Consider the following 72,089-nt stretch of genomic DNA (forward strand, 5'->3'; position numbering starts at 1 on the left):
ATAAATAAATAAATCTTAAAAAAAAAAAACTTAAGGTAGAATTCTGGACCACAAACTCTATACCACCTTCTCGCTGGCTATACTGATAATGAAAATTAAATACAAGACATGTATCCCATTTAGATATGTAGACCTATGGTTGGTTTTTTCTTCTACATGCTCCTGCCTCCTCCACCTCTTTCTTTCTAGAACTCCTAGCTAAATGTTCTAGCTCCTGAATTAATAATTTATGTATCTCAACTTGTCACTCATTATTTTTGTCTTATTGATTTACTATGTAAAAGATGTTTTCCAATCTTTTGTCCTCTATTGTATGTAACTAGTTTTATAACTTTAAACAGGTCTTCTGTCTATATTTATAATTTTCACAATTAAAATATGTTGTCCATACTTTTTGTAAATTTGTTAAAATTTGTAAATTTATTTTATTCAGACTTTTCTTTCCTCTGCCACTACAAGTCACTCCCCTTCTCCTTTGTTTTTTGGTGCTTGGTTTTCCGTGTGTGTGTGTGTGTGTGTGTGTGTGTGTGTGTTACATTCTGGGATTGGTTTGTTTGTCCTTGCATCTCATCCATGCAAGAAAAAAGATGTGAAACTTCTATGTATGAGAAAAAGCATAAAAGGAAAGGGTCAAACACCGTGATGACCTCAGCAGGGACAAGAATAGCTTGACTGGGGAGAAGTTGGCAGAGGAGAGAAGGGTGAGGTCAGAAGCTGTGGCAAAGAGAAGGAACAATGATGCCTGTCTGCTCTATGATTTATGATGGTCACGAGCGATCAACCCTTTACTCCTGGCCTTGGGTGACTACATAATTGGGAGAGTTAACTCATTCTCTGTACTTCACTGCTGCTAAGGCTACGTTTCCATGGTTCTGGCCTCATTCACTACTATGTTTGTGGGATGCCCTTGCTTATCACCTTGCCTGGGTATTTGTGGTAATGTTTAGCATCAAAAAGGAGTCTCTTGCAGAGCCATGGGACGAGGGGTTAAGCACAGCACTGTGAAGCTATCTGCAGCCTCTGCAGCACGAGTTCCATCCCCGGCCAGGGAGCTACCCACATGGTGCAGCAGACCTCTCCTGGCTCACCCGCTGCTCCCCTCAGCAGTGTATTTCATCAGTCTGCCTGTTCTGTTCCCCACTCTGTCTCTGGTGAATCCTCTCACCCTCCACACTTCTGGCCTATACCCCAGCTTTTGTTTGCCTAAATAAATAAATCTTAAAAAAATAAACTTAATGATAGTTTCTTGTATTGTGCACAATATTCCAGACCTATATACTACTTTCCGGTGAATTTACCTTTTATTTACATATTTTATTCTTTACCCCTAACACTGAAGTTGATCCAAACCCTCTTAGAAGAAAAATGTTATAAATCACTATGCAAACTTAGTGATTTTTAAAGTGTCATTTGAATTCTTACATAATACTCCAATGATTGATATAAGTAGGATTATTGCTCAGGCATATCAATACTAAGAAAAAATTATTTTGGAGCATTTCTCAACTTGTAAGTTTTGGTCATCATAGATATACTATAAATGGATAATGTGCTGTGACTATAATGGAGTATCTGAATGTTTTTTATATTAAATAGGTGCTCCATGATTAAAGGAACTGATACCCACTGACTACCTTGTGATAGCCAGTCCTACATCAAATGCTCATGATGCGTGCAGAAAATAGAAACCTTGCTGGATATAGCTAAGTCCTCCCTTAAATGTCATCCAAAATCCAGGGATAATTTGCTTTGTTATCAAGAAACAGCATGAGCAAGGGACACAAAATTTAAAGGCACACACTGTATTTCTGCTAAAGCAGGTGTTTTCAACTTTAACATGATTGATGTTTCCACTGAATAATTCTTTGTTGTGGGGTCTCTCCTGAGAATTGTAGGTTTAGCACCATCCCTGGCCCAGCACAACTACCCCCCAGTTGTGACAACCAAAGCGACCTCCTGACATTGCCAAATAGATCCTGAGAGGCAAAACTGCACCCAAGTGAGGATCACTGTGCCAAGCATCTAACTCAGATTTCAATCAACTTCCCTCTTCTTGCGAGCAGATCGCGGACATGAAGAAACTCCAGAAATCCATTTTTCCCATTTTCTCTAGAACCCCAGACTGAACCTGCTTAAAGGAGTTTTCTCCATTCTTCATTCATTTAGACCCAAACTTCTGTGGATCCTCATGGCTCTTCTTAAGAGGCTTCCTGGGGGGGCCTCAGCTACAAGCTTGCCTGGTTCTCGGTGGCCGCGGATGAGAATACAGGTCCCAAAGCCCATACATGGGGCCAGGAACAAGTCTTTATTATGAGGGAGGAGGAGATACACTGGCGGCAGCAGCAGCAGCCACAGCCCAAGAGCAGTAACAGCGGCAGCAACCCCCCAAGCCCCCACTCCAGGCTCTGGCCGCAGCAGCAGTCCCGTGCCCCTTGAGTGGCCAGTGAGTGGCCGTGAGAGGCCCCATGAGGCCCCAGAGGCCCGAGGAGCCCTATTAGCTTTCATGAGTTGTAGACAAAGGCGGCACAGGGCCAAGTTTAGGCCTAGCATACAGAAGTATATTTCAAGTGTGCAAACCACACATCAAGCTTACACTGTTATGTACTGAGCTCTGCGCACACAGACTCATCTCAAGGCTGCATGTTATCAGCTAGGCCATGCGGAAGGTCATGGCAAAAACAGTCTGAGAAACTCTGGGAAAACAAGCCAGCAGGGAGACAGCAAATTGAGTCCTGTTCCCCTGCATGACGCCCTTTAACCCCCTTCCTCCTAGGCTCAGGTGTGCATATTTGCACATGTGCACACACCCATGCTGACTGTGTGTCCACCGTCAGGTACGCGTGCCCTGCACTCACGCGCCCTCTGCGTTAACAAGATCAAGGCCACAGAGGCCAATGGCGTGAAAAGCCTGATCAACTTTCTTTATCCTAAGGCAGCTTTTGGGTGCACGATTTATCCTTCCTGGACACTACTACGCCACTATCTTTTCCTGCCCTGCAGTGTGGAGTCCTGTGGCCGTAACAATCAAACGGCAACTGCTCCTCGTAGATCAGTTGATATTAGAAGTAGGATTAGAGGTTTACCCACCCCCAAACTCATTTTAACTGAGGAAAACATAGGATGAAAGAGTAGTTTAGATAAAAAATGAAGTATGATTGTGATGAAAGGGGCGAAAATGACCATTGACACCAGGAGGTTGTCAAGTCATCCTTGATTTGAGTAGCTCATGCTTTGAAATCAGTTACTGATAATAAAAATTTCCAGTGAGATCAGGAAATGATGAAATCTAAACTTCAGGATCTATCAAAATTAATTTGCAAGAAGTCTCAAGATGCTGGCAGATCTACTAAAATACAGTTCCATGGTTACCGCAATCAGCGTTAGCAAAATAACTGAAAACTCTGGCTTACCTTTGGTTGAGCTTCATCCTCTATGTCCAGAAGGTAGAGCTCTAACGGAAGGAACCAGGCAAGCATGCCAATATATTAGCTACACCTGTGAGGTAAATTCCTACTGAAAACGTAATTTAAGTGGGACAAGCTCACAATGGAGGGCAAGGAAACATAATGAAAGTGATTGTAGAGTGAAAAAATTGAGAGATTTGCAGTGTGTTGAAAGAAACTCCCTGATGAGCCCCTGCTGAAGAATCTATTGAGAATTTTATTATTTTTTAAAGATGTATTTATTTATGCATTTAAGAACTGGGGTATGGGTAAGTGGTACAGGGGGTGAGAGGATTCACCAGAGACAGAGTGGGGAGCAGAACAGGTAGATTGACTGAAAAACACTGCTGAGGGGAGCAGCGGGCAAGACAGGGGGGGTCTGCTGCGCCATGTGGGTCAGCTTCCTGGCCAGGGATTCAACTCATGCCATAGTGGCTGGTGATAGCTTCATAGTGCTGCGATTTAACCCTTTGCACCACCAGGGAGGCCCTATTGAGAATTTTAGATCAAAGAACAAGGTCCCTATCCCCAAACACTGTGGATGGAGAACATTTGCTAGCTCTTGAGGGAATTTGCGCTTACTCTGGATCTCTGAATGGCTGCTACCTTTGCAGGAATGGTTCATAGGAAATCTACTCATTTGCCAACCCATAAGCATCTGTCACAGATACCTACATATATGTGTGAGCTCCTACATCTGAGGTGTCTATCACATACAGTAGTGATTTTATTTATTTTATTTTTTAAAGATTTATTTATTTATTTATTTATTTATGCATAAAAGAACTGGGGTGTAGGCCAGAGGTGCATGGGGTGAGAGGACTCACCAGAGACAGAGTGGGGAGCAGAACAGGTGGATCTACTGAAATACACAGCAGGTGAGACAGAAGAGGTCTTCTATGCCATGTGGGTTAGCTCCCTGGCCAGGGATCAAACTTGTGCTGCAGTGGTGGTGCTAGCTTAATAGTGCTGAGACTTTAACCCCTGCGCCACCAGGGAGGCGCAGTGGTGATTTTAATAAAGACAGAAAGCATGTGCTCCTGTGGCCCTGCAAAGAGAAGACAACTGCACTCACCTCAGTCCTCTCTGGATTCCATGCTGTGAGGCAGCATTCATTCGGCTGTGATGCATCTGCTTACTTTAATGTTATTGCTCTATTATATCCTTTTTCCTAAAAATAACAGATTTGCAAAAATTATTGTGGATTCTTTGAATCTTCTTTATCTGTAGAAAGCTGTCTAAGCCCTGGTAAGGCCAACCCAGTCCTATGTGGAGGGCAGCCCTAAAGCTCCCCGAAGCAAAATGATGGGGAGATGGAAAAAAAAAACAACAAAAATGGCAGTATGAGACCACAGGGGAATACCACACAGATAGAGCATACGCAGAACCCATCACAGAAACATGGAAATCTGTTCACCCTACCGAAACAGAAAGCAAAATTGCCGCGATAAAGAAATTCAAAGAAATGGAAGAAAGTTCAGAAAAATGAATGAATGACTTAGAAATAAAAGCAATGAACAGAAGATTAAAAATGAAGCTCTAAATAAGAAAAATATGGAGATTCAGGATATGAAAAGAGCAATAGAGGGCCTCCCCGGTGGCGCAGCAGTTGAGCGCCACACTGTGAAGCTGTCCACAGCCTCTGCAGTGCTGGTTTGATTTCCCGCCGGCCAGGAGATTCCCACATGGCGCGCAGACCTCTCCTGCCTTGCCTGCTGCTCCCCTCAGCAGTGTCTTCACTCCGTCTGCCTGTTCTGCTCCCCACTCTGGCTCAGGTGAATTCTTTCACCCTCCCACGCTTCTGACTGTACCCCAGTTCTTGTATAAAATAAATAAATCTTAAAAAAAAAAAAGCAATAGAGAAGATGGAAAATTCAAGAAAAAGCTATGAAAGAATAGACCACAGGAAAGAGCAAACTGGTGAACTTGAAGATATGAATGAACAAAGAATCTGAGTCGAAAAGAAGAGAAACGAAATAAAAAAAAATTGAAGATATACTCTGAGAATTCTCCAACTCTGCAAGGAAAGGTGATATAAAAACCATTCAAGCAGTCTCTAAAAAGGCCTCCAAGGGTCTCCCTGGTGGTGCAAGGGGTTAAAGCGTCACACTATGAAGCAATCGGCAGCTACTGCAGCACGAGTTCCATCCCTGGCCACGGAGGCGACCCACATGGTGCAGCAGACCTCTCCTACCTCGCCTGCTGCTCCCCTCAGCAGTGTATTTCAGTTAGTCTGCCTGTTCTGTTCCCCACTCTGTCTCTGGTGGGCAGAAGAACTAAATGGGCAGAAGAACTAAATCGGTACTTCTCCAAAGAAGACATACAAAAAGCCAACAGGCACATGAAAAAAATGTTCATCACTTCTCAAAAGAGACATGCGTATCAAAACCACAATGAGAGACCATCTCACACCTGTGAGCCTGGCCCGTATCAAAAAGACCAGAAGCGATGAAGGCTGGCCAGGATGTGGGGAGAAAGTAGCTCTATTACACCACTGGTGGGAATGTGGACCACACCAGGCCCCGTGAAAAGTTGTGGATGTTTCTCAGAAGATTACAAATAGATCTGCCACGTGGCCCAGCAATTTCACTCCTTATATTCATCAACCTGAAGAATAAAAACACTAAGTTAGAGCAAACTGGTACTCCCGTTGCAGCACTGTTTCCATAGCCTAGAGCATGAAGAGCCTAAATGCCCAAACACAGATGTGGATGGAGATGTGGGGTGTGTGTGTGTGTGTGTGTGTGTGTGTGTGAGTGTGTGTGTGTGTGTGTGTGAAACACTACTCAGCTATCAAAAAAGAAAGGAGCTGGAGCAGATTCTCCTAAGCAAAATTAGTCAGAAGGAGAAAGACAAATGCCAGATGGCGTCACTTATATGTGGACGATGGAAAGACAAAACAAATTGTCAGATAATTCCAAATGGTCAGAAAAATCTACACCTTGAAAGCTGACTGTGGAATGGAGCAGCTGGAGGAGAAGGGGGAGGGAGGAGCAAGAACACAGAAGTGGGGGAGCACAAGGGTCTGTGGTGGTGGATTATGGGTTCTCTGGTGGTGGATGCACCGTGGCAAACACACCCAAAAAGGGGGATCCTGTGCTCCTCTAATATGGACAATGAGGTGAACCAATATTAACTCTATAAAAAATATTTGAAAAAAAAAACCCTCCTGTCTATACTAGAAAATGACCACGGGTTGGGCAACATGTCACCGCTCAGAGCCCCGCAGTCACAAGAAAAATGTCTCTTCCAATTGCAATTATTTTCTTCCCTTCAGCTCATCTTTTCGGTCTCATTGAACCTAATAGTCTCCTCTGGGTTTTAAATAATTGCCTTCAACGAGAAACTTCAACTGCTGCCCTAGAGAGAATGTCATGTACTTCCTAATAAGTTTGCTTTCTCGTTAACGGGAAAGCGCGAGCTGGGGACTCCAGGGCCAGGCCAGACTGAGACTTCAGGGAACACCGGGCAGCAGCCCCGCGGCCCCGGTGCCCGGCCCAGCCCTGGCTGCGGAAGCACAGACTTTCTGATGGGTTCCGTGGTGAATTCCTGTCAGGGACGCGCCTGGGACAGTGATCAGAATGAGCACGGGAGTGAAGAGAAGGTAAGTGACGTGCTCCTGAGAGCCTGACTTCTAAGCACTCTGTCAGTTGTGCGCAACAGGAGCTTCTGCAGGGAAACTGTGCGGTTAGGTGATCAGAAAAATGAGCCTGGACCTGTGTCTTTTCCGGTGCTTCTGATGCGGGAACTCTTCTAATTCCCAGCATTCAGAGATAACAAAGTAAAAGTAAAAGTGAAAGAAGGGAACCAATACACTGAGCGCCAAACTCCTGCGACTGAGTGTCCCTTGGGGGGAGACTTTACCAATGCTGTGTCAACTCAGGATGGGAAAGACAGAAAACTCAGATATTGCTCCTTCCAGAAAAATGAGAAACAGGAAGTCTGATGTTAGTCTGATAGGTTTTCCTTTAAATGTCACCAGTTTCTTTCCCCTTTTCAGCTTCATTATTCTTTCTTGGTCTTGGACTCTTGGGAGCTCTACTGCTCTATGTCCTGCTGAAGTTTCCCTTTCACTATGACAGTTTGACATCCTGCCTGCTTCCCATATGTCTATTTACATCTCTTGCTCAACTTTGGGCAGTTCTCTTTAATTACGTCTGAATAGTTTTTCAGCTTCCTTGTCTCTCCTCCTTCTGGGACTCCTTTGACTTGTACATGATTTCCTCATGGACTCAGTGTTCTCAAAGTGTTTCTTCATTCTTTTTTCTTTGTATCTCTCTTTTCTTCACTTTCTTGGTTCTTTTCATATCTATGTCTTCAGAGTACTGATTCGTTCTTCCAAACCATCTGTTCTATTTTCATGGCTTTTCTGAAATTTGTATCTCCTTTTTTTAAAGATTTATTTATGCATACAAGAGCAGGGGTGTGGGCCAGAGGTGCAGGGGGTGAGAGGACTCAGCAGAGACAGAGTGGGGAGCAGAACAGGCAGACTGACTGGAATACACTGCTGAGGGGAGCAGCGGGCGAGACAGGAGAGGTCTGCTGCGCCATGTGGGTCACCTCCCTGGCTGGGGATCGAACTCGTGCTGCAGAGGCTGCAGATAGCTTCATAGTGCTGCGTCTTAACCCCTTCTATCACCAGAGAGGCCCCTTCTCTATTCATCTTTTAATATCCTGTACCTCCTCTATCCTTTATTTAAAGTTTAAATCCTTTTCTTCTTTTCATTGATTGTTTCTTGTATCAGTCTTTTCTTTTCTGGGTCTTTTCGTTTATTTCTGATTTGGTTCTCTGAGTGTTGTTCAAGTTCTTTGACTCTCTTAAGTATAGTAATTTTGAATCCCTCATCTGACATGGTGGAAAATTCTCCTCTGTCATGGTTGCTGGGTTCTGGGTCTGATTTTCTCTGTGGTGTGTTGTTCCCTGTGGGCTCCTTGGCCATTGTGTTTTCCTTCTTCCCATTGTTTGCTGTTGCTTTGCTCTCCTGCAGCTGGTGTTTTTGTTGTGTACGAATCCTTCTCTCCTGCTGTTCTGGGCATTTACTTGATGTTGGACACAACCATGGGGGTCTTGTGGGATCAGGGGTGTCTCTAGAGCCTCCTCCAAGCCTCCCCCAGGCCTTGCATAATACAAATACCAGATGATTCCACACATATGTGGAATATAAACAAACAAAACTGAGAAACAGACAAAGTGATAGCAAAACAAACCTAAAAATAGCACTGCAAAACTGAGGCTGGTAGAGATGGAATGTGGAGGAAGAGGCCCAGTAGTCTATGGTGGAAGATTGTGGATGTTCAGTGATGAGATGGTATTGTGATGTTCATCTAAAGAGGTGTGACCTGGGGCCTCCCTCGTGGAGCAAGGGTTAAGCATCAGCACCATGGGGCAATCAGCGGCAACTGCAGCACGAGTTCCATCCCCAGCCAGGGAGGTGACCCACATGGCCCAGCAGACCTCTCCTGTCTTGACCATGTTCCCTAAGCAGTGTATTTCAGTCAGTCTGCATGTTCTGCTCCCCACTCTGTCACTGGTGAATCCTCTAACCCCCTCCCTCCGCACCTCTGGCCTGTACCCCAGTTCTTGTATGCACAAATAAATAAACCTTTAAAAAAAGGGGGTGTGACCCTATGCTCCTAAATCAGGCACAGGGTTGTAAACCAATACTACCTCAATAAAAATACATTGTACCAAAAAGATAAAATTCAATTTAAAAAATGACATTAACAGTGAATCAACAAAAAGAAGTAAATGTGTTATTCACATAGCTAAGACATGGGAACAAACTAAATGCTCAATGACAGATGACTGGATACGGGAGTTGTGGTCTATACGCTCAGTAGAGTACTACTCAGCTATCAAAATCTTGCCTTTCATTACAATATGTATAGAACTTGAGGTGATCAGGCTAAGCGAAGTAAGTCAGAAAATAAATGACAGTTATTGGGTTGTTTTATCTCATATGTGGAAAATAAATAACCAAGTCACAATAAAAACAACTCTTAGTCTCTGAAAACTGAGTAGTGACCAGAGGGTTATTACCTCCGTCTTTCTAAGCTCAGCCTATTCTTCAGTAGAGACAAATGGTGGCTACGACATATGACTTCAGTGTACACTCACCCACCCTATTTTCTTTTTTTTTTTTAAGATTTATTTATTTATACAAGAGCTGGGTACAGACCAGAAGCGTGGGAGGGTGAGAGAATTCACCAGAGACAGAGTGGGGAGCAGAACAGGTGGCTGGACTGAAAGCACTGCTGAGGGGAGCAGCGGGGGAGACAGGAGAGGTCTGCCGTGCCATGGGGGTATCTCTCTGGCTGGCTGGGAATCAAACCCACGCTGCAGAGGCTGCGGACAGCTTCACAGTGCTGCGCTCAAGCCGCTGCGCCACCGGGGAGGCCCCTCACCCACTCTATTTTCTTCCTCTCCCTCCAGATAGAAAACTCAATCAGTCACTGAAAATTAAGGCCTTTATTCAGAACAGAGGTGGAATCCATTAAACTGAAATGTCATCAGGGAAACTGAGCAGGAATCTAGTGCACCAGCTGTGTGTCCCCGGAGAACAGTTCTCCAATGTCCAGTGTATCCCACAGGGCCCAGAATGCAGCGATAAATTAATGTCGAGGGGGTAAAAAGAAGCAAACTGAGGTAGCCACAGGGAAGAGGAATTCTAGGAACACGGACAGGGCAGATGGAGCGGGCAGGCACAGAGGGACAGCAGGCGTTACCACTTCTCACAGCGCCACTGTTCCAGCTTCTCAGAGCAGAGCGGTTTATGAGCCAACCTGATAATGGAGAATGAGAGAGAGGAAGATGGTTGATGGGATCTCAGCTCGAACCCTCATCCAGCTTTATCCCCAAGAGGGCAGATGTGGAAAATTGTGGATGAAAATTACAGAAAGACTCTTCCAGAACAGATGACTCAAGACACTGAGCCACCTCATGGGGATGGGTCCATTTTTTACATCCAAGAAAACGGGAGTGCTTGGAGAGATAAGCAACGGCTCCAAGAGCTTGCTTTAGGGTCTGAGACTAAAGAAGAAGAATTAGATGTGAGAGCAGCTGAAGAAAGGCCTGGGTCTCCGCCCTCTATTAGGGAACCATTTATGAGGAAAATTATTAAACATGCATGGAGGGAGGGAAGCTTAAGATCTAGAAAACGGAGTCTGCTCGATCAAGTATGCTGTGGAAACTATTCTAGCTTCCAGAAGATGAGGGGCGGGCAGGGGAGGGGGAGGGTGAGGGTCGAAACTAAAGGGTAAGAAGGAAGGGAAAGGAAAGGTAAAAAATATGTGGGAAATCACCAGTGGTCAATGCCTTCTTTATCAAGGATCTTCCGAGCACACATCATGTCATCCGTGAGGTCATCATCCAGGAACTCTGGCAGGAGGAACAGGAAAAGGGATGAGAAAGCGAAGTATTATCCATAGAGGTAATGGGTTTCTTTCCTGCCTGGGTCTAGAAGGTAGAGTCTTCTCTGCGGGAGACTCACATCGTTGGCCTTCCTCTAGGAGGAAACAGGTACCTCCTCTTAGGTAGGGACTCCTTCATGTCTCTGGGCCATGGTTAGAGGAATATCAATTCATCAACTTATTTACTCTGAAAATGTACCCTGTCAGAGTCCACGACTCCCGGAGAGCTCATATTGTTTCCCTGTGAACTCCAAGGGACTGTAAGGATTTAGTGATCATGAAAAATTCGAATAGTGTCTTACTTCATGCCATCAATTCAACTCCCACAGTGGGTGCGAGGGCTAAGTCAGTCACGTCAGGTATGATTAACAGCAACAAGGAGATGATCCCAGGGGTAGGCTCCAGGGAAATATAGAAACGGGGTCAACAAGGCTACTCACTGTCACAGGACATGTCACAGATGTTCTTTGACTCAAGGTTCTGGTTGTCTTTACACCAAAGCTTGTTACTGATCTGAAAGAGTCCGTACTCTGTACTGCCGTTGTTGCTGACTACAGTTTGTGAGTCACAGCCACTGCTGTGGAATATAATGCAGATCCCTGAGGGGAAGAAAAGAAAGAGGTTTCACGAGATGTTCAGGCTCTCCAGGCAATGCCCCAGTTTGGCAAAGAACAGGGTAGTTTTTTTTAAAAAAAAAAGATTTATTTATTTATGCATGCATGCATGCAAGAGCTGGGGTACAGGCCAGAGGTGAGGGGGGTGAGAGGACTCACCAGAGACAGAGTGAGGAGCAAAAAAGGCGGATCCACTGAAATACCCTGCTGAGGGGAGCAGTGGGAGAGACAGGAGAGGTCTGCCTCACCATGTGGGTAGCTCCCTGGCCGGGGCTGGAACTCAGGCTGCCGTGGTGACAGAGCTGAAACTTAACCCCTAAGCCACCAGGGAGGCCCAGCACAGAGTATCTTGACAGGATACAGTTTCAAAAAGAATCAGAAAGTGGGAGAAAGGACAGAGAGGGAAATAAGTGTAAAAAAAAAAGTAAACATAAGCAGATAATATAAGAGGGTTACTAGATAACTGAGTAGACGTGGGAGAGAACAGGGGAGTCGTGGAGGGTGGAGGAGAGAAGCAAATGACAGGGTGTAACAAGCCCGAGAGAACTCACATTCTGGCAGAGTGACGCCCCTGTAGCCGTCCATCTCCCTCAGCTCCCGGGATAGCTCACATCTCGTAAACTGCTTGGCCTGGGTAGCAGGGAGCAGGATGCCCACCAGGAGCAGAGAGAGGAAGGACATCATTTCGGCTGCCCCCATGGACCTGAATGGGGACACCAGTCAACTCGAGCTCCTTTTATTCACAGAGAAAGCCTCGGGGGCCCTGGCCCCAAGCCCCACTTCCAGGAAGACGAGGAAGAGGAACTGGTCATGCCAACAACAAGACAAGAAGCCTGCCAACCTCCTGCCACAAGTTCACCACACTTTTCCTTCCCCCCCCCCCTCCAGTCTATAACTTATATTGTTCTCTGTTCAGAGAACATTCCAAACCTCATCCTATTTCCCATTGGCTTTGTTTATACCTTCATTTCTGTAGGGTTGTTTCCAGGAAACAGGATGTCCCCAGCCTCTCTCAGAAACAAAGGAGGTCTGGGGGCTGGGGGGGGGCCGGGTGGAATACAAATGAGGCCATCAGAAAACACAGCAAGCATCCATAGCCAACTCCCCTTCCCCTCAGAGATGTAAAATATGGAAAAACCAGCATGTGACACCACATGCCTGGGCTCGGGATGAGAGCTGACACTTGTCCAGTCAACCAAGCCATCAAACAGTGTCCAGGGGGAGATCCTCGATATTGTGCTTCAGGAGCAGTTAGAGTGGCAACGGAGGTTTTGAGAAGCATAACTTGGATCCAGAGACCTGCTCATACAGAAAAATGAAGAACTTGAAAAGTCTGTATGACAGTGTTTGGCTATCACCAGGCTCCCAAGCCTCCAGCCACCACCACCACCGGACAACCGGATCCTCTGTGAAGTAGGCATTAGGGTAACATATAATGGATATATGTTCTACACATGTATAGAAACTTGTGAAGAGCTTCAAAGTTGGCCACAGAAGGTGAAATGGAATGACCCAAGGCAGTAAGAAGATTGGACTTTAAGGACTTAAAGACTGCATTAGGTTTTATCTGGAGCCTATAAGGCAAAGGTTTGGATCTAATGCTTAAGTTCAGCCCTGCTGAGCAAGTAGAATTAAAGATAGCAATTCTGAAAAATTCTACTGGCGTCAAGCTGCATGTCACAGGGCTAATAGCTGATAGTCTCCTTCATACCAGGACTTGCCCCCTATATCCCAGGCTCTAAACCCCCTTTTTTTTAAAAAAAAAAAAAAGATTATTTTATTTATACAAGCACTGGGTACAGTCAGAAGCACAGGAGGGTGAGAGGAGCCAGAGCGGGGAACAGAACAGGCAAACTGACGAAATGCACAGCTGAGGGGAGCAGCAGGCGCAGCAGGAGTGGTCTGCGCGCCATGTGGGACCTTCACCGGAGGCCGGGGATAGAACCGGTGCTGCAGAGGCTGTGGGCAGCTTCACAGCCCAGCGCTCAACCGCTGCTCCACCAGGGGAGGCCCCTAAACCTCTTTTCTTGTATCGCAGTGGGCATATATCCATCCTAACAACTGTTTAAGACTTCCAAACTACGGGTATAACCTGTTGTATGACAACGTCATTAGGGTGAACTCCTCTTGGTTTTACTCTATCTCCCATACACTTGGATGACCAGCATATGCCGTAGTATGAATGAAAGGAGCGTGGAGGATCTAGGTCTGCTGAGATGAGCAGATAGTACTTCAGCAAGGCATCCAGAGACACAGCCAAAGTGCTGCCATTGCATCCTGTCCTCTGGTCCACCTGTGGACATTAGAGGGGTGCTTGAAGGACGGGGATAGGAATTCTATCACGTTAAGCCAGTGTGGCTTGCTATGGCTGTGAGCGAGAGGATGACTTTGAACCACGTGGGAGAGGGACAGATAAGAAAAGTGAGATCTGGGCCTCCCCTGTTGGCACAGCAGTTGAGCGCTGGGTTGCGAAGCTGCCCGCAGCCTCTGCAGCGCCGGTTCATTCCCCGGCTGCCAGAGAGGGTCCCACAAACAAAAAAAAAGAAAAGCGAGGTCCGAGGACTGTATGCCAATAGTGAAGTCTTGTATATACTACTTTCTGCCCTGTGTTGAGTCAGGCACCACCACACTGACAAAGAAATGGGAGTCGTGGAGCAAACTGTTCTGCAGGATGCTCCTAAGAAGGTAGAACCTCGCCTTTTATTGAGGGAGTGATTGTAGAGTCAATTACTCAAGTCAGGACAAAGAGAAGAGTTAGGAAGAAGGGATGTATGTTTAGGTTAACTGCATTTTAGGAGAGAGGAGTCTGCAAACCCAATTCAGATTTACAGCCCAGTTTAATGGCCCAAAGTTTGAAGACCAAAATCAGACTTTCTGGTCTTTGCTTCTGGCAGCCATCTTGTTAACAAGGCATTCCACTGATGTCTCTCTGGACGCAAAGTTACCTATCCGTCCACGGCTCCCCAGGCCTTCCTGGTCATGCCTCATTTACTCATTGTCACAGGAGATTAAGCATCTTGCTCTTGTTTAACTTAAGAGGCATCTTTGCAGGGTCAGTACTTAATTGATTGGGCCTAATGGACTTTGTACTGAAAAGCTGAACTGCATAGCCAAAATGGTGGCTTAAGCAGTTCTTTAATCCTAGCAGACCCACAGCCTGCGCTGCAGACTAAGTGCCTGTGATAGAATGAAATGGTGGGCTGGGACCCAGGGCCCTTGGGTGCGTTCTATGCTTCCAGTCAAGAGTTCTGCCAGCAGCCTGCTTGCCTATAATTCGATTGTGTCTCTGCCCTTTCCTGAAAGAAAAAAAAGCAGTATCTAGGTCTCCAGCATAGCTCAGTGCAGAAGAGAAAATAAATATGCCTCGGGGAAGAGGATGCATGATTTCCTTAGAAATGTTTGCAAACTAGCATATAAGGGCGGGGTGATCTGAAAATGAAGACAGACTTTAATGGGAACAATTACAATTCTTCACAGAAAGATATAGAAAGTAGAAAGTGAGAACAGCTAATGGAAAAGCTCGTGCCCCAAATCTCCTCTCTTCTGCAGGTGGCTGTCCAGGAACACTTTAGCTTTTTGAAGTCTTTTGTGTTTCCATGTGAATTTCAATGTTGTTATTTCTTTAAAGAATGCCGTTGGAATCTTGATAGGAATTACAATGAATCTGCATATTGCTTTGTGTAGGATGGCCATCTTAATATTTGTTCTTCCAACCCATACGCAGAACTATTATTTCCATTTCTTTGTCTTCATTTTTTTTTTAAAGATTTATTTTTATTTATTTATACAAGCACTGGGTACAGTCAGAAGCGCAGGAGGGCGAGAGAATTCACCAGAGCCAGAGCGGGGAGCAGAGCAGGCAGAAGGACCGAAGTACACTGCTGAGGGGAGCAGCGGGCGGCAGGAGAGGTCTGCGCGCCATGTGGGACCCTCGCCAGGGATCAAACCGGTGCTGCAGAGGCTGCGGGCAGCTTTGCAACCCAGCGCTCAACCACTGCACCACCAGGGGAGGCCCCTTCTTCTATTTCTTTTAACAATGTCTTAAAGTTTTCTTTGTATATATTATTCACTTCTTTTGTTAACAAAGATATTTAGATATTCTTTTTGTTGTAATTGTCAATGAGATTATTTTCTGGATTTCTTTCTCTTCAAACTTGTTTGAAATAAGAAAACGACTCATTTTTGCAGAATGATTTTGTACCATGCCACCATACTGCAGTAAGGAAGTTGTATTTTTTCTTTCCCAAATTGGACTCCAGGGCCTCCCCGGTGGCGCAGTGGTTGAGCGCTGGGTTGCGAAGCTGCCCGCAGCCTCTGCAGCGCCGGTTCAATCCCCGGCTGCTCCCCGGCCACCGGAGGAGGGTCCCACATGGCGTGCAGACCACCTGCTGCTCCCCTCAACAGTGTACCTCTAGTGAATTCTCACACCCTCCTGCGCTTCTGACTGTACCCAGTGCTTGTATAAATAAATCAATCTTCAAAAAAAAAATTGGATTCCATTTGTTTCTCTTGCCTGATTTCTCTAGCTAGGACTTCCAATGCTGTGTTGAATAGTAGTGGTGAAAGTGGACATCCTTGTCTTGTACCAGATCTTAGCTTCACTTTCTCTGAGGTTCTTCGTAACAAATCCTGTTTTCCTTGTGTCTCACAGAAGCCAGGAACTTGGAGAGATACTACCCATATGTGCCCTCCTCGATGTTTGCCAGAGCTGGGTTTGCAAACTTGAGTGGTCATAAGAATGCCTGCGGTGCTACAAAATGCAGATTTCCTGATATTCCCTTCCCCATAAAGTACTTAGAGTCCTATTTACATTTTTAAATAAACATTTGGGTAATATGGATCCTAATGATCTCCTTGCTGTCTGTTAAAACAAGAGGTTGTGGGCCTCCCTGGAGGCGCAAGGGGTTAAGACACAACCTATGAAGCTGTGCGCAGCCACTACAGCACGAGTTCAATCCCCAGCCGGGGAGATACCCACATAGCACAGCAGACCTCTCCTGGCTCGCCCACTGCTCCCCTCAGCAGTGTATTTCGGTTGGTCTGCCTGTTCTGCTCCCCACTGTCTCTGGTGAATCCTCTCACCCCCAATACCTCTGGCCTGTACCCCAGTTCTTGTGTGCATAAATGAATCAATCTTTTAAAAAAAACAAGAGGTTGTATAAGCTATCCTTAAGTAGGCATGCTCATACCTACATAAGTAATGTCTGCCTTTGTAGATGAAGTGTAGAATGAACTAGAGCAGGAAGTCAAGCAAGCAGTGGGGACAAGAGCAATAGTGCAAGACCTATTAAAGGTAATCTCAAGAGACGTACTGCAGGGGAAGAGGCAGAAGAGGGATTAGAGGGAGGGAGAAGCACAGAGGACTGAGGTGATGGTGCACAGATGCATTGAAAGAAACTCTATGCATTGAAAGAAACACCTGAGGGGGAGGGAAGCAAATATTGTTTAAAAATGAACAATGATGTAAAAAAATTTAAAAAAAAAAGGTAACCTCAAGAATCCATCTGATGGGCCTTCTGGGTTAGTTTCAACCATTCTCTGAATGTAAACATTTAAACTAAAGGCAAGTTGGTAGTGAACTGTTTCTCAGTCCAGTCCTCATGAGAAGGGAGGGAGTCCTTTTGGCCTCCTTGTCAGACTGCATTATAGTAAGACAACTCCCAGCTTGGGAACCTCAACCCCAACACTTCCAGTTTAACGTTACCATTATATTCATCATCAAAATATCCTGACAACTTACGCTTAACTCTGTGATCCAGCATCAGGCCCAGTATCTCTGAAAGCTTTATATTCTCAGCTCAAGAGAATTTTGACAAAATCAGGTATTAATTGTGACAAAGATCTGGGACTGGGAGAAGGGAGTGCAGAGTGAGGAAAGAAAAGGAATCTAGAACTGATACACTTCAATAATTAAGTCCCACCCCTTTCCATTTAGTTCTTACAGACTTTTATCTCATTCTCCAAACCACAACCATAGTGAAAGTGTATTATTCACTTCCTGGCATTTACTGTCCCTTTTCCATTAGAGACCTGAGGACCCAAAATATACCCGTATATTCTCAAATATGAACAAAACATGCATGCAAGTGATTGTTTTTACATTTTCATAACACTTTATTTAACATTTAATATAAACTGTACCAGTATTTTTATCTTATATAAGATAACTACTACGGAAATATACAGAAGTTAGAAGCAAGCTACATTGTTAAGGAGGGACCAGTTTTTGTGGCTATTTTCTCAGAAAAGTAATAGGTTAGAGTTCATGGAGAGCAGAGGGTTCACATGACCCAACTAGATGAGAGGTAAGGAAAGGCTAAAATGTAGGCTGTTAAAAAGAGATAACTAGACATGGCTCCACCAATATGCCAGAAGTATACGGCTCCAACCCAACCACTTACATAGATTCCTCCCAAGACTCTGGACAGCCCATTACAAAGATATCTCCTCTCAGCACAGTCCCAAACATTCTCTGTCTTCCAGCAGCTCTGACATCACTCTCTCTTGTCCATAATGGGAAGGCACCCACAACATTTCAACATTACAGTCCCTTCCCCCAAATTTGGCTTTATGTGCCTGCAGCACTTAATAACCCAGAAGAGAAAGATAGTCTGGGCTGTTTTTAATGAGCTAGTTAGAAAAACTTCTTTAAAGAATGGAAAATTCAAATCCTCCTTAGTCAGTTGGTTCCCAAAACAAAACTATCAACTGATAGAACTGGGATCTGGCTTCCCATTTGCCACTCCACTTTGAGGCAACAACGCAGATACTTTCTCAGAATTCCGAGATCCCTGTAATCTGCAGACATCTCCAGCCATCTGCACCTGGCCCTGTTAAAAGAAATAGAGGCACTTTGGTTACAAATTTATTCACAGTGGAGAGGGGCACAAATCTGACTTAACAATGCCCATATAAGACAGCAAACAAGACAGCAGAAAAGGAGTAACTAGCCAGCTGCTCTTCTCTATACTTTACTACCTCCACCTCTGTCCCGTAGTCGGAAGTCATCATTTCTCCCAAGGGAAGATTCGTAGGCTGTTTCTTCCACATGAAATAGCCATTCTCTGCTGAGGTTCCAGAACAGCCAACAGATCACAGGAAGAGAGTCCTTTGGGCCTCTGTTTGAAACCAACAGCTATAGTGTAACTGCTGGTCTTCAGTCAGGGCCAATTTCCCAGCTCAGAAAAAAACAGCCAAATCTTCATTACGTTCTCTTGACTCTACTATGGAAACAATTCTCTCCCTCAAATGGAACAATTCAGGGGCCTCTCCGGTAGCGCAGCGGGTTGAACACCGCGCTGGTGAAGCTGTCTGTAGCCTCTGCAGTGCGGGTTCAATTCCTGGCCAGCCAGGGAGAAACCCACATGGCATGGTAAGACCTCTCCTGCCTCGCCCGCTGCCCCCCTCAGCAGTGTCTTCAGTCCATCTGCCTGTTCTGCTCCCTGCTTTGTCTCTGGTGAATTCTCTCATCCTCCTATGCCTCTGACTGTACCCCAGTGCTTGTATAAATAAATCAATCTTTTAAAAAAAAAGGAACAATTTAGAAGTCTGGCAAGATGGTGACACAGAAGACATGGGACTTGCCTAGTCCACATAAGCATAACCAAATTACCACAAAACCAAGACAACAACCCCTGAAAGATAAATGGTTGACTACTGCATGTATCATAAGCAATGGCATGACAGAAAGTGGTAGGAAAAAAATAAACTGTTGATAGTAATACAGGAGCAGTACAACCCACATGAAGGAGGCTATTACACAGAGTCCCTCTGCTATTGATTAAGGGCACAGGACCCCATCAGGGAGACAGAAAGACAACATTTCATGCGGATGGATGGGGAGAATCAACATAGTCAAAATGAGTATTTTACCAAAAGCAACATATAATTTAAATGTAAATCCCATCAAAATATCAATAATATTATCCAAAGAAATTGAACAAAACCACTGATATTTATGTGAAACCATAAGAAGCTTCAAATATCAAAACAAATCCTGAGAAAAAGGATGCTCAAAATGAATTCTAAGTGGACTAAGGGCTTACATAAGACCTGCAACAAAAAAATACATAGAAGAAAACATTGGTGATGTTTTATGACAGCAATGACTAAGATATTTTTGAAGACCTGACCCCCTACAAGAAAAATAAACAATTGGGAATACCTCAAATTAAAGTTTTTACACAACGAAAGGAAATACAGATTATAATGACATTTGCACACAACCAATAAAGTGTCAACATAAACAAAAACCTATTCATAAAAATAACCCAATTAGTAAACGGGCAACAGATATGACTCACCACAGAGGCTATCTAGAAGACCAATAGATATAAAGAAAAATGTTCCCCATCATTTTTAATAAAGGAGATTCAGGTCAAAACCCCAAGTCATCTCACATCTGTGAGAATGGCACACACTGAAAAGATCCTCAACAACAAGTTCTGGAGAGAATACAGAGCAAAAGGAACCCTATTATATTGTTGGTAGGATGTAAACTGGTACAGCCATTTCAGAAAGCAATCTGGAGTTACCAAAATGGAAATACTGTATTACTCAGCAATTTCACTCTTGGGCATCAAATCAAAGAACATGAAACAATCAATGCAAAAAATTATTTGTGCCACAATATTTATTGCAGCATTATTTATAAGAACCATGACAGAAACAACCTTCACTGACCATTGATAGGACTGGATTAAAATATGGTGCATCCACATGATGGATTATTCAGCCACGAGGAAAGATGAAATGTTACAATTTACAGCAAAATGGAAGGAGTTCAAGGAATTCAAGGAATTATTATAGTAAAGCAATTCAGGATGACAAAAATACTGGATGATTATACACAGAGATGTGTCAACAAAGCAAAATATATGCATAAACTAATAAATAAAGGCTTCTGGGGCTAAAGGGTGGGGGGAAAAGGAGGAGGAAAGAGTCAAAGGAGTACAAGAGAATATGGTGGGGAAAAAAAGAACTGAGAATTTGGAGGAGTAATGTAATTTTATATGTCAAGAAAAAGAAACAATTTACCTGGATTTCTTGCCTCAACCTTCTCTAGTTAACTAAATAAATGTATATCCTGCTCTTTAAGGGCCCATTCTGAAAAACTGGAGCAACAGGGGCATTCAGGAACAGAAAGACTGTTCTTAATAGTACCTTCCTTACATGGTATTCACTGAGCAAAAGCCTCATGAGGCACCTTTAGTCTGATATTTGTGGTAACATCCCCAACTCCCTGGGAGTAGAGGCTGTTCAGCAGGGAACCCTCTGCCTGGCTGAGTCATTACAGGAGGAAAGCCTGCCTGGGTTGTTCTTCACTTGCCAAAATATCCACTGGGCCTTCGGCAATTTCTTTGACTGAATGATCTTCAAGGTTCAGTGAAGGATCAAAAAGCAAGGGTGAAGGAGGGTACTGCATACCATCACCCACAACATCCAGGTCCTAGGAAAAGAGAGAAACAAAGGTCTTTCAGCAATACTAAGGAAACCAGTAAGCTGAAGCTGACACATTTTCCAGCAAACCTCAAATCAAGTTTCCCATACTACCCTCACCCCTTCCTACCTCTCATCAAATATTGTCCCAGAATATCCAACAAACGAATTAAGATCGAAAAGCAATAAAAAAAATTGTCTTGCTGCCACGCCCAAAGAACAGAACATGCACTGGCTTTAAAAAGCATATTTTTTTAAAAAAGGAAAAATTTAAAGACAAAAAGAAATGGTGGTTACCAGCAGCTGGGGTGAGAAGGGAAGAGGGAGTTACATTAATGTACACAGGGTTTCTATTTAGGCTGCTGAAAAAGTTCTGGAAATGGATAGTGATGATTGCACAATACAGTAAGAATTATGTTACAATTATTTTACCACAGTAAGTGAAAATCTTAAAGCATCTTCCCTCTGAACTAATAATAGTAAATATGGACAATTAGCATAACTATAAATTAAAATACTGCTTTAAAAGACTGGGCAAAACGAGATCGTTGATTAATGTTTTATAGCCGGTGGCTTAAAAGCAAGTCAGTGAGCAAAAAAGGAAAGTGGGAGTAAAGGGTAGGGGACAGAAAAATCTCCAACTCTCTCTGAATGGCTAGGAAATAACTATTTTGATTAAGTCCCTATCCCAACAGCCAAAGTCCCTGATTCTTAAACTGATATAGTCCAAGTATGCTGTTAAAGAAGAAAAGGGCCTCCCTGATGGGCTAGGGTTAAGTCTCAGCACTATTAACCACTGTGACCTGAATTCAGTCCCCGGCCAGGCAGCTGAACCACCTGGCACAGCAGACCTCTCCAATCTTGCCCGCTTTCCCCTCTGAAGTGTAGTTCAATAGATCTGCCCATTCTGCTCCCCACTCTGTCTCTAGTGAATCCTCTCACCCACCACCCCACACTCTGGCCTATACCCCAGTTCTTGTATGCATAAATAAAAATAAATCTTTAAAAAGTAAAGAAGAAAGAGAATAAGGCATTATATTCTACAGACTATGTTTCTTCCAACTGGCAATTCCCACTGGGTACTGAATGGCCAACAAAGACACTGTTCTTGGCTCCTGTGTGAAACAAACAGTTACAGCAAATCACTGATCTCAATTCAGGACCTCAGAACCTCAGAGGCTCAGTCAATGTGTATGACTTTCACAGCACTACTTCTAAGAATTCACTGTAAAATTTTCCTTCCCAAGAGTAAAAAAATACCCAAGGGTTTATACTTCCTCAGCCTGATGCACTTTAGAGAGGCTTGATGTTTGCAATAAACCAGCTTCGTGAGAAACTCAGTTCTGTGATTACAAATGTTTGAAATCCTTCCCCCTTTCTTGGTGTGCTAATTACCAAAAATGAAAATCACATCTTCATGGTAGTTAAGGTAAAGAAAAAGAATATAATTAATAGCTGCTCAGTTTAAACACAGATAGGGAAAAGGATATAGTCAACTATCTAACATCCACTTCAAAAGTGTCAAAAAACTCTGAAATCCACACAAATCACTTTTCTCACAGTTAAGACTATGACATGTTTTCTACAATTCTTTTACTATGCCCAATTATACAAAAACTCAACTTAAATTTTTTAAAAAACCATTCAAGCAGTGTACAAAAAGTTCTCCAAGAGCCTCCCTGGTGGCCCAAGGGGTTAAGCGTCACCTCTATAAAGCAATCTGCAGCTACTGCAGCACAAGTTTGATCCCCGGCCAGGGAAGTGACTCACATGGCACAGCAGAGCTCTCCTGTCTCGCCCGCTGCTCCCCTCAGCAGTGTATTTCAATCAACCCCGTTCTGCTCCCCACTCTGTCTCTGGTGAATCCTCTCATCCCCCACACCTCTAGCCTACACCCCAGTTCTTGTATGCATAAGTAAATCTTAAAAATAAATAAATAAATAAAAGTCTCCAAGACTCAGGATAACAATGAAATGCCAGTGTTTTCAAAGGAAGACAATGAAATGTCTTCTCATAAATTCAGTGGTCTATTGTAAGAAAAGGACCCTAACTTACAAGAGGAAGAAAGAATCAGCAGAAATGCCTATCCTAATAGGAATAGAGACTTAAGTATCAGGACACAAAGATAAAAATTCAAACTTTGTCCTGAAATCTCAAACCATTTAAAAAGCGCTGGCCCAAGGCAACAGGATTAAGGTATTAAGATGCTGCTTGCCAATCATCCTTGGATCCAAGCACAGAAAACAGACAAGTGTAATATCCAGAATGAAAAACTGCATTTTTTTAACCTATATTCATAACCAATATGTGGTTCTCCCTTAAGTAAATTACCAGAAATTACTATTACTAACAATTTACACAAATGCTACCTGAGGTGGAACATAAGCAGCAAGTTAAAACTACTTGGTGAAATTAATGTAATTAAGAAATCATTTTTCCCAACCTAAATTGTTATTAGTAAATATATTCAGATTCGGACAAAAATTCATTTATAAAGCGGATTTTATTTGGACATTTTTTAGAGAACTTTTACCTTGAAAGATTAATAAAACTGGACTTTTTTAAAATTATTATTTATTTATTTATACAAGCACTGAGTACAGTCAGAAGAGCGGGAGGGTGAGAGAATTCACCAGAGCCAGAGCAGGGAGCAGAGCAGGCAGAAGGACCGAAGTACACTGCTGAGGGGAACAGCGGGCGGCAGGAGAGGTCTGAGCACCATGTGGGACCCTCCTCAGGTGGCCTGGGAGCAGCTGGGGATAGAACCAGCGCTGCAGAGGCTGCGGGCAGCTTCGCAACCCAGCGCTCAATCGCTGCGCCACGGGGAAGGCCCCTAAAACTGTACTTTTTAATGCTCAATGTGATTTATAAAGGTACAGATATGACTGTAAGAGATGATCAAGTACAGATGACTTCTTATTATTTTTATACCTACAACAACAAAGGTCATCTTAAAAATCCACTGGATTCTCAAGTATATGGTTACTTCTCATACATTCTTTAAAAAATTCAAGTCACAGAGGGTGTAAAAATTTTTCAAAAATTCATGCCATGAATATGGATGAGACACGACGATATACTGTTAAATATTTTTTAATTAACCTTAAATGTCAACTTTTCATCTATGATCACAACTTGTGATCTTTATTATTTTGTGCATTCTTCAAAGAACAAACAATAGAATCTTCAAATATACTGAAAGTCATATTTTCTTAAATCTAGGTTAGGGAAAGTTATCTTTTAAGAAAAAAACACTATTAAAACTAATGTGGCAAAAACAGATGAAAGGGGAGGCAGCAGGAGGCTGAAGCAGATACTGATCCTAGAAACTAACAATCAGCTAAAATATGTTAATAGCCCAATGTCTATATAAAGCTCATGTGCTAGTTTCTACATATGCACATTATATCAGACTATTTATTGGACTCTATAAAGCAACTGATGTCTAAAAAAAGAAGCCCCTCTCTGGGTTTTCTTAACATAAAAAGAGAAGGCAAACAGACAAAACTCTAAACTTACCCATCTAGGGTTATCTACTTAGTCTCTTCAATACAATACCATGAGAGAAATTTGGGGAAGTAATGGAGTACACAGACCTTACGGTTCCTTCCTAGTTCTCATATTCTGAGCCTGAATAAATAAACTTTTATCCTGCCCTGATACATCATTTTTAGGGACCAATACCCCTAAAAGCACCCAAGACTTGTTTCTACCCTTAGCAAAATTATTTTAATCTAGACTAAATTTTTCAATTTAGATGTTTTACCTTAAACATGTTATAGGCATATCAAAATACCTTTACTATGAAATTCAGAAAATTTCTCTTTAGAATAACTAGGACCTTTATTTACAAATCTAAAGATTAAGCAAAATGCCAAGATGGAGATGCAATGTCAATTACATACTATTTGATCCCTAAAATCAAACAGGAAGGTACTTCTGATCTGGGGGTGGGGGGGGGGATGAAATCAGAAATGGATTTATGGGCTGGAAACAATTAAGGAAAAGATTAAAAAACAGAGTGATGTATATACTTAATTACTTCGGGAGATCATTTTATTCTAGTCCATTCACAATAGAATCTAACAGTAGCCAGAGTTGAGAATCAATTCTTGGGCGGGCGGGGGAGTGGGGGATTCTTAAATCTAAAAACAAAAGCCTTTACTACAGAGTCAAAACAAGTTCATACTGTTAAGAGTAGCTAGCAGTATTTGTGTGTATTTAAGGTTCTTAAGGACTCATCTTGTGGTCGGGCACCAAATTCCTGGCTACAAGCAAATCCAATCACAATTTTGACTTCTCAACTTCACTTAGTTCAAAATTTCCCTTATCACTCCCTCAGAAAAAGATTTGCAATTTTAAACTGTCTCTAAATGAATACTGTAACATACAATCATACATACATCACTTCAAAAATTATACTACCAACTCTCTTGACCGCAAAAACACTAACCTATTCTCACCATTAATAAGTGAGGCCTTGCCTCAAGGGCCAACGAGAGCAGAGCTTCTCTAACTTACATCACTGAACTCCAGAGGTAAATTCTCAGTAGGCTGAAGCTCAGCAGCACTCAAGTACAGATCCATGGGGCCGGCTTCCAGATCGTCTGGCACAGACAGTACCTGCTCGGGTTTATACATCTGAGGAGGCAACTGGAAATGCAGAGGGCAGCAGGGATCCTCAGAGAGGCTTACAGGAACTGGTTTGTTGCATGGTACTTCTTCAGACCCCTGGCAGCATTTGAAGAGAACCTGATTCGTATCCTGACAAATATCTGTAGAAAAACGGTCAAGGGAAATAAAAATGGATGGAAAAGGAAAGTTGCCTGCCATATAAAACTCTAGTTATATACTACACACAAACTGGTTATTACCTGATACAGAACCAAATGCAGTCAGCAGTTTTAAAAGTTACTTCTCAAAGTGTCATTTACCACCATCTAATTGTGGTTTTAGCAGTATTTCAAAACCAGTCCCCAATACTAATCTTATTCTTCCCCTTATGAAGTTCGAACACAAAACATTTGAAACTACACTGCTAAGCAAACAGCAATGATAATCCTAACAATCTACACTTATTGAGGAAAAAAGTTCTAGTAGACTGCAAACAGCTTGCAAGAGGCCTTTTCTAACCCCTTCTAGAGTAAATCGATAAAATTACTGTTTATGTTGTTAAGCACAATGACAAAAAGCTTGCAAAAACTTTTTGAACCTTGCTTCTAAAATGTTTACAAGATAAATTCATTTAAAGCAACCATGGACTCAGAAAAATAGAAGTTCTAATAATAGTAACTAGGTACCATATCCTAACAGGAAATAAAAATAAATTTCCATGTCAGCTATTTTTTAAGGGGAAGTGTTAAGTATTAATGCAGGGGAGTCTTGTTATGAGGCCAGAGAGAAAGAAAGATAACTTTGCTGATGAGGGCCCATGGAAATGATGTGCCCCAGGAACATTCCAGGAGTTTTAACAACTTCTGTTAAGGGTAAAAGCAAAAGAGGTCTGTGTTTCCAAGCTGGCAAATAAGCTCTGTAGGATGAATCAAAATTGAAATCATGATTAGATAAAATAACAAAATCCAGTTCAAGTTATTCTACAAAATACATTTTACTTAAATGCAACAATTCTTGAAATCTTAGATATATGGCTATTTTTCTTAGATTAATGACAATGGTTTTTCAAATGTGGGCTTATATTTTTTAAACTACAAAGCAATTTTCAGAAACTGATGATGCCCAAGACTGGAATTATGGGTTATTTTCATTCCTAAAAATTTAGGGTAATTTTTAAATAAAAAAATCTAATGCATAATTCTTAAACTAAATAGAATTTCTTGAATGAAGCCATTTCTTTTGATGTATTCCTGGAAACTGTTACATTCTAAAGTTGGATTTTTCAGAACCTTGGCACAACTGGCAGGCACTATGGGCAGCCCTATGCACTGTAGGATGTTTAGCAACATCCCTAGCTTCTACTTCCTCATGGCCAGTAACATGCCTACGCATGAACTATGAGAAGCAAAGATGTCTTCACACATTGACAAATGAGGGCCAAACCCTAGCTGAGAACCACTCTAAAAGAACAGTAGCACAAACAGTAGCACAAATCAAAAGAATATTAAATGAAAATGAATCATCAAATGAACAAACATGAAGCTAATGGGATCGGATTTGCAGTTTCTATGTGCTTAAATAAATCTAAAGCCTTTAATGTATTTAAGAAGCCCAATCTCATTTAAATTAATATTTAAACTGGTAATTATTAAATGTTTTAATCACAACATTTTTCACGGAATTTGAAGGATGTTCACAGTCTCTTTCTTATTCACAATAGCCCGGGGGGGAAAAGCCCTCTCCCCCCCTCCTCCTCCCCGTTTCTGTTGAGATGCGGACAACAAAGACAAAGAGAAGGGAATGGGTGACCTACAACTAGAGTCTGGGTCCTTCACTTTCAGTCCAGTGCTGTCTCCATTAGACCAGAGTAAAGAGTTAACAGGTCACCAATGGCAGTCGCATCTTTCTCTGGGACAGGACTTAAGGAAGGGTAAGTAACTTTGACAACTATGGAGCCGAAAGGAAAATAGCATAAAAGAAAAAAGTAGTACTTCTCTTTTCAAATACATTTCATTTTCAACTTTATAAAATATTAGTATTTCAATAAGTTACTTAAGTACATAGCACTATAAGGAAAGTCTAAAATATTGTTTTTTTTTTCCTTTTTAAAGTAATTCAAGTTTACGCAAGAAAATCTGAGAAGTATAAAGCAAAGGAAAAAAGGGCACCCCGCCATCTAAAACCAGTTACATTTCTGTCATATTTCTTCCCTGTAATTGATTCACAAAGTAAAAATGCACTGTACAGAATTCCATATCCTATTTTTGTGATTATCATTTTCCTAAGTCATTCATAAATCTTGTTAAATGTTTAATGCCTAAACAACTTGCCTATTATTTTATAATTTTCTTTTCCATTCCCTATCTCAAAAAATTTTAATGTTGCCAGTTGAATTTTATGTAAAAACATGATATGCAATTTTCTCCTTAAAATAATTTTAAGGCAACATTCTATCAAAGGTATGAATATTATCAAACTGCCTAATAAAAAGTTTTACTTTGTAGTCCCACAAGTGCTAATAAGGGCATATTTCACCACGCCCTCATCAACTTTTGAAATTCACTCTCTCATTAACTACACAAACATCAAATTTATAGGTTAAATAAGTTCCTTGTTTGATTTCCTAGTTCATTTATGCATAGTGAAGACAAATATTTTTCAACTGTCACTTCTACTTTTAAATCTAGCCATAGACAATCTTTGCCTAACTATGTTTTAAGCATTTATCTTTAGTTTTTAATTACTCTGCTCAAGTACCTTTTATATTAAGGATAGTAATCCTTTATAAGACATTTATCTCAGTAACTGTAATAGGTATATTCAACAGTTAATAAATAATTATAAACAGTTTCCCTTTCAAAATACAGAGAAGGTTCTCTCTTCCTATTAAAGAAAATACATTTTACTTCCCAGTATTTGGTATCTCTTGCCAAGCAAATGAAATCTGGCAAGATTTATGCCTTTCATATTATGAAGATCATCGTATATAACAAGTGCTTTTACTGTGAAGTAACTTTCTAATTAATGTCCAGAATAAAAATGCACTTTCACGATTCAATAAACAACTCAAAAAAGTTTTGTAGCCACAATAGAATCAAAAAATGTTATGCTGCTAAATTAACTGAGGGATGGCAATCATTATCCCATGATTTCTGATTTGAATGAAGTTTAAGATATACAAAGCAGGCCCCTGAACATATTAAACGATTATACTCAAAGGAAGCTCACAGTTCAGAATCATTAATTGGCTTGTGTGGAAAATCAAAAAAAATTTTTTTGGGTAATAACTGGATCTAACAGTATTATAATTCTAACAAACAATTTGAATCAAGAATCTCTTATATTTTGTAATCCTAGTATTGTTCAACCACAAATAAATATTAGTCTATATCTACCACCAATCACTCAAATGTTTCTTTCTAATGAATTGACCATTACATTTCCAAAGTTCTGAAATGGCCAACAGACCATAGAAAGACTTTTCTTTAGGCTCCTGCTTGAAACCAACAGCTTCAGCAAACTGTTGGCCTTGATTCAGGGCCAAAGGAAAACAAATAGGCCTTCAAATAGGCCAACTACCACAGAGACTCCCACTAACCCTCAGTCTACCTAGCAAACTGAACAGAGTAAAAAGATACGGGTAAGGCAGTGTCTAGTCATTGGAAGAGACTGGTTGGAACAACGAACATCATCCACAAAAGCCAAGCACCTCTGACTAGAACGAGTGGTATGGGCCTAAAATGGAGAAAACAGATAAATTAAAATAAACCAACAAAAGAACAATCAATTATGAGACTACTTAGATATAACATGTAGGAAAGATACATCTTTAAAGGTCAGGAAATTCAACATTTAACAAATTTATTCATCAATACTATGCAAAACAAAAATTTTTAAACTTCATGTTAAAACAATGAGTCAACTCTGATCCTCTCCATATTGTAAGTGTAATACAGCCTAATAGCTATCAAACTGTTTTGTCTTTTAGCAGAACCCTTTTTAATTGTAATCTTATATAGAGTTTCAATAAATAAAAATGGAATTACTATTACTGAAACAGAGACCAAGAGTTTGAGAAATAAAGTCTGCTTCTTAGCAACCTTACTTACTGAAATTCATTGATCCTATTTTCCCACCTTCTAAAACAATTTCCCCAAGAAACTTAGGCTTAACCTGTGCCCATTTCTGAACTGAAAATTTTCTGAGCCAAAGAAACTAGAAACTTATGACAACTCAATTTGCAGATGAGAATAGAGGTGCGGAAAAGTTAAGCTATCACTATGGGCACAAAACTGATAAGAAGGGAACAGAGACTTGTCTCCAGAAGTCTAAGAAGTGTCCTTTTCAATATCAGAATTCAGAGCCAAGAATGTGTTTGAGGATTACCCTAACTTTGTAAATAAAACAAACACACAAAATTCAGAGGTGAGGGTTGTACCTGTTGAGCAGCCCCATCTGTGGCCAGGATTCTGCGTTCCTTAAGCTGCCTATGTAGTAAGGCTTCTACTCCATAGCGCTGTCGGTATCGCCGAAGACATTTTAGTCGCTTTAAGTTCTCTCGTTCTTTGGCCAAAAGTCCCTCTGGGCCAGTCAGGAGACTACCACCTGAAGAGTCACAACAATCAAGATGTTATTTGCCAAGCAATCAATCAAGCATGGTTCTCCAAATTAATAAGTAAACAGGGAAATCTTCAGTCACAAGATAAGCCATTTCAAAAGCAAAACCAGTTTCTCTCACCAAAGATGGCATACAGGTGACTAACAGATGCAAAGATGTTCTACACCACTTATCATTAAGGAAATCAAAATTAGGGAAATGAAAATCAAAGTTGTGATATTTTAACTTACACCTGTTAGACCTATTTACCAAAAAGTCAAGAAATAATAAGGGGGCCTTCCCCTGGTGGTGCAGCAGTTGAGCGCTGGGCTGCAAAGCTGCCCGCAGCCTCTGCAGCACCGGTTCGATCCCCTGCCACTGGCAAGGGTCCCACATAGCGCACAGACCTCTCCTGCCACCCGCTGCTCCCCTCAGTAGTGTATTTCGTCACTCTGCCTAATCTGTTCTTCCCCGCTCTGGCTCTGGTGAATTCTCTCATCCTCCCGTGCTTCTGACTGTACCCAGTGCTTTTATAAATAAATAAATCTTAAAAAAAAAAAAAAAAGAAATAATAAGGGTTGGAGGAGATGTGCAGTACAGTTACAAATACTAAGGATGTAACTCAGTGCTGTCACCATGGAAAATATAGAAGTTCCTCAAAAAATAAAAAATAAAACTACCACATGATCCAATAATCCGTATTTTGAGTATTTACCCAAATTTAAAAAAAAAAAACTAATTTGAAAAGATACAAACACCCCTCTGTTCTACGTTCAGCACTTACAACAGCCAAGATATGGAAACATCCCAAGTGCCTAATGACTGATGAATGGATAAAGAAGATGTAATATTAGAACACTACTCAGCCACAAAAAAAAAAAGATTAAGACGAAAACATGATCTCACTATGTGTTGACTACAAAGAAAAACAAAAATGCAAACAAAAGAAATCCTTAAATTGACAGCAAAATGGTGGTTACCAGAGAGGAAGGTGGGGTTAGGGGAAGTGGAGGGGTCAACTGCTTGGTGGTAGATGTGACTGGGCATCTGATGGCAGCATGCTGTGATACACACAGCTGCCGAGATGAGAAACAATAACATGAAACCTATACAGGTCTAAATTAAATTTACCTTGATTTAAAAAAAAATTACCGTCCACTCTAGGTATCAAGACAGAAACAATGCTAATTACTACTAAATCACACATTGAACCCACAATAGCTTGTTGGAACTAGAATTAAACTTGCCTAGAGCTTCATGTTCTATTCTGCGATTATGTAAATAGCGGCGTTTCTTCTCTTTGAGCAGATGCTGAAGTCGTTTAAACTGATCAATGTACAAGGACTGCAAACGAATGAGCTTCTCCCGCATGATCAGGGCCACTTCTTCTGCTGTGTAGACACCAGCATGTCTGGGACAAAGTAGAGAATTCAGCAAAACATAAAAAGTATAATGATAAAACTCAAGCTTAAAAGGAGATAATGATAGAAGTTAGACTTATGTTATTCAAAGCAACCACCTTCTAGAGAGAAATCTTTTCAGACTTTACCACCCATTTCTGTTATTAAAAAGCCAAAAAACTCACCTCCAAAAATACACACTAATATAATGGATCACCCAATATGGGGGAAATATTTTATTATCTTTCCTAGATATTTGCATTATGATTAAAAAAGAAATATTACATAATGGAATTTTCATTAACCTATAACCTTACTCCATTTAATACAAAAAACCACCGTCAGGAGAGTTTAAAAGGGTTCAATTTATTAGCATGTATCTTAATATATTTTAAGTTCAAATAATAATTACAACTTCAAATTTAAAAGCACATCATCAAACACTAGTCACAATAGGTTATTCACTGCCTTTATCTTCTTTTTTTGATAATAATTCCCTAGGTTATCTTTAGTTGCCAAAAGTCTAGATCCACACTGACTTTATTAAGTTTTGCTGGCAATTATAATTTTTTTCTTGGACAGTTACTCCAGTGATTTATAAAGTCACACAAGCAAATGCGTTACAAGGCAATTATTTCATCCTTCTTCTTTAAGTAACTCAAAGAGATGAACTGCAAATTTAAAAGATTTTTTGGTTCCATTTATGTGATCATTTATATAAACAAAAAGTAAACTCAATATCTATCTTGACTTCATATTTTGAGTAAAAATTATTTCCTTTATTTAAAAGGCAATATGCACAAATTACATACTCAAATTGTTAATTCTAAAAACTGTATTTTCTTCAAAAATTAGTTAAGTCAGTGAGACAGAGAATAAAATGATTAATTTTAGTACTGAAGCAAGCAATTTCTGTCAATTTCTTAAATATAAATAGGAACAAGTGAACACAAATTAAGAGCTAAAATATGAATAAAGTCAGCAAATTACAGAACTGATAAAACCTAGGACTGTAAGAAAATGTGACCAGATTTCAAAATATCTAATATCTAAACAAAGCGACTAGGTTTACTTCAGGAAAACCAACTATATCTACAACTCTAAAATACTGAGGCTTTAACCTAATATCAAGTTTGTTAAAATGAAATTAATTCCAGGGGCCTCCCTGGTGGTGCAAGCTGAGCACTATGAAGCTATCCACAGTCACTGCAGCATGAGTTTGATCCCTGGCCAGGGAGCTACTCACATGGCGCAGCAGACCTCTTCTGTCTCGCCCTCTGCTCCCCTCAGTAGTGTATTTCAATCAATCTGCCTGTTCTGTTCCTCACACTGTCTCTGGTGAATCCTTATCCCCTGTACCTCTGACCTGTACCACAGTTCCTGTATGCATAAATAAATCTTTAAAAAAATGAAATTAATTCCACTTTACCCAGTTATAAGAAATTTAGCAAATGGCAAGCCACTACAACTAGAAGTTATTACAAATCATGGGAGGGAAAGGTGGCACAGCAGAGGATGATCACCCTAATATGAATGCCTAGTTCATGTGACAAATTTATTTAAAGACAGTTGTTCCAGACAGCCATAGTTATTTATTAAATGTAACTAATTCCCCTTGCTCTCATATACACATGTTGGTTTAATTACCATTATAGAATTCATCTTCAAAAAAGAGGTGGTCATCTTATAAGTCCATTAGTGTGTCATATTAAAGGGCATTCTCACAAATGTCTTTGAGAATAACCTGAAATGAACTTTACCAAAACAAGCTCTGGACTGATGTTGGGGGAGATGGTGTCAGGAAGTTCCCTGCTTCACTCACCAGCAAATAATCTAAAGTATTCTAGACAGACACTAGACTCAGGATTGTATGACTGGGGCATTGAAGACCAATGCAACAGAAGCAAAAAGGTGGGTGGAGAGAAGCACCTGCCGGGGCAGAAAATATGGTTTAAATTCTCACTCCCAAGATAGGACATTCCCAAAGACGGAAGAACTTTCATGTGGAAGTGCAATACTAACTGCAGGAGATACTTGTTAAAGTGCTGGGATGAGCCAGGTGGACAGGACCTCAAGTGAAGACAAAGCACAGAAAGACACAACTCCCCACCCGCACTTCCCTCAGGTAATGGAGTGATTACCAGTATCAAGCAGATACAGAAACACTGAGCTGAAAAAGCACCAGGAAGCTGCACTGAAAGCTAGGCCACAAACTACAGAAAGGTGGGTCTGAAACCCAGAGAGAGCTACCAGTGCTGCCACAGGCACAAGCTGAGCACCTCCCCTTCCTCACTACAGATGAACCACTCCAAGCCCCTCACCCCAACCACAGAAGAGGAAGCTATAGATTAGTTTTCCCTGACATACAGTGCCATCTACTGGAAAAGTGGAAACTCTGCACCCTTAAGACACTTGAAAACATTTCTTAGAAATCCAGTGACAGGGAAGACAGAAAAATACAAAAAAAGGTACCTTCAGTTCTCAGGGGAACACTACATCATAGAAAAAGATAAAAATCTCCAGAGACTAACCAAGAGGATCTTTTCTTCCCATCAGATACAGAGTTCAAAAGTGCCATGATAAAGACATTCAAAGAAACGGGAAACAGAGAAGCTGATCAAAGATACAGAAGAATTCAAATGACTGTTCTGGGAAATAAAATTAACAAACAGAAGGTCAAAACTGAAGCTTTAAATAAGAAAATAACAGGGGCATCCCCTGGTGGTGCAGGTGGTTGAGCGCCGCGCTGTGAAGCTGTCCGCATCTCTGCAGTGCAGGTTCAATCCCGGCCGGCCATGGAGAAACCCACATGGCGAGCAGACCTCTCCTGTCTTGCCCGCTGCTCCCCTCAGTAGTGTATTTCGTCAGTCTGCCTGTTCTGTTCCCCACTCTGTCTCTGGTGAGTCCTCTCACCCTCCCGCACATCTGGCCTGTACCCTGGTTCTTGTATAAATAAATCTATCTTAAAAAAAAGAGAAGAAAATAACAGTCATGCAGGATGTACAAAGTTCAATATAGGAGATAAAAAATTCTAGAAAAAGCTTTGGAAGTAAAAAAGACCAAACAAAAGACAAATCAGTGACCTCAAAGATAATGCATTAAGAATCCAGGTAGAAGAAGAAAGAGAAATACATAGAAAAAAATGAAGAAACACTTCAAGAACTGCCCTGAAACTTCATGAGGAAAGGGAAATATAAGAACAATGCGTGTGGGCCTCCCCAGCGGCACAGCAGGTTGAGCGCAGTGCTGTGAAGCTGTCCGCAGCCTTTGCAGCACAGGTTTGATTCCCAGCTGGCCAGGGAGATTCCCACATGGTGTGGCAGACCTCTCCTGTGGCACCCTCTGCTCCCCTCAGCGGTGTATTTTGGTCCATATTCCTGTTCTGCTCCTGCTCTGTCTCTGGTAAATCCTCTCACCCTCCTGTGCTTCTGACCTGTACCCCAGTTCTTGTATAAAAATAAATATTTAAAAAAAAAAAAAAAAGAACAATAGGTATCCCAGAAGAAGAGGGGAAGGAAGAGAGAAATTAAAAAAATAATAAAAGAGGGCCTTCCTGGAGGTGCAGCAGGTTGAGTGTAGCGCTGTGAAGCTGTCCACAGCCTCCATAGCAAGGATTCCATTCCCGCCCTGCCCCCTGCCGGGGGTTTGGCAAGGCAGACCTCTCCTGTATTGCCTGCTGCTCCCCTCAGCAGTGTATTTCGGTCGTCTGCCAGCTCTGCTCCCCGCTCTGTCTCCAGTGAATCCTCTCACCCTCCAGCGCCTCTGGTCTGTACCCCAGCTTTTGTATAAAAATAAAACATAAATAAAAGGTGCCCTGGTGGCGCAGCGGTTGAGCGCTGGGTTGCAAAGCTGCCCGCAGCCTCTGCAGCCCCGGTTAGATCCCTGGCCACCGGCAAGGGTCCCACATGGCGCGCAGACCTCTCCTGCCGCCCGCTGCTCCCCTCAGCAGTGTATTTCAGTATATCTGCCTGTTCTGCTCCCCACTCTCTGATGAATCCTCTCACCCCCACCCCCACAGCTCTGGCTTATACCCCAGTTCTTGCATGCATACGTTAAGTCTTAAAAAAAATCCCATAAAACGTTAAATTTACCAAAAAAAGGTTAATCAAATATATACATTAATAATTCCTGAGGTTTAAGCCAAAAACCCATTATTATAAGCATTCTCTAATCTAAGCACTTCTCAAACCTCCTCCCACCTGTAAGTCCAAGAAATTTCTCATTCTCTTCCCTATACCTTCTCACGTGTGAAATTTGAGGCCCCAAAATTTTCCCAAAATGAACCATATCCTGCCTTAAAGCAAGACAGTAATGAATCACAACACTTTAACATACAGATGCTGTCAAGGTCACAAATACCTATCTTCAACCCTCCTAGGTTATTAATCAATTAATAGCAGGCAGTACTACATTCCACATACTGACTACATAAAATATTTAAAAGCCCTGTGTGGAGTTACAACTTACTTTAAGGGATCTTCTTGATCGCTGTCTATGCTATCAGCTTCACTGTCAGGGTCGCCTCTCCATGTCTGATCCACAGAAATGGGTTCCTGCTCCCCATCACTCCAGCTGTCTTCATCTGAGGAATGGGAAGAAGACCATTAAGACTTCCCACCTCTTAACTCTACCACACAAAACTAGAGGGATTAACACATCAGCCCAAACCTTAAAAATAATTTTAAAAACTTAGCACAAAGGCACTGTTAAATAAAAACAGCTTTAAAAAACACAAGCCAGCTCTTTGCCACATCTACCACGAGAATGAAAACCATCCTCAGCAATCAGACTGTCAACATTCCAGAAAATGACATCTCCCTAAAAGGATGCAGTTATTATGAAGGGCCCCAGAAGCAACCTGCGGAAGGAATTCTATCACATCAATGTCAAACTCAGTCTCCTTGGAAAGAAAATGAGGCTCCAGGTTGACAAATGGTGGAGAATAGAAACTTGCCGTTTGCACTGCCTGCAGTCATGTACAGAACATATTGAGGGTATTATACTGGGCTTCTGTTACAAGATAAGGGCTGTATATAGTTCCCCATCAACGCTGTTACTCAAGAGAATGAGGCTCTTGTTGAAATTCAAAATTTCTTGGGCAAAAAATACATTCACAGGGTTTGGATGAGATCATGTTGCCTAGTCAGTATTTCAGCCCAGAAAGATTAGTTGATTCTTGAAGGAAACAACACTGAACTTTATCAACTTCAGCTGGTTTGATTCAGCAAGCCAGAACAAATAAAAACAAGGACATCAGACAATTTGGAATGTTGTCTGTTTCTGAAAAAGAAATAGTTCAGCACGCTGATGAATAAGATTTAAATTGTCCTGCTAGAGCAATATACTGGATAACTTGTAATATTTATCTTTAAGAAGCAACAGAAGTTGTTACTGACTTAGGGGGAAAACACAACCCAAGTAAGATTACTTATAATAAATGACTTAATCATGTCTTCAAAAGGACAGAAAAGCCAACTCAAAATTACTTGTTTCCTAAAATTATCTCATCTAGCAAAAAGGTTAAGAATAAAAACATCAGAGAAGAAAATAATCATTAACTCAGGAAAGTAAATCTAAACACAATTCAAACTGAACAGAACTAGTGAAAACAGCAAACCTTGAATTCTCACCAAATTGTAAAGTGCCATAGATGTTCAAGGCACTGAGCTATACCAGTATGTTTTTTCTTAACTTTCTTCCTTCCTTTTGAAGATCCTTACCCAGAATTCGGCTAGCTTCGCTGCGGCTACTTTCTGGAGTCTGAGATCCTAGCTCTGTCTTAGCATATGAGCTCAGCTGGCACAAGAGTGTTTCACCCATAGGCCCTGGATTGGTTTTCTTCATTTGAGCATGAAGTGCCAGGGCATTCCTTCGGGCATGCTCAGCACAGAGTGACACCCTATGGAGACAAAATAGCAACACGTTATACTCAGATATCAGACACATTCCTTCTTCAAAGAGTTAAATGATGTTTGTAAGTACTGTTGTCTAAATTATTTTTAGCAAATAAAAGTGACTATTATCTTCATTTATAAATTTAAAAGGCCAGTGTGGCAGAGTAATTTAAGTGACCCAAGGACACTGATTTGGTATTACCAAAGGGACATACAAGTAACAATCTATTGCTCTACCCATCAAACAAAACATTCCAACTATAATAATGCTGACTGGTATCATCCCAAAACAAATCAGAGATCCACTTTCATGTTTTCAAAATTGGTTCTGGAAGGCAACTCTGCATTTTACTTCACATCAATCCATAGTTAGTAATAAAATGAAACAATTTCAAAATCAGAAGAGACATGCAGAATTACCTAGTTTTCACATGAACATCAAATATGATAAAATCTATGAAATCTTTCCAAGAACATACATGTATACAATTCTGATTATTACTTAACAAAGTTCAGGAACAACAGTAAAGAGTCATGAGCCCCAGGGTTAAGAATCGTCAGAATAGGCCTTCATTTAACAGAGAAAGGAAAACACCCAGAGATGAACTCGCCGGCCCAATGGAAGTGGCTTTCTTCGTCTCTACCATTTTAATTTTTTCTATTTTCCACAACCCCAACTGCACAAGCAAGTGATCGAAAAACTCGGCAGTTGTGCCCATGCCTACATCATATCACAATCCCCTTTCATATTGAAAGTACAAAAGACAGGGCCTCCCTGGTGGCAAGGAGTTAAGCATGGCACCACTTAGTGATCCACACAGCCTCTGCAGCATGACTTCTATCCCTGGCCGGCCAGGGAGCTACCCACATGGCACAGCAGACCTCTGCTCCCCTCTGCCTGTCCTGTCCCCCACTCTGTGTTTGGTGAATCCTCTCACCACCCCGCATCTCTGGCGTGTACCCCAGCTCTTGGACGCATAAATAAGTCAGTCTTTTAAAAAAAAAAGTATAAAAGACATAAAGACACATCTACCCATCTTTCTTCTCAGGCTTTGGGGCAGCGTTGGGGCATCTTTTTCCATTCTTCGTGGATATGTAACTGCACTGCTTGAAGGGTGCATTCTTGTCCTCAAGGATATGCTTAATGCAGAACTCCTGCCCTTCCAGACGAGGCTGCGAGCACGGGCGATGACTGAAGGAGCAAGACAGGGGCTCCTGGGACCTGGGCACGGGCGTGATCCTCCCGCGATTAGTCGGCAAGACGTGAATCCGAATCCTGTTCATACCAAAACCTGCAGGTCATAGAAAAGATGAGCAAGGCCGTATCCTTCCCGGAAGCCGGAGCTCCACAGCCCGCGGGCGGCTCGCGGGGAGGCTCTGAAGGGCCGGCCAGGTCCCGTCCCGCCCCGTCCCCCCCGCGCCCCGGTCCCCCGCCAGCCAGCGGCCCCCCGTTAAAATCATCTCCAGGGCCAGCCCCGCAGAAGCCGGAGCGCCCCGCGGGGCCACGCGGCCGCGGCCGAGCCCCAGCAGCCGCCCGAGGCCGCCCCCCCGCGCGCCGCCTTTGTCCCGGCCGCCTCGGAGCTCACTGCGGCGGCCCGTGCAGGCGCCATTTTGTCCGAAGGCTCCAGACCCCGGAGAATCGAACGCCCAGGAAACTGTAGGAGAGAGACCCTGCCGCTGGTCGGGGCAGAGCAGCAGTTCCAAGCAAGCAGAAAGGGCGAAGCGGCAGGCTAACTGCTAACGCGAACGGCGAGCGCGGCCGCCATCTTACCTCCGCCGCCGCCGCGCGGCGCCGCTCCCCGAGCGGCAGGGCCACAGCTTCTCCTTCGGCCCGGCGCCTCGCCGGGCTCGCCATCGCTGATTGGCTACCGCGCCTACGGTGGTTTGTCACTATTGGTCTCGATCGGCTGTCTATCAAGCCTCGGAGGGCGGGGCGCTGAGAAAATACGTGCTTGGAGGGCCTCCCCGGTGGCGCAGCGCTTGAGCGCTGGGTTGCGAAGCTGCCCACAGCCTCTGCACCGCCGGTTCGATCCCTGGCCACAGGGTGAGGGTCCCACGTGGCGCGCAGACCTCTCCTGCCGCCCGCTGCTCCCCTCAGCAGTGTACTTCGTCAGTCTGCCTGCTCTGCTCTCCTCTCTGGCTCTGGTGAATTCTCTCACCCTCCCACGCTTCTGACTGTACCCAGTGCATGTATAAATAAATAAATAAATAAATAAATAAATAAATAGATAAATAAATAAATAAATAAATAAATAAATAAATAAATAAATAAAATCTAACAAAAAAGAAAATACGTGCTTGGAGTGGGTGAGACTAGCTGTCTCTCGCAGCAACCCCGCCCCGGGAGAGAGACTCGGAGGGCTCCCTGCCAGCATTGTGCTCGCTCTTCCTAGCAGGATGCTTGCTGTCCACCTCACCTCTTCGCCGTTTTCAGGGCGGCCTGTCTGTGGTTAGGTCCCTACCCCCTACACAGTGGGTACAAACAAGGCCAGGAGCTCCTGGTACACTTGGCTCCTCACAGGAAGAGGCCTACGTTTTACTTCGAGTTCATTTACTGAAACATTTTTAAGTATTTTCTGAGTTTGGAATTAATTGTCAGAGCAACCTAAAGTAGAGGCTGTTATCTCCATTTTACAGGGAAAGGGAAAGGCTCATATCTAGTTCATGGGCAAGAAGGCAAATGTGAACCCCCAGACCCCATTCTTGATCCTTCTTTGCCTTGCATGTCATAAAAAGCATTGGACTAAGATTAAGAAATGTTAATTATCAAACAGGGCGATAACTAGTCAAAGGACAGCGGCCAATAGAGGGCAGGTCACTGTCTATGGGCTCCTCACTGGTGCACATAATTACAAGACCACTCAGGCATAGGGAACCACAACTATGGGGTTTATTTAACTAACAGGGGAAACAGGGAGTATCTAAGGACACAGGTGATGGGCTATCTAAACCCAGATAGTGTCCACAGACTCCAAAAGGCCACTCATCCAAGATGGCGCCATCCCACTGACAAGACCATGGAGCTGGTGGCCTACAGCAAGAACTTAGCCGGGATCTAACTGACCTGGTAAGCTAGAGGTGCTCACAGAGGGGGCCAAAGCAGCCCACAGCAACAGTCTGACAAAAACAGGGATTCCAAGCGCTGGACCAGATGACAAAGGAGGCATCAGCACCAGGTGGTGATTCCACCAGACAACTATCAACTCTCAGAAGTGACCTGGCCACAGAGTGCCCGTCTCCCTTCAACAGCGCTGAACAGCACTGGCCAGTCGTGTCAGTCACTAGCGTTAGAGCTCTTTGTAAGTTGGTGACCCACAGCAACAACAGACCGCTTCCTGAGCAATCCTAGAAGGTTCTTTCCTGAAATTCATTTTTCAACAAATACTTTTGGAGCACCTAATTGTCAGGTCCTGGAGATGCAAAGAGAACAAGAAAGAGAACTCTGCTCTTTTGGGACATGGATGCAATACAAAAATAAAATTAACAGCAATTGATTTTTATACTTAAGCACACACACCCAACCTTAAGGGTATAAAGAAGACATTTTTTAACTGGGAATCACAGAGGTTAATAGAGGTTAGGAAAGAGGATTCTTGAAGGAAAGAATTTTTGAGAATTTTGGGAGTGGCTAATTTAGAGAGGAAGTGAGGAAGGGAGAAAACAGGAAAGCATGCCAAACTCCGCTTTTGTAGTCATCCTCATCTTAGTAAATGACAACCCCATCTTTCCAGTTGTTCAGGCCAAACCCTGAAGTCATCCTTAACTTCTCTCCCAACTTTATAGCAGATCCCGCTGCCTCCAGCTTCAACGTAACTTCTCATTACCTTCAGCACTTCCAACCTGGTTCAAATCGCTGTCACCTCATTCAGCATCAGTCTCCTTACCCTGCATCCTTACAGTCCATTTTTTTTTTAAAGAGGCATGTATTTATTTATTTATTTGTTTGTTTGTTTATACATGCACTGGGTACAGTCAGAAGCGCGGGAGGGTGAGAGAATTCACCAGAGCCAGAGCGGGGAGCAGAGCAGGCAGAAGGACCGAAGTACACTGCTGAGGGGAGCAGCGGGCGGCAGGAGAGGTCTGCGCGCCATGTGGGACCCTCCTCCGGTGGCCGGGGAGCAGCCGGGGATCGAACTGGAGCCGCAAAGGCTGCGGGCAGCTTCGCAACCCAGCGCTCAACCGCTGCGCCACCAGGGAGGCCCATCCTTACAGTCCATTTTTAAAACAGCATTCCAAATGAACATTTCAAACCCAAGCTAGATCAATCCACTTCTTTCCTTAAAATGCCTCAATGGTGCCATTTTACCATCTTGACAATGTTTTACAAGCCCTACAAAATCAATCCTATTGCCTTTAACATCATATCCTACTACTCTCCACTCATTTCCATACTAGCTACACTAGCCTCACCATTCCTCAAACATGCCAGTATCTTCTCATGTCAGATGCTTGCACTTGTTTCCTACAATGATCTTACTCCAACCATTTCCATGGCTTGCTCGCTAACCTCCTTAAGGTCTTTGCTGAAATGCAATTTCATGAGGCCTTCCCTATCTTATATCCAATTTCAACAATCTTACCTACACACACGTTCACACCCCTCTAACCCCCTTCCATTTCAAATTATTCAAAGTACTTCTTATGTATTTTACTTATCTTCCCTAGAACTTTATTAAATTCTACAAGGGTAGGCTGCTCATTTTGTTTACTGCCATAGTCCCCATCAGTAAAAAGTACATAGCACCTAGAAGGTACTATTTTCTAATGAAGGAATAAATGAAAAGCTGGGTAGTCCCTGAAACTACTTTTCAGAAAGCCGTATCAAGTATTCAGATTTAACTTCTCATTACTGTGGTCTTTTGGCTATCTTTTGGTTTTGAGTGTTATGTGAAATGAATAGGTTGAGATTCTACCATGCAAAAAAAGGCAGCATAAGTAGGACAGGTGACAATCCTTAAGCTAAATAAATTTTTCAGAAGTAGGATGATTATAACACATGCCTCTACCAACTCCACCGTAGTCAGAGAAAGGGCTTAAAACTTTCTACAGAAGATTGAATAACAGAGATCAAGTCAAAATCATTTAGCTCTCAAATATGTCAGCGAGACCAGGATGATATAGGCAATGATATGAAATGTAGCTCTACATTAGTTTAGCAAACCCTATAATCAGAACTGTTATATGCAAATTTTTTTTTTTTTAAAGAGGCATGCATTTATTTATGTTTGTTTATACATGCACTGGGTACAGTCAGAAGCGCGGGAGGGTGAGAGAATTCACCAGAGCCAGAGCGGGGAGCAGAGCAGGCAGAAGGACCGAAGTACACTGCTGAGGGGAGCAGCGGGTGGCAGGAGAGGTCTGCGTGCCATGTGGGACCCTCCTCTGGTGGCCGGGGAGCAGCTGGGGATCGAACTGGCGCTGCAGAGGCCGGGGGCAGCTTCGCAACCCAGCGCTCAACCGCTGCGCCACCGGGGAGGCCCTATACGCAAATTTATTTTTCTTCCAAAGGATGAGCTGATATTAACTTTAACAAAAGCAAATCACTAATTTTATAATTATATAATATCCATTCCCACATTCATTTACTGCTTCTCTATCTTCCCATTCAAACTAGACCAGAATACCCACAATGTCAGCAATTTCCACAAAAGTTTCAGGAGTGGTACAGATATAAACTTGCCTTATTTAAGAAAATAGAATAGAACTCAAGTGACTTTTTTCAAGTGTTTCAACTACAGCTACTGCTTTGTTATAATTTTGGAGGTTTTAGCATAAAAAGTCTTTCTCTTTAAATTTGTCACTTACAATTCTTAGTTTGTATTGTGATTTTGTATCCCAGAAGAGAGGTGAGGATTCATTCAATTGTTCTGGGTATGACCAAAGTTTATCTATCTACCAAATGCAGTGTCCATATTAACATTTCAGATTTTTCTAAAAACCAAGTACACAATTACAAAGCACATTAATAATGCTTGCTAGATAAGTAGTATGTGCTGCTAACATCTATTAGGATATTTTTCTGTTTACCATTAACTCTGCCAGGTATTCACGCCAACAGTGAGGGCTTTTCTCTGACATATTTTATACTATCAGATTAAGTTCACTGTGATGACCAAATATTAGGTCTTTCCAATGGATTCAATTCCCACCAGATCCTATGCAGGAAGAATGTATCCTATTACCAAAATTAAACCCATAACCATATCAATAAAATAATAAGACTAGTCTGAAGACTCAGGAAACATAATGACCAGGTGAGTGTTTTGTCATTAACATTTATTGATGGGATGGATAAATACAGATTGAGAAACATACTTGACAGCAAGATATCAAACTGATAGCCAGACTATAAAATGTATACAACATCCTTTTTAAAAATTTTTTAATTTTTAAAAAAATTTTTTACAAAGAGCCCTTACTGTAATAGTCACTTACATCTTATTCACATAACAGCAGTAGAGATCCCGGGGGGGGGGGGGGGGGGTAGCATCCAGAACTGAGGTGCCCCAAGGAGGACAGAGGCAACAGCAGAATAATATACTAAGGACTCTTAAGAGCAATACAAAGAATACAGACAAAAATTTTACCACAAAATTGTACCTGAGTGACATAGATTGGTAAAAGTGTTTTTATGAAACTTTTTCTTCTTTGCTCTTTGGTCTGATAAGAAAACGGACAGTTTCAGGTGTGTAGAATAGGGTGGGGGAAAGGTTAGTTTCGAATCCAGAAACCTAGGTTAACACTCAATTAGGCTGCTGTATTCTTTTTTTAGGTGCTTAACCAGCCAGCCACTTCCATTTTGCAACTAATTCCAACGTGATCAACCATTAATTAGCTAGTCTTCAGCATTCAACTGAAGAGTTCCTGACGACCTGATGGAGACATACTTGCTCTGGCTTCAATTAGCATGCTGTCAAGCATCCCTCTCCATACTTAACATGGCAACAGAAAACCCAAGTATTTCTCTTTTCATTCAACCATGAATATACACTCATAAAAGGGAAGAGCAGACATTTTTTTTAGTAAACATTCATTTTCTTTCCCTCCCTTTTCCAATGATAAGTTCTTATTAAAAACATTAAAATGGAGGGCCCCCCCCCCACACTTATAAATAATTCTCATTCCAGACCACTCTACCAGGCAGGATTACAGTACCATGTTTGTTTCAGACTCACATCCATAGAGGAGGGGAAAAAGAAATAATAAAATTTGACAGTGTGGTACAACATGAAAATTCTTAAACCATCAGGAGTAAATAGTTAAAGGCTGAGTGGTAACAAACAGCAATACAAGAAATCTGGTAAGTACTAGTCACTGAAAGCTTAGTGGAGCTGTGGAGGGCTTCTCACCATGTGATGGGGTACACAGACAGCTTCAATTCTCCCGAACCCAAGAGAATACTGGTATTCCAATTTCAAGATGTTCTAGAATCTCCCTTTTCCTAGCATTAGTATCAAAACGAATCATCAACAAATAATCCCTTAAAAAATTAATCTGTTCCCAAAAGATGGGAAATACACGTTTAAAAATTCAACCACCATCCTGGAATGTAACTCCTCTAAGTGCCTCTCTGTCCAGAAGAAAGGTATGAGGGGCATGCATTTTCAACATGGGCAATTAGGTAGCAGAGCTTAAGGAAATCCAGTACTGATGTTACCATGATTTTATTTCTGTAACTTAATTGATTACTATTTTCAACTGGAGATTTAAAATTGTTCTGTCAATACTGGTGAAGCCAATAATACAAAACTATGAAAAAGGATACATTAAAACACTAAATATTACTAAAAAATAAAAAGGGCAGCTGAGAGTCTCAGATATAGAAAGCACATTGATTCATGAGTGGGAAGGCTAGACTAATTCCTACATATCCCTTAAACCCAAAAAGCATAACTGATAGCTCAGAAGACCAATTTAGATTTACATTAATGCTTCCCTAGGGTTCAGCTAGCAGCTAAAAGCTAACAGGTATCAAATTAAAAGTGTAAGAACAATTCACAGGTACTTGTTTTAGCCAGCATGAGACTTAAGCAAAGTTTTAGGAATGACACCTATGGAACTTTAGGCTCCAAGTCTGCTTATCACCACTTATTTTCGATAGTCTAGATTAAAAGGAGGGAAAAGAGCCATGTTTACTAGACTAACCCTGGATGTATGTATCTCATTTTTTCACCCACTGAAGGTGCAGTCATAAAGAAAACACACTGTAGAAGCCACACAATCCTTTGAAGCCTAAGTTTATGGAATCTGGACACTACACATGCTAGTGGACAGGCGCACATCTGCTAAAAACCCAGAGGTAATGTGGCAGCTTCATGCAGAGCCCATAAGAAGGTTCATGACATATGCATAGATCTAAAAGCAGACACTGTAGGTATCTTAGTATTAGGAGGCATTGATATAGAAAGCTTTCTAAACGACCTGTATCAACAATGATCTACTAATGCAAAAGTCAGACTACACAACACGAAGCATCTCTTGGCTCTAGTAAGCATTTTTTTCTACTTCATTCCTGACAAAGTTTTAAGGAACAAAGTATAAACTGGCATGGAAAACTGCTATGAGCCAAGTGGATATGTGTGCCGCTGTGGGGAGGAAGTGCATGTGATTAGAAAACATGTGATATTTGATGAGAAAAACTAAAACCTGGAAAAGACATTTTCATTATCAGTGATCATCAATTCCATAAAGATATCAATGCAAACTAAATAACCTTTTGGGAGGGTCAGGAAGGAAATCAGACACCACCAAACAAAATCTAAACAAATGGAAAGTCCAACTTTAGTAAACACACCACATATCTACCAATTACCTAGCACAACACAGATAGTATCAAGGACAAAGAGAAATATGTCATCTATAAAAGTGAAGTGACATTCCAAGTCCAAAGTATTACCAGTTTATAGGCCAGCGGAGAACTCATTCTACAAGCAACGGCAGGCACTCTAACAGTAAAACATGCAGAGATGCAGGAAACTAATTCACTTTCATTAAGGTTTATTCTACAAGCTTCATCCTATATTAAGCCAGTGCATCATCAATTCCAAATGCCTCACTTTTCTCCCCAATTTGTTCTTAGGAAGCAGCAGCACATGTACAACTCCTGTCTCCCAGACTTCCAATAGAAAAAAAGTCCATTTCTTCATAAAGAATATTTGTTATGAAGGAAGTTGCGTTAAAAACAAGATAAAGTGAAATCACATCATCTCTTCCATAGCAAAAAATGTCATGAACACTATCACATCAAATGATCTGTGGCTTGGTGGCATTTTAAGTTAGACAGCTTGGCTTGGCTTTGAAGTCCTTCTAGTCCCTTCAAAGATTTCTTCCCTCAAGAAAAATGTTCACTCCTAAAATCTGGGATAACTAATCGCCTATATAGAAAAGGATTCCTGACCCTTTTCTTTCTTTCTTTCTTTCTTTAATACAGGGCTCTTCAATATCTCCTTAAGAAATTCCGCCTAAGAGCTAAAATCACCAAAGATGGGAAATCTAGACATAACAGTATCTGTAGGCTAGGCTTGTCCACCTCACACCAGTAACTTCAATTTACAAGCTCCAACCTGAAGTCGCATGGTCTGCAAAAACTGAGGATGCAGCATTTCCCTTAATTACACAGATAAGAAGAGAGTCTTACATTCATAATGTAATTAAAAATACAATGTCCTAAAATACTCTTATTATCACAATTTCATTGTTTTCATCCTCTACCTCCAAGGCTTCTCCCAGAACTATTCTTACATATGGTCTGGGTTTTATAGGCAGGATATATATAGATATTCCCCTCCCCCTCAGAGACCCTGGGGTTGCTCTCACCTGAACACTTTCCCAAAGCCTATGTTGAAAAAGACACACCTGATTTGTAGGGCAAAAGCTCTCCAACCCTTCCTCCTCAACCCCACCTGTCTGCATCAAAAGGAAAAAAGCGATATAAAGGAAATTTTTATAATATCTGGAGTCAGATCACTGGCTGCATTTGCCCAACTAGAATTTAGAGGGCTACCACTGAATTACAACATGAAAGGGAAAATACCATGTCCAAACGCAGGCCTTTCCCTTCCTTTATGTTCTAAAAGCCACACCACATTCTCTGGTGAATTGCTGGGGAATGAAAATGGTGAGGGGCAGGGAGGGAAAGATAAAAACATGATTTTTAAACACGCACACTTAAAAACACACATACCCACGCTGACATACACACTTAAAGGTCTGAACACTTCAAGTGGCCAGAGCCAATTTTAGAACTCATGGCCAAAAGTCTACCCTCCCCTCCCAACAGACCCTCACCCTCCCGCCTCCCTCACCCACCCCCAGGAGTCACTGCTATGTATCTCATACACACAGCAAAATCCCTCCCCAATTATATAAAAAAACTAAACAGATAACTTACTTTCTTTAAATTATTTTTTAAGTCTCTTAAAAGATTTTGACGATTAAATACTTCCTCTCTTCTGATATATTAAACACCAAAGAATGCACAACTGTTTGATAAAACAAACCCTCCGTATTTCAGTCCTGGCAAGAAGAGGGAAGATATATCAACTTTAGTCAACCTACGTAAGAGGTGGAGTGGCCAAGAATAGAGAAACGTATTCTTAATCCTTCACAGCTTCAACACCTTCTTAATTCTCTAATACCGGTAAAAACTATAATAAAATAGTTACATTTCTGAGGCAGCAGATATAATAACCAAGGCCTTCTACCACCCTCCCACCTACATCTCAGTATCAACTTATTCCCTAGCCTAAGAAGGATAACATTTCATAAGGGAAGAAATTTTCTTAGAATCAGTAGTTTAAAAAAAAAAGCATTTTTTTTAAAAGAAGTTTTTTTCCTTCTCTTCTTTTTCTCTTTTACTTAGGAAGGGGTGGAAGTGGTGGAGGAGGTTCTGACGGTAGAGGTGGTAGCCGGGGTTTGTCTGTGTTGCCAGATCTGGAAGACATTCCACCAGCCCGTGGATTGAGATATTCACTATAATGAACAAATTCAAACGTAGGGGGCGGAGTGGGCTGAACACCCTGGGCGCTGAGGAGAGAGTGAAGCATATTCACAGTATCTTGATAGTCTATCGTCTGGCTTGTGTTGTGACCGTTGGCCCCAGCGGGGCCTTTGTCCAGTTTCATATGAGGAGCTCGAGTTTTACAGCTGGGCTGTGAAAAGGGAAGGCCACTTGTGTCTGAGCTATGCCCAGGCAACTGGGTCACAGGGAGAGGCGGGAAGGAGAAGTTTATGGAAGAGGACTTAGTACTCTTGGCAATCTTGGCGGGATGATCAAATAGCGGCCCTCCAGTCTCTTCAGTAGGGCCCCTTTTACGAGTAGAACTAGAAGAGGAGAAAGAACTAGACAAGCTGTAAGTTTTGTGTGCTAAGGTGCCTGACTGGCTACTATGTTTTGGATCACCTGGACGTTTGTTCCCAGTACCAGCTGGAAGCTGTGAGTGAGAGTGCTTGTGTGAGTGGTGATTATGATGATGATGATTAGACAGGTGAGTCTTGTGCTTTTCTTTGTGCTCTCGACTCTTGGAGGCACTGTCCTCTACAGAACTGTGTTTGTCCCCTGTAGCGTGGACTTTTATGCGCATTTTTATCTCCTCTGGTTTTGAAGGGACAGTCTTGTCTCCACTTGCCACAGGGATTCTCATTTTGAGAGCTGTTTTATCAGCCTTTTCCAGAAAAGGCCGCTCAGGATTTTCTGAACCCTCCATTTTCAGGATGACTGAAGAATGACTGTCATGGTGAGACAGGAGATTCTGGGCAGCAAAAGCATACTGTGACTTCACATTGGCTTCCATGTTTTCCAATTGTCTCTTCTGGGCAGCCAACTCTTCTGCATGTTTTGCACGGTATTCCTTTAGTGATACTTTTGCCGATGGCGCACTCTTACTGTTCTGCTTACTGAATGCACTTGAACCATCCTGTTGCAAGGAATGATCAACTCCCATAAGTGCTAAATTCTCACTAGTCCGATGACCCTGAGCAGGTTCTAGTTTAAAAGGAGGTTGGGAGGAAAGCCAACGGTCGCCCTGCAACATCTCCACATTGCTTAAGTTGCCAGATGTCTCTTCGGTGGCTGGAAGGGAAGGCACTGCACTTGTGGTAGAAGTCGACATGCTCATTAAACCCGCAATAGTTGTGTCTGACGAGCTCTGGGAAATCATATTAAGGATCGTCTGCTCTGAAGTGTTTTCATCTGCTCCTCGGTCATCTGCTTTTGTTTTCTTGGCAGCCTGGCATGCCTAGAATGAAGCAAATGGCATCTCTTCATTTCAGGTAATTTATTAACTGAAAAAAAAACACTGAAATGAGTAGACTGTGTTGTTTCTGAAAGTCCAACTCTTGAGTGTTTAGCTCTCATTGTCTTGTTTGACCCTGAACATTCTGGATAGTCTACAAGCTACTCTAACATGAGATCTGATAAATATTTCCATTAGGAGATTTTACAAGCTTCAATCAGGAATCACAAAAACAGGATCTCAAAGAAATATCTGCACTCTGATTTTATTGCAACATTATTCACAACGCCTAGGACATGATAGCAATCTAAGTATTCAATGGCAGATAATGAATATGTGAAATATACATAAAATGAAATATTTATTCTTAAGAAAGGAAGCGAATTCTGAGAAGATGACAGAGTGAGATGTAACAGGAATCTATCTCATACCTAGACAATAAATGTACTGGCAGAATCTTTCCGGTGTAACTATTTTGGAACTCTAGACTCTGCTGAATGCTTGTAACTCCTAAGGTAAGTCTTGGACAGTAAAATTGAGTAATTTCAGCTCTCAGCACAGTAGCAACTACCCACCTAACACCCTATTCCTAGGGTAGTTTGCACACAGCTTGTGGGGGGCCATAATGGGCAAAAATGGATCTTATCCTCCACATAGCACAGATGTGCTCTAATACTTGATTACTGCTCTGAAAGCAGCAGGTAGTCATTGTTGCTGCACCTCCCTCCATTATTGGTTAAGCCCTCCCTCTTTCAGCTAAGGTGACTTGAAGGGACATTAAAGGACTAACATCCCTTATCTCTCACATTTATTTTCTGTTTTGTTGTTGTTTTTCAGGAGCCAAACACTAAAGAGTAGGACATTCAAAAACAGCACATAAAGGAAAAGTGAGCATGCATACCCAGGAATAGGCTCAGAAAAGATCTGAGACGTGCTTAAAGTTACACTTCAGGCAATAAATAACCCTCTTCAAGGAAGACCCTATATAATCACCTCAACAAACACAAAAAAATAAAAACAGTAACAAAGAGAAACAAACCCTGAGAAAGGGAGAGGAAATTTTCTAGAATTAGTACATTATTAGAGTCAAACTTCAATATTCAAATCACAAAATATAAAAGAAACAGGAAAACACAGTCTATTCAAAGGAAAAATCAGCAGAGGTGGTCCTTGAAAAAGATATAATGGAAAGACTTTAAAATAACTCCCTTAAAGATACTCAAAGAACTGAAGGACAACATGAATAAAGTCAAGAAAATGATATGTGAACAAAATGGATAAGTAGAAATAAATGAAAATTTTACTAGGTTACTAGGGATTCAAAGGCAAGTTTGAACACAGAGAAGAAAAACCAGCAAATATGAAGATAGGAAAATGGAAATTATTGAATCTGAGGAAAAGAAAGAAAAAAGACTGAAATTAACAGTCTAAGTGACCTATAATACACAAGTTGACCAAAATACGCATCACAGATATTCCAGAAGAATGGTCTAAGAGACTATTAGAAGAAATAATGGCTGAAAACTCCCCAAATTTGATGAAAGATACAAACAAAGAAATTCAATGAATTCCAAGTAAGATAAACTCAAAGAGATTCACACTGAGACACGTTATAATCAAACTTTCCAAAGCCAAGAGTGCAAGGGATCCTCAATAAGATTAGCAAATTTCTTATCAGAAACTTTGGAGGCCAGAAGACAAGGGGCCAAAACATTTCAAGCACTAAAAAACAAAAACCCCGCCAAGCAAGTATCTCTTGTTCAGCAAAAACATCCTTCACAAGTGAGGTAGAATGAAGACATTTCTAGGTAAACAAAAGCTGAGGGAGTTTGTGGCCACTAGACCAGCCCTACAAGAAATGCTTAAGGGAGTCCTGCAAGATGACTAGACAGTAACTCAAAGTCATACAGAGAAACAAACATCTTTACAAAGGTAAAAACACATGTAATTATAAAAGAGCATTGTTATTTTTATAAAGATTAATTTTATTTATTTTTGCATACAAGAACTGGGGTGTAGGCCAGAGGTGCAAGGGGTAGGTATGTGTGAGAGGATTCACCAGAGACAGAGTGGGGAGCTGAATAGGTGGATCTACTGAAATACACTGCTGAGGGAGCAGCGGGAGAGACACAGAGGTCTGTGCCATGTGGGTTAGCTACCTGGCCAGGTATCAAACTTATGCTGCAGTAGTTGCTGATAGCTTGATAGTGCTGAGACTTAATTCCTTGCACCACCAGGGAGGCCCCAACAGCATTATTATTAACAATGGTTTGTAACTGCACTTTTTGTTTTCTACATAACTTAAATATACATTTAAAGGGAAAAGTGCAAAAAGTTAGTATTACTATAACTTTGATTTGTAACATGAATCATTTTGTTTATGTAATTTTAGATCCTAATGAATTAAAAAAATCAGCTTATGTTTGGAGGGTCACATTAAGTACAAAGCTATAATTTTATTATATTAACAATTAAAAGGATTTGGAGATGTAGCTATAAAGGAGTTTTGGATGTTACTGAAGTTTAAATAGGTTAATTTTAAGGCCTTCCTGGTGGAGCAAGGGGTTAAGCACAGTACCGAAGCTATCCACAGCCTCCTTAGCATGAGTTCAATCCCCAGCCGGCCAGGGAGCTACCCACATTGGTGCAGGAGACCTCTCCTGTCTTGCCCACTGCTCCCCTCAGCAGTGTATTTCAGTCAGTCTGCCTGTTCTACTTCCACTCTGTCTCTGGTGAATCCTCTCACCCCGCCCCACCCCCGCATCTCTGGCCTGTACCCCAATTCTTATATGCATAAATAAATAAATCTTTTATTTTTATTTATTATTTTTTTAAAGATTTATTTTATTTATACAAAAGTCTGGGTACAGGCCAGATGCGCGGGAGAGTGAGAGGATTCACCAGAGACTGGCGGGGAACAGAACAGGCAGACTGACGAAACACTCTGCTGAGGGGAGCAGCAGGTGAGACAGGAGAGGTCGGCTCCCCATGTGGGTGGCTCCAAGGCCAGCGGGGATCGAACCAGCACTGCAGAGGCTGCAGACAGCTTCACAGCACTGCACTCAACTGTCTGCGCCACCAGGTAGGCCCCAATAAATAAATCTTTTAAAAATAAATAAATAGGTTAATTTTAGAGTATTATAACTTTAGGATGATATTAGTAGCCATAAAGAAAATGGCCGTAGAATATACACAAAAGGAAATAAAAGCTTTAAATTTCACTGGGGAAAAAAACCCAACTACATACAAAGAACAGTAATACAAGAAAGGACAAAAAGCTGTAAGGCATACAGAATGCAATTAGCGTAACAACACAAAGTCCCTTTAAATGCTCCAATGAAAATATAAGGCTTGGCAAAATACAGTGCCTACAACTCAGAAGAAATCCAAAAAACCAAACAGGTTTAAAGTGAAATGATGGAAAAAGATGTACCATATAAACAGTAACCGAGAGACCAGAGATGACTGTACTAATATTACACAAAGGAGACATCGTAATGCCCAGTTATCAATGAACAAAGTGATAACATTCATGCAATTATTGACAGGCCATCAAACCATCTGAAGCAAAACCTGACAGTACTGAGAAACAAGCAGATAATTTAATAGCTGGAGATGTCTATAACTCACTTTATTATAATGGACAGAACCTGATAGCAGATAAGGAAATATAAGACTTAAACAAAAATTTAATCAACTACATTGAATAAATATATATAGAACACTGTACCCACCAACGATAACATACACATTCTTCTGAAGTACACAAGGGACATTTTTTCTAAGATAGAACACAAACTAAGTATCAATAGACTTTAAATGAGAAAATTACACAGATGTGAAATCCAAGCAGCACAAAGAGCTCCAAACAAAATCATACTAGACACATACCAAGACATGACAAATACAGAATATTAAAATATCAAGAGAAAAAAGGGGTAACCTATAAGGGAACACCAATCAGATTGTCAACAGACTTTTCAGTAGAAACATTACAAGCATGAAGGAACTGGGAAGAGGTATTAAAGTACAAAAAAAAAAAAAACAAAACACTAAAACCTTCCAGTCCAAAATTCTTTAGCCAGCAAGATTAATATTCACATAGAAGGTACTAATAAGGAGCTTCACTGAAAAGCAAAAACTGAAAGAATTTAAAAACACCAAGAAGCACATGAAATTCTAGAGAGATTATTATAAAGCAACAGAAGAATGAACACTGAGGTAACAGACACACAAAATCACTTAACTTGGAGGAGGAAAGTAACAATGTGGTCCATCAAAAAGATTCAGAGACCAGACCAACCAATGGACACACAAATAACTCATTATACAGTAACCATAGTAGAAACCTCACACTAGAATTTATAGAAGTAACACATAAGACAAAGGAAATGGAATTTAAACAAAACAAAGCAAGAAGCCTTCAAAAAATAAAAAAGACAATTCAAACCACCAAAACATGAAAGAACCCACACCAAATAAAAAAAAAATGGCAATGAGCACTTACGTTTTAATAACCACCTTAAAGGTAAACGGTCTGAACGCATCAGTGAAAAGATGTGGAAAGGCTGACTAGTTATCAAAACAAAGTCCAACCTTCTGTTGTTGACAAGAAAACTATCTTACCAACAAAGACAAGTCTTTAGTCTTTAGACTAAAGACTGAAAGACCCTTATATACACAAGTGATAAACTCAAAAAATCAGGAACAATTATGCCTGATAAAATAGACTTCCAAATAAGAAAGGTAAAATGAGATAGAGACCAACAACTTACTATGATTTAGAGGCTAATAGAGAAGAAACAACACTCATAAATATACATGCACTGAATGATGGAGAACCAAAATATGTAAGATAATAACAGAACTTAAGGGACATACTGATAACGCAATAATACTAGCAGACTTTAATAATGGACGAATCAAAACATAAAAAAGGAAACAATAGCCTTAAATGAGGAGCTAGACCTCTACAGAACACTCTAGCCAAAACCATTACATATACACATTTCTTTCGAGTGCACATGGAACATTTTCAAGAACAATTTTTTTTTAAAGATTTATTTATTTACTTTATACAAGCACTGGGTACAGTCAGAAGCGCGGGAGGGTGAGAGAATTCACCAGAGCCAGAGCGGGGAGCAGAGCAGGCAGAAGGACCGAAGTACACTGCTGAGGGGAGCAGCGGGCGGCAGGAGAGGTCTGCACGCCATGCGGGACCCTCCTCCGGTGGCCAGGGAGCAGCCAGGGATCAAACCGGCGCTGCAGAGGGTGATGGGCAGCTACGGGCAGCTTCACAACCCAGCGCTCAACCGCTGCGCCACCGGGGAGGCCCCAAGAATAGACAATATTTTGGAACACAAGGCAATTGTCAATGAAACTACAAAGATTGAAATTCTATCTAGTATTCTCTCTTACCATAATGCTGTAAGTTCAAAATCAACTATAAAGACATCAAATATTATGAATAGAGACTAAACAATATGTTGGTTAACAGCAATTGCAAAAGTAATAAAAAGAATCACAAATGAAAGCGGAGAAATGACCACAGATAGTACAGAAATAGAAAAGAGCCTACTATGATCAATTATATGCCATCAAATTCAATACCCTTGAAGAAATGGACAAATTTCTAGATCTATATAGTCTATCAAGACTAAGCCAAGAAGAAAAAGATTAACTGAACAAACCAATCACAAGCACAGAAACTGAAAAAGTAATAAAATCTTGCAAAAACAAAAGCCCAGGACCAGATGGACTTATAAATGAACTTTATCAAATCTTTATAGAAGAAATAAGCCCATCTTGCTCAAATTGTTTTTAAAAATACAGAAGAAGGAATGTCCTTAATGTGCTGAAACCCTAATACTGAAACTAAAGACAGCATAAGAAAATAAGATTACAAACCAATATCCTTGAAAATTTTATCAATGCAAAAATCTTCAACACTGATAAATCAAATTCAGTAGTCTGGGCCTCCCTGGAGGCCCAAGGGGTTAAATCTCAGCAGTATAAAGCTATCGCCAGCCAGTGCAGCATGGGTCCCCAACTAGGCGTTGACCCACACGGCACAGCAGACCTCTCCTGTCTCACCTGCTGCTCCCCTCAGCAGTGTATTTCAGTAGATCTGCCTGTTCTGCTCCCCACTCTATCACTGGTGAATCCTCTCACACATACTCCCCCCACCCCCAGCACCTCTGGCCTATACCCAATACTTGTATGCATAAATAAATGAAAATAAATCTAAAAAAAAAAAACCAAATTCAACAGTATACCAAAAAATTATACACAATGATTAAGTGGGATTTATCCCAGAGACAGGAGGGTTTAATATACATAAAACAATTATTATAATACATAATAACAACAATAGAGACAGAAATATAATATCAATAGATACAGAGAAAGCATTTGATTAGATTCAGTACACATTTATGATAAAAACTAACAAAGATGGGAGCAGCAGTAATTTATCTCAATGTAATAAAGGTCATATATCACAAACCACAGTCAATGTAACACTTAGTGGTGAAAAACTGAAAGTTTTCCCTCTAAGATCAGGAAGAAAACAAGGAAGCCCAGCTACCACTTCTGACTAACTTAGTGTTAGAGATTTTGGCCAGAGCTGTCAGACAAAAACAGGAAAAGAAGAAGTGAAACTATCACTATTTGCAGACTACATGATATTTATACATAGAAAGTCTTAAAAACACCATCAAAAAGTTATTACAAATAATAAATGAATACATCAAAGTGGCAGGTTACAAAATCAACATACAAAAACCCATAGCCTTTTTTTATATGTCAACAACAAACAGAAACAAAAAAATTTAAGAAAATATTTCCATTTATATATAATAGCTTAAGGTAGAATTAAATACCTGAGAATTAACTTTAAGGAGATAAAAGATCTATACAACAAGAACTACAAAATGTTTACTAAAGAATTTACCAACATAAGGAGATGAAAGGATATCCCATGCTCACGGATGGGGAAAATCAATATAATCAAAATGACTACCCTGTCTAAAATGATATATAAATTTAATGCAATCCCTACCAAAATACCAGCAATATTTTTCAAAGAACCTGAACAAAAAATATTGAGATTTACATGGAACCACAAAAGGCTTCAAACTGCAAACACAAGAGAAAAAAATGGAGGTACCACACTACCTAACTTCAAACTTTACCATACAGCGACAGTACTAAAAATAATATGTATTGGCACAGAAAGAGATACATGGATCAGTGAACAGAACATACAGCATCTATGACCATAAAATGAGGAAAAGACAGTCCCTTTAATAATTGGTGCTGGGAAAATGGGAAAGTCACACATAAAAGATTGGATCACTCATTAACTCCATATACAAATATACTACAAATGGATCAAATATAAGACCTGCAACAATTAAATAAATAGAAGTTAACACCGGCAATATATTCCATGATAGCAATGATAAAGATAGTCTTGGTGACTTGATCCCTATGGCAAAGGAATTAGAAACAAAAAATAAACTGGGATTATATCAAGTTAAAAAGCTTGTATACAGAGAATGAAAATAAAACCGATTAAAAAGGCATACTATTGAATCAGGGAAAATATTTAAATAATACATAACTGATAAAGGATTAATACCCAAGATATATTAAAAAACTCATACAATTCAACAACAAAAAATAAATAACCCAATTAATAAATGGGCAGCATATATGAACAGATAATTCACCAAAGAGAATATCCAGAAAACAAAAGGATACATGAAAAAATGTTCATTGTTGCTTCTAATAAGAGTCAATGTAAGAATGGCATATGTTAAAAAGACCTGTCAGGATATAGAAAAAAAAAAGAATGCTATTGCATTTTAGGTGGGACTATAAACTGATGCAGCCATCATGAAAAGCAATCTGGATTTACCTTAAAGAACTAAAAACGGAAATACTGTATGATCCAGCAATTCCATTCTTGGGCATATATCCAAGGAACATGAAAACATCAACACAAAACCCACGTTACACAATATTCACAGCAGCAATATTTACAACAGCTAGGACATGGAAGCAACCTAAAAGTTCACTGATGGGGAGCATCAAGAAGTCAGCAACACTAAGGTGTACTATAAAGCCATAACAAATAATGAAATGCAGACATTCTCAACAAAATGGAGGGAGTCTGAGAGAATAATGTGTAGCAAAGCAAGTCAGAATGATCAAAAAAAAAACAACTGTACATTCATCTTGTTACAATGTGTGGTAAGAAAGAAGATTCCTCAGCTTCCATGTGCAGAACAATGAGAAGTCTGGAGGGACTATACCGCAAACGTGCAGTGCAGCTCCCAGGGCATTCTCGTTTTTATTTAGAATCAGTCAGAAAATAAAAAAGATCAAAAAGGCAAGCAGGAAATGGGAATGTACAAGTGTGTGGGGGATGCGTAACCAGCTGGCTCCAGCCAAGGTTGGAAAATAGGGAGAAAGTCCAGGAAAGTCTCAGTGTTTATGCTGCTCTAACCATAACACCCACTGCTGTTTCTGCACATGCTGTTGTCAGCCTGTATAGATCCTCACACCAGGACTTTTGCTCTGAGAGGTTCCTTATCAACTTTCCCTGTTTCTGCACACTGAAGGGCACAGAATAGTCAAAGCAAAGAATAATCAAAGCAAAGACACAGAATAGTTGAGGCACACGATAATCCAAGCTCCCACAGACATTTACATAGCAGATAATTCAGCAACATAAAACACTTCCAAAAACCAGTGGACACTAATAAACATTATGAGGGCTCTAAGGATAAGAGGGAGGGTAGAGGTAAAGGGACAAGGGTAGGGTATACTAGGGTGGAGGAATAAAGATGGGGGATTAAAAAATAAAATAGAGGGCGGCTCCCCGGTGGCGCAGTGGGTTGAGCACAGCGCTGTGAAGCTGTCCGTAGCCCCTGCAGCACGAGTTCGATTCCCGGCCAGCCAGCCTCTCCTGTCTCGCCTGCTGCTCCCCTCAGCAGTGCTTTCAGGCTGTCTGCCTGTTCTGCTCCCCACTCTATCTCTGGTGAATCCTCTCACCTTCCCGCACCTCTGGCCTGTATCCCAGCTATTATACAAATAAAAAATAAATCTTTAAAAAAAATAAAATAGAAATTCAATGAGGAAAAATAAATGATGCACCAACTCTCAAAATCATTTACATAAAAAACAAACAAAATAAAAAACAAGAGGGCCTCCCTGGTGGCACAAAGGGTTAAGTCTCAGCACTATGAAGCTATCAGCAGCCCCAATTCAGGCCAGGGAGGTGACCCACATGGCGCAGCAGACCGCTTTGGTCTCTCCCAGTGCTCCCCTCAGCAGTGATTTCAGTCAATCCACCTATTCTGCTCCCCGCTCTGTCTCTGGTGAATCCTCTCACTCCCCTCACCTCTGACCTACACCCTAGCTCTTATACGTATAAATAAATCTTTAAAAAAATAAAATAAAAAACAAGAAAGATCTCAAATTTAACAAACTAACTTTACAGCTTAAGCAATGAGAAAAAGAACCAGCTAACAGAGAGGAAATAAAGTTATGGTAAAGATAAATGAAATAGAGAAGAGAAAATAGAGAAAATCAATGAAACCAAAAAAGCAAACTACTTACATCACAAAAAAGGTGGAGACATTACTAATGAGTCTACAGAAATACAAAGAATTATAAGAGTCTCCATAAATAACTGCATGCTAAGAAATTGGATAACCTAGATTAAATGGCCATATTTCCTAGAAACACAAGGGACTAAAATCATGCAGAAAAAGAAAATATGAATACACCTATAGCTGTATTCGAACTTTATGAAAACTTCAATTTATGCATGAAAACTTACTATCCAAATAGTAAAAAGGCAACCCACAGAATGGGAAAAAATATTTCAATTCATCTATCTGATAAGGGATTAATATCCAGAATATATAGATAACTCCTAAAACTCAACAACAAAGCAACCAACTCAAAAATGGGCAAAGGACTTGAATAGACATTTCTTCAAAGATAGTCAATAAGCACATGAAAAGATGCTTAACATCATTAATCACTAAGGAAATGCAAATCAAAATTACAGGATACCACCTCACACAATCAGAATAGCTACTATCAAAAAATAAAATCATAATAGCTGGTGAGGATGTGAAGAAATGGCGGACTACTGGTAAGGTAAAATGGTACCATTACTGTGGAATAGGGTGGGGAGGTTCCTCAACAAATTAAACAGAACTACCATCTGATCCAGCAAGTCCATTTCTGCGTACATACTTAAAAACATTGAAAACAGGGTCTCAAAGAGATATGTGTACACCTAGGCTCATAGCAGCGGGTTATTCACAATAGCTAAATTGTAACAGCAACCCAAGTGTGCACTGACAGACGAATGTGTAAACAAAATATGGTATATACATAGAATCTTATTCAGCCTTTAAAGGGAACAAAATTCTACAATATGCTACAACATGAATAAACCTTGAGGACACTAAGCTAAGTGAAATAAGCCAGTCACAAAAAGACAAATACTGTATAGTTTCATTTACATGAAGTATTTAGAGCAGTTAAAATCATAAAGACAGTGTAACAGTGGTTGCCAAGGGCTGGGGATATGGAGAGTTACTGATTCACAGACTTATTAAATCAAGTCTTATAAATGAAGAGAGTTATGGGGATGGATAGCAAAATGATGGCTGCACAGCACATGAATGTATTTAATACCACTCAACTATACATTTAAAAATGATTAAGATGGTAATTTTATGTAATTTGTATTCTAATCACAATTAGAAAAAGGAAATACTGCCATTTGCAATATTTTTGTGAATGCAATATTGCATTCACTTGGGTGAACATGAGAGGATCTTTGCTAAATGAAATAAAGTAGACATAGAAGGACAAACATTGTTAAGATCTCACTTATATGAGATGGCCAGATGACTGCATCACAAGTGTTGCATAACACAAAACACATTCTGCTATCACCTACAACCACTAACTTCTGGGCCAATATCCACGCTACAAAGTTGAAATCATGATTATTGCAAAACTTAAAGGAAACTCCAAACCTAGTTTACATATCCAATACTAGTATTTTTACTGGTGCAGTCAAAAAAAAGAAAGCAGTTTTGTTGCACAAGCTGACAGCAATAATTCTTACCCTCCAGTTTCGAATTCGTTTGAGTCTATTGGGGGTTTTCTCCAAAATCTGTAGAAATTCATGTGTCAGTTCTACAAATGAAATAGAACATTTATGAAAAATTCAGACAGGCAGAACTTATGAAACAAGAATAATCTCAACTAACTATTTTTGTCTGAATTATGTCAGCTTTAGCCAGATAAATACTTTGGCCAAGTGTTTTTCAAGGTCCCTTACTCTAAAACTTACCATCTAAAAGTTCCAAGGTCACAGTGGCATCAACATACTCCCACCAGTGCTTCCCATCAGTTGAGACTGGGATCTCCCAGTTGGACCACTTGCAAGCCAGATGAATGCAGACACAGGCCACCACAGGAGGTGTGTACTGCAGACTAAATGTGGTCAAATGCAAGCTGACATCAGAGGGAAGGAAACAAGAGTGACATGAGCTCTCAATTCTGAACCCAAAGTTAAAACTCTCCATTAATTAAAAAAAAAAAAAAAAAAAAAAAAGTTCAAAAATACACTGGAGAGCAAAGGGGCTAGAAAACCCCAAGCCAGAGCATTGATTCAGCATACAACATGACTTTCCATGAACTCACCTGCTTGGGTAACATTTCTAAATTTTTTTAATACACACTATTCAAGCCACACATTTATTAAGGACCAAAACAAAAAAACAGACTGGAGTTTCCTTAAGAAAATACCCTGAAAACTATCTTGTCTTTTGTCAATCATAGGTCTGGTCCATTTAAAACAATGACTAGACAGTCATTCTCTCATGTGTAAATGTGCTTGATTGATAATTTAGTTTTGGGTTTTTTTTTTAATTTCTCCTATCAGGTGACAAAAATAAACTTGTGAGCTCTGAGAGTCATTAAATTAGTATCTTTGGTTTCTATGAAAAAGTAACAAATTGGAGGTGAGAACGAGTGAGTCATCTGGTAATACAAGTTATGTGTTTATAATTTTCTTGAAAGGGAAAAAACCCCACCTCTTTAAACATATCCATGTTCATTTATTTGGGAGTGAGGGAAGAAAAGGAGTCTTTTAAAATAAAATTGTTGCAGAATCCCCCAAATGAGATTTTCAGTTGCTGTCAACAAACCCCAAGTTTCCCAAATTTTCAAAACTATGTTCTTGGATATATTATATTTTTGTTCTTGGATACTTTAAAGCAAAGTAACACATGCAGAATTAAGTATTTTATCAAACAATTAACACCAAGTAATAACATCACCTTGGCAAACTGAGAAGTACCATGGAAATAGGTACAACATGAAAACTGTGCAAAAATAAATACAAATTAAAAAAAATTAAAATTTGCAAAAGGAACGTCTATAACACTTTGTAACAAAGATCCACACATGGGTCTTTGGGTTCCAGTTTACTAATGATAGATCAGACATATAACCCTCAAAAAATAACAATTCCAACCCAAGTAAGCACCTATTCCAAAAATAGAAGGGAGAAACATTAAAATATAAACCTGTTGGTTGCCATGAAGTAAGAAGTCTGTGCTAAGTCCTTGCTTGCTAAAAGAGAAAAGGGGATGGGGGAGAAGGGGGAGGGAAAAAGTTATTAATTCCATTCATTCCCAACAATTATTTACTAAACATTTAATATTTGCAAGACAGAAAACATAGTGGTGAATGAGGCAAATGAAATCTCTGGCCTTGTGATATTTACATTCTACTGAAGGAGAGATTAGCAATTTTTAAACATAACATTAATACTCAAGCTTTATTGTGTTCCTCCAAGTATCTGAGGTACTTGTTTAAAATGCAATTCCTGGGCCTCCCTGGTGGCACAATGGGTTAAGACACAACCTATGAAGCTCGCCACAGCCACTGCAGCATGAGTTCTATCCCCGGCCAGGGAACTAAGCCACATGGTGCAGCAGACCTCTCCTGACCTACCCGCTGCTCCCCTCAGTAGTGTATTTCAGTGGATCTGCCTGTTCTGTTATCCACTCTGTCTCTGGTGAATCCTCTCACCCCCCACACCTCTGGCCCGTACCCCAGTTCTTGCATGTATAAATAAATAAATCTTCAAAAAATAAATAAATAAATGAAATGCAATTCCTGGGCATCCTCCCCAGAATATGACTCAATGTTTGGAAGACACATCATTTTTAAGAAGTAACCCAGGGTAACATCACAATCAAGAATCCCTGGATATAACTGAGAAAAGTTATTTTTGCTAAAAAAAAAAGTTTTAAATTGAGTAACCTGTGATTTAATCCCTAAACCATCAAATAAATTATTTAACCTATTACAATTAAACAAAAAAAAAAAAATACATTCCTACTGCTCTGGAGGACAAAGCAAATTTTAATCTTCTTAAAATTTGGTCTTCTCAATATTAACAAATATTCATTTCTATTTAACCCAACTTTTGCTTAAAACTTTTAATACTTTGAAAATATAAAGAACAAATCAGGAAAACTTGGAGAACTTTAATACAAAATGATGCTAAAAATTGGTGTGGTCCACAAAACTATAAAAGGCACTCAATGGTGTCTAACTATCTTGACAATACTATTTAAACTAAATAGTGGAACTAGCTTTCAAGCAATTATTAACTACTAAGGCTAAATTAGAATAAAAAGAAAGTCTTGCTAAGGGATTGTCAGCAAGGAAAGAAGTTCAAATAAATTCTAGAAGATGCTCTGGGTGCCTTTAAGAGCGTGTAGGACAATAACACTAGAATCAAATTAAGATCCCAACCACAAGACATCCTTAAATTTGCTGTTAAGATACTTATGATTTAATGACTTCTCAAATTTTACCTCAGTTTTGACCAAACATCCTTAAAAAGTTAACTCTCTTTAACTGAAGAGCACCTAAAAACATTAATCTTATAAGAACACAACCGAAATTCCTGTCAGAATCACTCATTTTGATTTAGACAGGCCTTTCAGTTTAACTTTTGAATAAAACTGCTATGTTTTGTCCACAGCAAATCACGCCCTCCAAGTGATGGGGAAAAAAACAAAACAAAACAATTTAAGACATTAATCTCAGGTTGGGATTACTCACCTCTAACAAGTTGAGTGCACTTTACCACGTGTGTATGTGGGTGATCAATTGTTAGTTCAAAGCCTTAAAAAAACAAAAATAAAATCTAATGATAATCAAGACATTTTATACTTCTTATATCTGAATCATCATTAAAGGTCTCCATTTTCCTCTCCCCAAATTCCTACTCAGAACCTAAGAGAAACACACAGCGATGCAGCAAGCTCTTCTCTTAGACACATATCTCAAACGCTGTTTATATTTTGAGCCAGAAGATACCACTAAGATAATAAAGCCAATGCAGTCTCAAGACCCTGGGGAACAAATAATCCCTAAACAAAGCAATTTCTTGGGGACAACAGAATAAGGCTGGAAGAGGTGGACATTTAAATGATTACTATCTTCTAAAGCTGACCCTTGAGAAAACTTTAAAACCTAGTCCTCTCTCACTTAGTTTTGCTCCTTTTCATCACATTTTTGTTCTAAATTATTTTTTTAATGAAATTTTTCTTACATCCTTGGCAATTTTTTGCCAGTGGAGGATTTCTCCCCTCAGGTGTGTTCGCCGTAGCTCTCCCATCACCAAAGCACCCATAGTCATCCACCATAGTCCACTGTGTTCTCCCCCACCCCAACCCCATTTTCACCCATCATCCTCACACTCTCCCCCTAGATGCCTTAACTTTAAGGTCAGCTTTCGAGGTTTTTCTTTGACCCTTTTGTTTGGTTTCTCTATATTCCTCCTTTTCATCATCTTAATTGTAATAGGTATCATCAATTTTAACCAAGCCCAAATGGTCTTTATCAAAATTAGAGTGGATCAGTGTCCATATACATTTTTTTTTAAGATTTATTTATTTATGTATGCAAGAGCTGGGGTGTAGGCCAGAGGTGCAGGGAGGGTTAGGAATTCACCAGAGACAGAGTGTGGAGCAGAAAAGGCAGAATGACTGAAATACACTGCTGAGGGGAGCAGCAGGCGAGATGAGAGGTCTGCTGCGCCATGTGTTTTAGCTCCCTGGGCGGGGATTGAACTCATGCTGCAGTGGCTGCCAATAGCTTGATAGTGCTGAGACTTAACACCTTTGAACACCAGGGAGGCCCGTCTACATGCAATTTTCATGAAGTTTCTCTTTTTGCATATATGGATAAAACTTTCTAGATTAATGAAATGTTACTGAGAAACTTACATGATGTGAATTATTTTAAATAACTGATTCCTGCAAATTGGATCTAACTGGTTTTCACATTAAAATATTAAAATTTATTCTGGGGCCTCCCTGGTGGCGCAAAGGGTTAAGCACCGCACTATGAAGCAATCCACAGCCTCTGCATCATGAGTTCAATTCCCGGCCAGCCAGAGAATAACCCATACAGCGAAGCAGACCTCTCCTGTCTTGCCCGCTGCTCCCCTCAGCAGTGTATTTCAGTCACTCTGCCTGTTCTGTTCCTTGCTCTGTCTCTGGTAAATCCTCTCACCTCCCGTATCTCTGGCCTGTACCTCAGCTCTTGTATGCATAAATTAATAAATCTTTAAAATAAATAAATAAATAATAAAATTTATTCTGCCAGAAAAATGTTATTGTCCCCTAATACGCGGTTACATTGAAGATAATTTAAAGTAAAATTTAATAAGCAGAAATTAACTTCAGAAATAAACTTTGAAAAACTCATTGTGTGTATGTATGCAATAAATACAGCTGTACAAGTAACTTTCCATAAAACTCGTGAGCTCTCCCCCACCCCAAGAAGAAATGAAAGCCCAAAAGAACTAGAAAAAAAAATCTTTATTTTTCATATTTGCTAAAGCTTTTAAAGGTAGTCTTTCTGATGAAAATAACTAATAACAGAGCGTCAAGAGGATTGTTCATTAATCACTACAGCTTGAATTCTACTTATACTCTGCTATTCTAAATACTTACCAATTTTAGAAACAATGCTTATTATCTAGATATGACAGACTACAAAAACCCATAAAAGGAAGAATTATATAGTTTCTGCCATTGTTTATTAAAAAGTTAAAAAATGTCATATCTTAAAAAACAAATCTTAAACCCTAGAACCTAATTTATTTCAAAGGCAAACTATGCCTTCATTTTTGCTATATATAGTACAGGCCAAGATTAAATTCTGAACTCCACAACTCTATAGTTAGAAAAACCTTCTCAATAGATTTTCTTTTCCATTTAATAAAATTTTAATTCTTATCATTACCTATTTTTTAACATTTTCTGGGAAATAAACATACCTAAAGTCTGCAGAATTATGCTTTCTAATATCACCAGATCTTGAACTTGTTGTAGGTAAGCCTGCAGGTGAGAAGACAGATCAATTATTCCCCCACAATATATAAAGTATAACCCATTCCAATAACCCGTCCCAGGGAAATTAAAGACAAAAAAGTAGTGAAGGAGTTAGGAGTTATGGTAGGAACAGAAATAGAATTCTTATCCCTATTCAGTAGATTCTCCTTTTAAAAGGAAAAAAAAAGTGATATATTGAGAGTTAACACTTTATTCATAAATGGCTATTTAAAAAGCACCAGTGATTTGGATAATTTTAGATTTTAAAGTTCATGTGATATAAAGAAAATTAAAGAAATATCTTTTTACAACATTATCAAAAGATATTTGCAGAGCCTTCCTATATCACTGCAAGCAAGGGAGTCCTACTAAGCTTCCTCTTTGGGCTAATGCTAGATTTCTAAGGTTCACAGGGAAATAAAATTTTCCCTCAGATTTGCAGTGGTCAATACTGGAGCCACTATCCACACATGATCACTGAACAAATGAATTGTACCTAGACTAAATTACAATGTGTTATGAGTGTAAAATACACCTGGTTTTGAAGACTTAGTTTTTAAAAATAGTGAAAACAATGTGAATTATCTCATTAATAACATTTTAGTAATTTTAGATATATTCATTAAATAAACTAGTATTAAAATTAATTTCACTTTTATTTAAAGGTTTTATTTTGTTGTTGTTGTTTGCAGGCTAAAAATTAAAATTTATGAAGAAAAGGATATCATTTACTCTATGGCAGGAGAAGCACATGTCAAAACAACTGGCTACCTAAGCAGCAGTCAGAGGAAAGGTACAAATTTACATTACATTAAATTTACCACAGTTGCAAACACTACACCATTGATTAAAAGAAAACCATTTCAGAAGTTTTTGGGTTTTTCTTTTCATTCCCATGAAAACAACATTTGCCAATTACAACCACCATGAGTATTAGTAAACAACAAAACACAGAGAGCCCTGGAGAACTTCTGTCCCTGCAAGGATCATACTTGATAGAGGCAAAGGTACAAATGAATAGCAAATGTGCCTTCCAGTCAGGCAGGCCAGGAAAATCAGCCAGTCATCTGGGACGGACTTAAGACGGCAGGGGTAAAGACAGCCACAAGGACATATGTGATAGAGTTGGGGTCTTCAAACACAGATAAGCAAACCACCTCATATTTTAAATTTTTAAATGAAGTTTACTGAAAAGTTAAAAGTTTTACATTACATGTGACTCCCATCATATTTATACTGGACAGCACTGGTCTTGAACTCTAGCAGAGCAAGACTTGGGTCAAGAGTGAAGAGAGACAGGTGTTATAAACTTTCCACTTAACTTTATGATCTTGAATATGTCCAGTAAGGACTTAAAGACTATGTTAGCTCTCCTTCCATATGGTGAAGAAAATATCTCCTCTTAATCATCTCACAAAATTCTTAGATAAGTTATGTAAATACATTTTAGCGAAGGAAAAAAAGGTGAAGATTTATTTTATTAAAATAAAATTTTGTTTTTATGATCAATTCATTGGAGCAATGGCACTTACTAGTCTCAAATCTAACTATAAGTCCAGAGCAATAACTCTTTTCAGCAAGAGCTACAAGTGCAGCCCAAAAGAAAAATGAAGGCAGCAAAGACACTCCTATGCAAAACAATTAATTCATGATTTTTGAAGTCAGTGAGTGGGGAGTGATGAATTGTGAGAAAATGAAAAGTCTGGCACTTGTAAGTAGTTGGAGAAAAATTATGGATTTCTATTAATTACGGATTATTCCTAATATGGATTATTAAGTATCTCACACTGGATGCATCAGTCATCCTTTACTAAGCAGATAAATGGAGTTGTATATTAAGACACATTAAAGAAATTGTTTTTTTAGGTTGGAAGGGTTTTCATTTTTGTTTTGATATTAGCCCCTAATTAGTCAGGAGAATTTCACTTCTTTTTTAAAAAAAGATTTGTTTTTATTTATTTATGCATACAAGAACTGGGGTGTAGGCCAGAGGTATGGGGGTGGTGAGAGGATTCACCAGAGACAGAGTGAGGAGCAGAACAGGTGAATCTACTGAAATACACTGCTGAGGGGAGCAGTGGGCGAGACAGGAGGTCTGCTGTGCAATGGCTGAGGACAGTTTGACAGTGCTGAGACTTTAACCCCTGCGCCACCAGGGAGTTTCACTTCTTTAAGTCAAGGAAGGATGGGAAAAAAGCCATGTGTACATGCATATGATGATAAACGTATGAAAATATATATACCAGAACTGGATGACCTTTAACTTTGACTTTGAATGGTTTTTAGATTCTTTTATAATGAACATATAAAACTTTTGTAATTTCTCTAAGAGTTTAAAAAAAGTAACAGAGGGCCTCCCCGGTGGCGCAGCAGTTGAGCGCTGGGTTGCAAAGCTGCCGGTTGAGCGCTGGGTTGCGGAGCTGCCCACAGCCTCTGTAGCACCGGTTCGATGCCCGGCTGCTCCCTGGCCACCAGCGGAGGGTCCCACATGGCGCGCAGACCTCTCCTGCCGCCCGCTGCTCCCCTCAACAGTGTACTTTGGTCCTTCTGCCTGCTCTGCTCCCCGCTCTGGCTCTGGTGAATTCTCTCACCCTCCCGCACTTCTGACTGTACCCAGTGCTTATATGTATGTATGTATGTATGTATAAATAAATAAATAAATCTTTAAAAAAGAAAAAAAAAGTAACAGAACTCTTTTTTAATTTCTAACAAAAATTCGTACAACTATTCTTTGTAAAGAAATCATAGTGGTGAAAGCTGGAAATTATCCTCAGAACAAAGAATGGCTTTCATACATACGCATATGATAAAATGCTCTCAACATTTAAAGAAAGTGGAGAATTAATAAGATGGGAAAAATATGGGATATAATAAGTGAAAATAACAAAATATATATATATGAATAGTTGTAGAAAAGAAGCTGCAAATAGTAATGGTTCATTTAAATATCTGTGGTCCAAATTCCTTCTGGGTGATACATTTTCTCCCGTGTTTTTCTGCAATTTCCAATTTTATTACAATGAATAAAATTAACTTTTCCCATACAATTTCTTTGATTTTTTTTTATAAGGAAAAAGCAATCAAGGTCCCTTTAACAGCTACTATTCCAGACTCAGTTACAAAACTAATTAAAGAAAAAAAAAGTTACATGTAGTTAATTCCCTACCTCACTCCTGGTATCCGGAAGTGATTCCTGTGGATGGAGACAAGCATGTGCTACCTTGATGACATGTTCCAATTTTTTTGGCTGTTCCTCTACTTTTGCTGCTAGAAATAAGGCTGCTGGAGCCACAGACTGGATGGAAAGAAAATAAATCACATTTATTACTTGTTTATTTCTAGATCTAAAACAGAACTAAGTCTCAAATCAAGTCCCTTGTTTGCCCCAACTTCATCATCTCTTACTTGTTTTTAATTCTACTTACATGTCTGGCCCTCTCCTATCTATTAGTCCACTTTGGAAAACCAAACCTTCAACAAACTCATTAGAAGCTCTACAGACGACTTTATATTTAAAGTAAGATTCTTTATTATAAAGTTTGTATCAAAGCACTCTACTTTTTTCAAAGGAGTAAACTGAAACATCCAATGAATTGTACACTTTCATAAAACAATGAATTTGTTGTAACTGAATGACCTAATTATGTGGAAACACAAAGCTTTAAGAAAGGAATTTGAAATACAGTATTATATATCCAAGAGGTGATACATAAAAGGCACTTGGGGGAGAAAAACTCAGACACTAATCAATGTAAGAAATTAGAGTAATATAACAGAAAGGTAGCCTAGTGATCTGGGAAACCTCAGGAATTAGTGTTATGGCAGGATTCTGTCAGGTTATCAGGCAGCACTCAGAGAGGAGAAGGGAAGTTCTTTATTAATGCTGGCGGGCTTTACACCAGTGGATTCAGAGGAGATTTCTCACCAAAGTCTGGGCCCCCAGCAATTAAGCAACAGAACATTTATTGTCTAAAGCAAGGGGTACAGTCAGCTGGGATGTATGAATCAGGAGTGTGGCCTTGAACGTGTTATCAACTATTCCCTGAAACTTTCAGTACATACAGGCTATGTCCCAACTTCAGCAAATCAACAGGTCAGTTTGACATTTTCCACTTCATTCGATTTTTAACAAGAGTGAAACTAAAGATTTTAGAAAAAATCAAAATACAGTTTAAAAGATATTAGAATGAGCAATCCAGTGGCAGGTGGGACTAAAAGAAGAAAAACATGAGATACACTAAGTGAATTTTGGCAAAAGAAAAAATGTTATTAATCCAGACATTAAAAAGTAAAGTTGAGATTAAGCACCAGCAGTAGAAATAAAGGGGAAAAAACACAGGCATCACACTGGAAAGTAATAGAGCTTCACTAAATGTATGGGTATTTGTATGCACAAAAAAAAATTCTAATGGGATATACTGAAATATTAACAGGATTATCTCTGAAGAGTAGGTTATAGGAAAATCATTTTCTTTTTTATTGTCTTTAATTTTATAACAAATACATTGATAGGGAGAGGAAAAACAGTAACAATATAAAAATTAACAGAACTTTATAACTGAACAAAGAAAATGAAAAGGACAACTCACTAAAATATAAGCCTCCAAGGGACTAAAAATATATTTCAAAGGAGCTAACTAAAATATGGGCAGATAAGGCAAGATAATAAATTCCATTAAATGAAAGACTACAAGAGATAAATTTCAATCTAATTTTTGTACAATTAACAATATAAGTACTCCCTGCTCCCCATGGAATCATTTACCAAGCTAGCTTATCAAAGAAGCATTTTTCCATCAAAGGAAGTTTCTAAAAGGAATCCTTACACCAGTTAAGAGTATAAGATTTTTTCATTTTAAAAGAATAACAGTTAATATTTATTTGTTTGACATGTGCAAGCATGCATAAATTAATTCACTTATAGCCTATTAACTACTCCATAAAATAAGCAATATTACTGACTCTAAAGAGGTAAGAAACTGAAACAAAGGTAACTTGCCAAAAGCCATACAGCTAGCAAGCAGTGCAGCAAAGATCCAAATCAAGTTGTAAAAGAGCTGACCCCAGAAACTATCCTCTTAACCACAAAGCTTGGCCTTCTAAGTGTCAACTAACAAAAGTAAAATACACCAATCAAATTTATTACCTATTAAAATACATCATATTTTAAAATATATAAAATGCAACACACACACAGTTGATCACCTCTATTTTTACATTCCCCTATTTGAAAACATTTAAGACAATACATATAGAAATTCAGTTAACGAGGTTGAATTTCTTCTCAAAAGGAGAATTTAAGTGAAAATAGACCAGTCAATTAATGACCACAACTTCCAGCTTATTGATTCAAGCAGCGGCTACATATATAGAATATTGAAAAAAGTAACCAGTGCACACTTCAGATCTTTGTGCTGTTATACTTTAATGCTTAAGACTTAAAAAAAAAAGGCAGGAGTTTAGGGTCCAAAACATCAGAAACAAAGAGCTACAACAAAATGAGATAAGTAATCACAGCTCTAACATATAGAGAACTCATAGATAAGAAAATCAGAACAGTAACGGTAAAGAGAATCAACAATTTTATTAAAGTTAATTTTTCAATTTTATAACAATGACCAACAAACTCACCATCATTAATTGAATTGTAAATTAAGAAAACTTAGGAATTCCCTCCATCTTTGTCAGCACTGTACCACCTAGTTGATAAGCAGGTAGAACTTAGTATTTCCTGAAGTAAAGAATATGCGTTGCCAGTGAGGGTATTAGAAAAAAGGAACCTCTCTTATAGTGCTAGAAACAATATATATTGTATAATCTTTCAGTAAGGCAAACTGACACAACAAAAAATCTTAAAATCATACCCTTGGACATAGCCATTTACCTATGGGAATTTATACAAAAATAGTGACATAAGTCACATGTATGTACAAGATTATCTTATGTAACATAATTTATAATGTATTAAACTAGACAAACCAAA

At 40.1% G+C, this 72,089-nt stretch overlaps 3 protein-coding genes across 5 annotated transcripts in view; all 3 read right to left on the reverse strand.

Annotated features, from left to right (window-relative positions):
• Positions 1-10,165: 10,165 nt before the first annotated feature.
• On the reverse strand, positions 10,166-12,151 carry LALBA (lactalbumin alpha; the record flags this gene model as incomplete). Its single annotated transcript, XM_084254846.1, has 4 exons — positions 10,166-10,226; positions 10,746-10,821; positions 11,294-11,452; positions 12,019-12,151. The coding sequence occupies 4 exons, from the start codon at positions 12,149-12,151 to the stop codon at positions 10,166-10,168; spliced, it is 429 nt and encodes a 142-aa protein (XP_084110972.1).
• A 5,885-nt stretch (positions 12,152-18,036) lies between these two features.
• On the reverse strand, positions 18,037-38,694 carry KANSL2 (KAT8 regulatory NSL complex subunit 2; the record flags this gene model as incomplete). Of its 2 annotated transcripts, none has more annotated exons than XM_084255391.1 (9): positions 18,037-18,297; positions 20,808-20,915; positions 25,427-25,680; positions 29,158-29,254; positions 29,958-30,124; positions 31,364-31,527; positions 35,984-36,098; positions 37,237-37,415; positions 38,444-38,694. In XM_084255391.1, the coding sequence occupies 9 exons, from the start codon at positions 38,692-38,694 to the stop codon at positions 18,172-18,174; spliced, it is 1,461 nt and encodes a 486-aa protein (XP_084111517.1). In that variant the 3' UTR covers positions 18,037-18,171. The 2 variants fall into 2 exon arrangements, with proteins under 2 accessions (XP_084111517.1, XP_084111516.1); XM_084255390.1 differs by having other exon boundaries at positions 20,796-20,915.
• A 9,569-nt stretch (positions 38,695-48,263) lies between these two features.
• Positions 48,264-72,089, reverse strand: part of CCNT1 (cyclin T1) — a gene marked incomplete at both ends in the record, with an annotated part of 29,117 nt that continues 5,291 nt past the window's right edge. Inside the window, 7 exons of one of the 2 annotated variants that reach the window (XM_084255838.1) lie at positions 48,264-49,646; positions 60,805-60,875; positions 61,033-61,196; positions 62,273-62,318; positions 63,825-63,887; positions 66,052-66,112; positions 69,273-69,401. In XM_084255838.1, coding sequence (XP_084111964.1) covers positions 48,264-49,646; positions 60,805-60,875; positions 61,033-61,196; positions 62,273-62,318; positions 63,825-63,887; positions 66,052-66,112; positions 69,273-69,401 — 1,917 coding nt within the window. The remainder of the gene's footprint in view (positions 49,647-60,804; positions 60,876-61,032; positions 61,197-62,272; positions 62,319-63,824; positions 63,888-66,051; positions 66,113-69,272; positions 69,402-72,089) is intronic. The other variant, XM_084255839.1, reaches the window with a different exon arrangement.

This window comes from Talpa europaea (assembly GCF_964194135.1).
Source record: "Talpa europaea genome assembly, chromosome: 15".
In the NCBI taxonomy this organism is placed as follows: Eukaryota; Metazoa; Chordata; class Mammalia; order Eulipotyphla; family Talpidae; genus Talpa; species Talpa europaea.